We start from the raw sequence: 60948 nt of genomic DNA on the forward strand, positions 1-60948 counted from the left end.
TTAACTAAATATGGTGCAAATTATGTATCAAATTCTACTTTGTATTGAATCACAGTTAATGCCTTGCAATTCATAAATATTTCTATACTTGAAACTAACTTCTTTATGAATTTCTTTTTCAGCCCACACGAAAACAATGGAAGACAATAAAAATAATACTCAAATATATCAAAGGAATTGAAATATATGGATTATTACGTCAAGCAATAAAATAATCACTTTCATTAATAACTTTTGTGTTGCGGGGATGTGACTTGAATGATTGGAGATCAACCTTTATAATGTTATGTGTATTTTAGGACAAATCCTATCTCTTGTTAGTCCAAAAAAGAGAATCAAGTGACTTGATCTAGGGCAGATTGAGTATTGTAGTTTAATTTAAATTATACTACACTATTTTTACCATACAATTATATTCTTTATAATTGGACAAAACATAGATCTCTTCTTTAATAGACTCAACTCAAGAATAAAGAGACAAGAACAAAACAAGGAGAAGAAAGGAGGAATTAGAAGAAGAATTAGAAAGAAAGAGAGAGAATAAGAAGAATTAAAAAAATGAGAAGAGAATCATCTTTTTCTCTGCCCTTCAAAACGTGGCAAAGTTATTATACTTATAATCTGTTGGGGGCATAACTAACTAATTGCATAAAGTAATAAAAGAGCAACACAACTTTCACCTTTTACCCCTACTAGTATCCTTACGCCTATTCTTAGGAATCACCAAGTCATAAAGCCATTTGAACCTGCTCTTCTTCATCTTGGGCTTCTTAATTCCTTGGGCCCGATGATAATATTCCTCCATCTCAACAGCTGGATCCAATTCTTGCTTCAAGCCTTCTTCCTCCTCATGGATCATATCATCCCCTCTCGTTGGACAAACACCTTGTCCTCAAGGTGCAAGGAAGAAAATTCGCATAGCAATTCATCGAGCACCTCCCAAGTGGAGTCTTCTAGAAATAAGCCTTGCCCCTGAACTAGAACCTTTTTACTTGAAGGGTCACCATTAATCTTCTCAGCCACCATTGCTATAGACAAAATTTTGAGTTGGTTGTTAACAACGGTAGGTGAAAGAGAGAGTTCTTTATCATCAGTTTCACTGAAGAAAAGTTTAAGCTTTGATGCATGGAACACATGAATCTTGAACTCCTTAGGTAAGTCTAATCCAAATGTGACATCACTAATGCACTGAGTGATAGCGAAAGGCCTATAGAAGCATTTGGTCAATTTCTGTACTCGTTGACCAGCAATAAAGACTTCATAATATGGCCTTAGTTTCACCAACACACGATCACCCAACTTAAAAGGATGTGGAATGTGACGCTAGTTAGCACATGCCTTTATAGATACTTGGGCCTTTAACAGATTGCCCTTCAACTTAGCTAATATAGCTTCTCAAGTGAACGATTTTGCATCAACAGCTTCAAAAGTATTAGACCCTTGCCACATACATAAGAAGGGACAGAGGAGGCTTTCCATAAATTGCTTGGAAGGGGCTCATACCTACGGACATTTGATACACAGAATTATAATGTCATTCTGCCCAATGCAAGATACAATCCCAGTGTGTGAGTTGATGGTGAACAAATGCACATAGATATTGTTGTAGGATCCAGTTAATCACCTCAGTTTGCCTATCACCTTGCTGGTGGTAAGCAGTCATCATTCTCAGTTTCGTGCCACTGAATTTGAACAATTCTTGCCAAAAGTGGCTCATGAAAATTGGGTCCCGATTGAACAAAAAGCTCCACAGCATTTCATGTAACTTGCAAACCATGATAGCAAATAATTAGGCCACCTAAACAGAAAAATAATTGGATTTCACCATTCCAAAATGGGCAGCCTTGGATAGGCGATCGACAACAACCAAGATTACAATATAAGTTTGGGATGAAGGGAGGCCTATAATAAAATTTGCCGAAACATATTCCTAAATCCCAAATGGTACAGGTAAGGGTTGTAACAACCTGTATGGGGCATGCATGGGTGTTTTGACATACTGGCACATAGCACATTTCTTTACATAGTAAATGACATCCCGTTTTAGTCTCTCCTAATAAAATTTTCAGATATACGCCCCAAAGTCTTAATAACCACTGCATGTCCTCCAAAAAGGTAGTATGAAATTCCTCCAACTGAAGAGTCTTCAAGTCAATATAAAAAGGAAGATAAATTCTGTTTTTGTAGAATGAGATGCCTTGGAGAATTTTGTAATCCCCATGAGCAACGGGGTCTTGTGCCACCATCTCAATCAAATTAACTAATGTAGGATTAGTTCGATTCAAGTTCTAGACCTTCAAGAACAGGTCTGAATGAGGAATAATGATGCTAAAAAACTAACTGTCAGGAGCTGAAGCTTGAGATAAGGCGTCTACCACTTTATTTGAGGCCTCGAATTTGTAAATGATCTCATAGCAATATCCTAACAACTTGGAAAGATAGTATTGTTGATCGAGAGTTTATATGATTTGCATCATAAACTCTCTCAAAATCCTCTAGTTGGTATAAATTACAAATTTCCTTCCCAACATATAGGTGCGTCACTTCTTAACCGCTTCGGTGATAACATAAAGTTCTCTCACATAAGTAGAGGAATTAAGAAGTTTTGGACAAAACTTCTTACTGAAAAAGCTAATAGGATGACCCTTCTATTGTAACACTGCAGTCATTCCGGAGCCTGAGGCATTCGTCTCTAGAATAGGTAATTGCAAAATTGAGGCCGAGGCCATAGCATGTCTAAGAGTGTCAAAAGCTTCTTGGGCTATAGAAAACCATTTGAAGGCATCTTTTTTTAGCAAACTGGTTAAAGAGAGACAAAGAACAAAATAGGGAGAAGAAATGAGGAATTAGAAAACTAAAATTACACATGTACTTTGAATAGAATTAAGGATATCATTTTGAGATTATAAATTCACAATTGAAAAAAACTAAAATTCTATATTAATGATCTACTTCTAAATATTATACATGTACTTTGAAATATCATTTAAAATAATTACATATTATAAATAACTTTGAATAGAAACTCAATCAATAATATTATTACAGTTTTTTCAATAAACTACGTCCTTTAGAGCAGTTTCCTTCCTAACATTCCTTGCGAGAACGGATCAATCCCTTTTTATCTCTTTGTTACCTGAAAAAATTTGGAAGGGTGAGCTTATCTCGCCCAACTAAATTATCTTTTTATGATATAATTAGAATAATGCAGTAGCATTTTAATACAACATACAATAAAATATAACAATTCAATTCTTAACAAATTCTTATCAGACAAAGTTATCAATATACTTCATACATCCATTACTCATACATGTTTCATTTCTTATTTAATCCATCCAATCAAATTTCAATTTCTAAATTCATATTATCTTATTCATTTATACGATTGTAAATCAAATAGCATCACTCATGCATATATTTCTTCACATTTAACCAACATCATTATCCACAATTTTGTGTTACTTCATCCATTTCAAATCTCAACATTTTACCAATTACTGGCACTCTAGGTATTCATGGGCCCTTAAATTGTTGCCAACGCACTCTCCCTAGTTACGAAGGACTTACGCAGTATAGACAGTCGTTGGTAAGCTAAACTACACATGGATATAACGTGTGCGTTCACATCCAAGCAAAGGTATAGTACGAGGCCTATAAATGCATCTTACTTTTACATCATGTACACATTAGTGAAACGCATTTACCACTCTCATTTCTCTCATATTCTATAATCAAATCCATATCCTATACTCCTAATGTATCACTGAACTATCCATACAGTATTTAAATAGTGGCACATCAAATCATACTATTCTAATACATATGTTACAATCATACTAATTAATGTACTATAATATATATGTTATAATTTTACCTCGTCGATGTATTACAACGCATATATCATAATCTCATAAATTGATGTTTTGTTGACACATACATTAGTTATCCACTTTTTACTTGTATTTTATCAATGTCTCATATAATTCCACCAATTTCATTCACCAGTAACTTTGCATATTTGCATCAATCTTATACCTCAACAACTTGCACACGTACGCACACACACACATACCAGTTTCAACCATTGTCAAATGTATATACATACCAATCTTATACCTCATTGTTCACTATTACACTTCATTCATCTCTTTCTCATTTTTGATTACATAAAACATGTCAAATACTTCATACATTTAGATTTGGTATAGTTCACATATTCATACTTTCTTTTTTCTCACACAATCATTTTTTTTACACATTTGGACTTAACCCAATCCACACATATATGATACAATATCTTTTATCATACAAAGGCATTCAAACTTTTTATATCACTCTCACACAACAATAACCTTCTCAATCAAGCATATAATTACAAAGTAAGAAAAACACATCATCACAAGTTTAATACGATGTGTCGAAGGTCAAACACCCTTGAACTCAGACTAATCTCGTAGTTCATAAATAAATTGCCAGAGATTATATTCTCTCGGTCTTAATAAAGTCTTTTAGCTTAAAGCTTAGCATTTTTAACTTTTTCATCATTCAACACTTAAATTATTTACAGAGATAATAACTTTTAGCCTCAGTTATACATATAGAATTTGAGTAACTTGCCTTTAGGGCTTCTTAAACTTATTATTGTTCACAACTTTTATTATGAATTCAGTTTTAAGTGATTTCGCACAACTCAAAACTCCTTTCTTATACCAAAAATTTATTTTCACTTATATTTCAAGAAAACTTTATAGATTGCTATTTAAAGAAAGTCATCTCAGTTTTTCTCCAAATCAATCCATATAGAATGAAATCTATGACTTAAGAATAACTCCCTTTACTTGGAAATAGATCTCAAGAACTAAGTTCTTCGTGGGTTCTAGGGAGAAACTGCACATCTCGACCATAAACACTTCCCAAGAACTAAAGTTCTTCCTAATATCACAGAGTACATTACTATTATGAGAAGAAAGAGCAGATAAACAGGAATTAGATTCGAAGGTTAGGTTTCGAAAACTTACTTAGATTCGAATGAAGTATAAGTTTGAGCTTAAATCCAAGAGAGATCTAGAGGTATTGGAGGCTTTTTCTAGGAAGGGAGAGGGGAAGAGTAGAGAGATAAGAGAAGGATAAGTGATTTTGGTGAGAAATCAAATTTCTCAATGCAAAAATCCTTAAATACCCTTTAAACCCACGCGTTCTAACTTGAGCGAGCGAACTCTTGCTTAAGCGAGCACGTCCTCGTTTGAGCGAGTTCTTTCTTGTTTGAGCTAGATCCTTTTTGCCTTGGCGAGAGAATAGTTGGGGCAACCTTATCCTACCTTGCTTGAGCGAGAATGTTTCAGAAAGTCCAATACAAAAATATCGATCTCGATTGAGCGAGAAGTCCTACGCCAAAATTCTTATTTTTTTAAAAAACAAAAAAATAAAAAATAGAATGTTACAAAAAAAAAAACTCAAAATTTCAAACTAGACTAAAATAATATTTTCATCAGCTAATCCATGTATCTGATAGTATTCATTATTTCTTATTTAAAATTGAAACTTATATATCCATTTTTTAAAATTTTATATTATGTCAAAAAATGTATTATTATTATTATTATTTATTTTGTTCTGCCTCATCGGTTGTTCTTCTCTTCACCTTCCTCTCTTCGTTTTTCTTTGTTTGACTAACTTAATTTTATTGTTGGTACTCGCAAATAATGTCTTTTCTTGAATTTGTCAATGTCTTCTGCCGCTAAAGATATATTCCTCCATTCAAAAACAGTCACCCACCTTCTCCTCCTCCACAATTTAACTTTACCTTAATCCCTCCAAAATTTGTGAGCAAAGGCATTTTAGATGATGAAATGGTGATTTTTTTTTTAATCTTAGCTGCTTTTATTTAATTTTCGCCTTTTCATAACATGTAAGGCTTATAATTTGAATAGGCTTGATGAAATGGATTACCATGCTGAAAGATTTAGTTTTTGCCATATGATTTAGACGATGAAGTTGACAAAAAGTATGGGCTACAGCATATAATATTAGGAGGAGAATTAACATATTTTTGTTTATGCTTCATCTCATTAATAAAGTAACAATGATTGATTAAATTATATTTATTAATTTTGAAGCACATTGTTTTTTAATATTTATTTAATGTTTAAGCAATATATATAATATGAATTAAAATTTTATATTTAAAATAAATAACATTTTCCAACATATATTATATACTTTAATTTATTTTTGTATGCATTTTGTTCTATATGTTATTTCTTTTTTATTGTAATATTTTTCTATTATTAATGAGTAGTTTAATGAATAGTTTATTATTGTTATTGTTATTAGTCTAAGTAGTCGTGACACAGGCTAATAAAATATAAATTGATGATGGTGACATGGTCTGAAAAGAAGTGAAACGACAGATATTATGAGAAGATCATGCACGCCGCTAAGAAAATAAAAAACAATCAAAAGATTTATTTTTTACGAGAGAGAAAGAAATCGCACTGGAAACACCACGTATCAAAACACTTGAACAGAGTTACTAATATCATAGATTAAAATTTTAATTTATAAAAGAAAAAGTCTTGGACGGGAACTTAAACATTGTGCAAAGACAACGTATCAAAAAGCGTGGAAAATTTTAATCTGAGCAGAGTTATTTATAAGCATTGTTTGGTATAAGATAAATATGAAAAAAATAAAAATATTTCAATGAATTAAATAATTTATTTTAACAATATTTTTAATTAAATTGATGTCATAAGTGTCTTTATGTGATAAAATTAATTCAAAACAACTTAATTAAACTGATCATCTAAATATTCCCTAAATCGGATTATCATGGGGAGTCTAAGTATGCTAAAGAAAAAACCATTACAATTAGTCAGGTTACGTAATTTATTGATATCTAAAAATATATTTTAAAAATTAGAATATTTTGTGACATCACATTCATTTTGATTAAAAATGTTACGACTAAGAAACTATGAAAGTTGGCAGTGAGATTATAGTAGTAGCATGCATGATGTGGTGGATTTTTTTTCTTGATTTTTCTTTTGCGTTTGGTTAAATTTGTGTGCAGAGAGTAATTAGTATTATAAATTCTGACGTAGTTGATGTTTAGATGACCAATAATGCATATTTTCTAAGTCATTAACATTCCTGAAAACCCAAAGGGAAAATGCCATTTACTTTTTTAATTATAATGATTGAAAGTTGGAACTCAAATTTAAGTGACACGCTTTGAGGAACTATTCCATGTTTCCTATATGATTTCGTGGGCTAGCCACGTGGGGAAACTTGGCCCTTCACTATGCAACTGGAATATATGCACCCACTCATGGCTTCTATATTTTATTCATAATATTAGGAGGAGAATTAATGTAAGAAATTAAAAAATAATTATATTTTTAGTTTTTCTATTTTACTTTATATGTAATTTTAAAATTTTTAATTTATTTTATTTAGTTTTCTTTATTTTTTAATTGTTCAATTATATTTCTTAATTTAAAAATTTATCTAATAATTAACACAAATATAATAAAAATGCGATATATGTATATATAAAATAAAAAAAGAAAAAATCGAATTATATTTTATATTTCTATTTATTATTTTTATTTAAACAGTATATGTATATATTTTGTTTAATAATTTATGAAAATTAATAATATGATACATCTCTATTATAATTTTTTTAATTATTCGATATAATATTGATATGAAAACCTTAATTTCAACTATTAAAATTAATTGTAGATGCATTAAAATAAGAAGATCATATATTTTTGTAACTACACCTAATTGAATTTTTTTCATTATTAATGTGAAAATTTTATATTATTAAACAAAATAAATTAAGTATTATAATATTTATTACTTAGAAAATAAAAACTCAACACAATAATATATATTTTTCAACAAACAGTATATTTGATTTATTGACAGCATAAGTTTGAGAGAAATAAATAAAATAAAATTTCTAATTCTTTTATGTAAAAATAAATGTATGCTTTATATTTTTGTGTTTGCTTTTCGGAAATATGCAGTCTTTTTTTTGGCTCAATGAAGTGCTTGACAAGAGAAGGTTTCTAATGAAATGGCTACTCTCTAGCCGAGTTGGGCCTCTTTGTGTTATGCCGTACAATTTGGATGATAAAATATTTTAATTTGAAAAATGTTACTCTGTAACAATTTTTTTTATATACTCTTCTTCACATATAATTATTGAATAAAATTAATATAGTTCTTATTAAATAATGTGGTTCACATTTTTTATATAAACGTTTAACTCCTTGTTTTAATAAATTTTATGTAAATTTGATTTAGTAATATTGTATTATATATAGAGAGAGTATATCTTATCAAAACAATTAATTATTGTGGAAAAGAGAATAGTTAATGACATCTGTTAGATTAAATTTTAAATTTTAAAATTTAAAGCTCACATGTAAAGTTAGTGACTTATACAGTGGATGAGTGAATTAGTAAATTTGATCGGTTATTAAAGATTAATTAAATTTTACATTTTATTATTAATTCCTTATATTGAGCTCTCTTTATCTCCATTTTGGTGATTACTTGTGTTGTGTTTTCTTATCGATTTACAGCTTTTTTATATATTTGCTCATTGAGCGTGGGTGAAAGAGATAGTTTGTCAATATAAGGTTTTACCACTTTTATAATACATTTATACTAAAAAAGATAATTATAAGAAAAAATAAAACAATTTTTCTATTACATTTTTTATTAACATTTTTCTATTACATTCGTCGCAAGTATTTCTAGACTGAAATATCATTGGGCCGTTATAAAAATATCGTTGGGACTTTACCTCCACATAGACCACACCGATTTCTTGGGCCACTCTCCAAACGCAGCAATATAGGCATTATGTCTATTGACAAAAAATATTATTGATAATTTCACTCAAATTTTAAAATATATGTGAATAGTTAGGTTAATTTCAACATAGTCACATAGCTTCTCTCAAGTTGTTCCCCCTGTTTGATAGGAGATGTTGATAAAAATCATGAATATAACAATGTCAACGAAGAAGAAAAATAGAATGGGAAGATGAGGTGAATTTAGGAGAGAATGGAAGAAAATGATTAATAATTTTTTTTAAGTCAAAGTTGCTTTTCTAATTGAATGAATAGAGTAAGAATTGTTGAGTGTTTATTTTATTTATTTTATATTATTATTATTATTATACAAAACATGTGAAAGTTTAATAAATCAATTCACATAGTGAAAAATTTCAAGTGACTTTATTAACCTCTAGTTTAACAATTATGAATAAACAAGTCCAGAGTAACTATGTAGATGGAATGACTGAATGCTAATGGTTGTGTCAAATTAATAATATATACATGCTAAAATAAATTTTTTATTTTAATCTTTTTTAGTATGGCAGTTTTACAAAAAAAAAAAAATTGATACATAATAACTTTTAAGTTAGTTACCTCACCACTTAATAATTAACAACGATAAAAAGTGTTCAATTTAAAATATTTAAGAAATCAAACTAATATTTTTATAGGTAATTCTCTTTTTCTGAATTAGCTTTTTCAGTGAGTATATATTTTTTTAATATAGTATAAATTTTGTCCAATTTAAATGTCCTATTAACAAATATTTGGTATTGAAAACTTTACACATCGAATATCTAATTTTGAACGTAAAAAAAGTGTATTAAAATCAATATCTCGTATTTACTAAAAATATAATTTATATACTCTTTATTAAACTTAAAATTTTTCTTACATGAGTTTTGAAAGTAAATTAAACTTATTTTTTTAATAAGTTGCATGAACAAGAAAAAATCGCATTATATGCATGGACAATGCTTTTTATGATGGTATTACCACATGAAATTTTCAACATTTTAATTTTAGAAATTAATTACTAATTACGCAATAGAAACTACACTAACAAATTGTAATTAATCACATGACAATAATCATAACCGTAGACAATATAAAGAGAAGGCGAAGCAAAACAAAGTGACAAACGATTTGCTATTTGCTACCCAATTAAATTTGACATGGACATGTGTTGCTGTGGGATCTCTAGACAACCTGAGTCTTGACACTCACCCATATTGCTCTTACGGTTACCCTTTAATATAAATTATTGGGACAAACCTTTCTTCTCTCTTCTTTGATCCCACTTATTGGACATCAAACAAACTGATAATAATGAATTAGAAGTTAATAAAAAAATAATACTAATGTGGCTTGTCGGTGGTTGTATGGTTGGTCCCCATTACGATTCATAGTACAAACGAAGTGAAGAAAACAGTGGCTTCAGATGGAACTATCATTTTATATAGTATGTAGAGACTATTATTGTAGTCTTTATGATTGTGGCTCAGTCTACACTTGATGATGCTTGATTTTGTATTTTAGTGATTTAGGGTTTTACCTAAACGTGATGGCTTCAATCAAAGCAGAGGTTGAGTTCAATTTAACTCTTTGTTTAGTATCATGACTAAGAAATGAATTCCATTGAGAAAAAATAGTAGATAACCCAACCTAATGTAGAAATTCAGAAGACATATTTATTGAAGTTAGTGGTATTGATTAATATAAAACAAATTTAACAACTATTTTTTTCTTTCTCGTAAGGATAATTTTCGTTTTTTTGTTTGTTTTTTTTTCAGTAATTTTACAATTATTTTTTAAAATCAGTGAATATTTTTTAAATTTTTCCTTTATTTTTGTATTAGTTAAAAATATTAAAATAGTAATTATTTTCTCAATTTTTTTTCAAAATCTTAAACGTAGAAAAGTGGAAGGAATGTTTTAAAATTTATAAGACACAATGTTATTGGAAATGCAATTGAGTATTATATTGGAGCACCCCTTTCAAGTTTATTTGATATGTAGTTTATCAGTTAAACCTAACTTTTCTTAGTAAAGTTGTGTTGATTGAGGAGAAAAAGGTGGAAAATAATAATAAAAAGGATAATTTTTTTCATATTCAATATAAAATATTTAATAGAGACAGCAAAAATTATACTGAAAATAATGTTAGATAACATCTCAATAATAATAATAAAACACTTACAATTAAGTGAAAGAATGTTACTGTTTTCAAATTAGAGAGGTACAACGAGGATAGAAAACGAAGACATCGTGATCTAAAGGGATTTTCAATAAATTTCATATTAATAAATAAATTTAAAATCATCATGTTAATAAATAAGTTTCAAAATCTCGATATTTTCAATAAACCTAATCTTGTCATCATTCCTCGTACATGTGGAAAAGGGGTTTTGCGAGATAGAAAATTACTGGTGAGGTTAAGTTATTAGGTTCGAGTTCTCTAAGTGATGCGATAACATAAAGTATTGCATGTCATTATTATTATAGCATATCCTCCTCCTCGGCATTGTGTAAGGCAACCAATTATGTCACATAAAATTTCTACTTTTGAACGTGTTTGCCACCTTCTGAAGAACAAAAAACTTACTGAAAAGGATCAAGAACAAATTTAAATGGATAAACACCGATGCATTGTAAAATACTATATTTCTGTTTATTTGTTCAAAAAGGGAGAAAATTACACAATTTTATTGAAATTAACTGCTAAACTAAATCATTACCTCTTTTTAATCAATATTCTTTTAATTCTTGAATTATTCAAAATAGTATAAATAATTTATTTGAAAAGGGCATTAAGTATAGCAATTAAGATTGTCTTAGCCTCTTAATTAGGATGTGTTTCAATAGAGAATGTTAGAATTCTTAGAGAATATGAAATTAATAATGGAGATAATTTAAGTAAGAGTGAAACATTACATAAGTTATTAATGATAATTAAAAGAAATTAAGCATAATAATGGAAATTTTTTAAATTCTCTTTGAAAACATGTCAAATTCTTTTCATTTGATATAAAATTTATCTAATTAAAAATATAAAATTATAGAGTATTCTAAAAACACTTCTCTTTACTATTCAAATATATATAATCAGGTAATTGAGAATTACTTTACCTATACACAATATTAAATTCTTACCTAAATAATTAAATTGGAACAAATATCATCGTCTTTCTGCATAAATAAATAAGAATAAAAATAATAAATTATTAAAAGCAGAACCTTCAAATTTTCTTTCTTTCTTTTATTTCTTCTTTATCTTTTCGAAATACCCTCCATTCATAACCAAACTCAATCGTTGTCCTAATGAGCATTGGAAACTTGGAAACACATTAAATTAAGAACTAAATTCTTATGTTGGGCAATGCTAGCATATGCTGAACCTCTGGTTGGTGCCATTAGGTATCTTCGTACAGTGACAGTGGTGCCCAATTAATGGTCCCAACAAATAAAATGTTAGTGAGGATGGTATATTCTCAGCTGTATACGCATGCATAACTAAAGTACGGTTAAGACCATTCTTTGTAGAAAGTACACAAAAAATATCACTTAGCACCTGCAGATTAATCTAGGAAAGGGATTATGTGGTCTCGGCTTATGAATCAGGAATCTCTAAATAAGAATTGTACTACTGATCTTATAACACAGCAAGGGATTGCATTGCTCCCACTAGATTTCCTAATAATTATGCCAACCTTCTTGCATAAAGCTTCCTATTAAATTTCACAAGAAGATTACCTACCAAGTTGAGAATTCAAGTCTTTGATCCAATTTAATAAATTTTAAATATATTTTTAATCTTTATAAATTGGGTTTGTTTGAAAGTATACTTAAGGACATAAAAAAAATATAATATTTAGTATGATTAAGGCATTAGATCTTGTAATTGTAATAAAATTTTACGATATTTAATATTATTCCATTTTTTTCTCTTTTCCCTCGAATCCTTGCTCTGTATCCTTTGATCCAAGAGGAGTTTATAGTAATTATAGTAACTCCCTCCTATGGTTGTGCTTTTCAGTCGTATTTCTTCAATAGGTTAGGTCAAGTGTTAAGGTTGATACTATATCATCACTCGACAGAATATTCCTAATGATATTAATGAAAACGAACATTTTTAAAACCAAATACTTTATTTACCTGACTAAAACATTATACAAACTAAAAAAATCAATCATTTTATTAAACTTTTTAAAACTACTCAATTAATATAAATACTTTATATATTATATTTAAATATTTTATATAAAAATATTAACAAAATTAGAATAAATAACATTATCTTAAATTTGATATAAATTTATGACCGTCACATCTTGTGGTCCAGTAATAGATGAGCCAATAAAAAGTGCACGAGTGGATCCATTGACACAATAATGAAGTAGCGACAGAGTTGGGTTGAGTTCATGAATAGCTTATTGAAGCATAAGTGAAAGAAAAGTACCCCTATATGTTTCTTATGCTACCTTAGATATGTTGATGAGTTTACCTAACATGTCACTTTTTAAGGTCAAAGTTATCCAATGAATGAAGCCATAGCATTGGGTCCCTTACTTAAATGAAGCAAATCCTACAATGTTAGGCAAATTCTCGAGCAAAAGGAAACCTATAACACACCCAATTCATCATTTCGTTTTTTCTCTACCCACATATAATTGAACTCATCACTATTTCAATGCAAGTTATGTATATATCTAATCAACGTCAAACTTCAACTTTTTTTTTTCTCTCACAAACTTTCCCCATCAGTTTATTTTAAAGGGAAATAAATCATATGGTTATGAAAAATTTAAACTTAAATTGAAAATTATAAAAAGAAATATTGAATTTTTTAATGGTAAACCTTTTTTTATTGTCAAAATAATATCATTATTTATATATATTTTTTAGTTTTTTTTTATCTTGATAGCAGCTTTAACGTGGAAAGAAATTTAAAAAATTATTTAAACTACTATTACTCTCTTGAGACTTTTTCTTATAAAAATATTGTAGCTAAACCGCGCATGTTAAAAATAATTGTTAAAAGTAGTTAATGTATTAATTGTATATTTGAGTATTTTTTTTATTTTTAAAAGAATTTGTTAATATTAATTCTATATTTTAACAAGTTATTATTTTAAGTCTTTCTCGCTAATATAATCTTACGAAAACTTAATATTTGATAGTTTTTTAAGTGCACCAGCTCAGATATTAAAACAAAAATTCATAAAAATAAAAAAATAAAAAAATTATTAATATATGAAGACAAAAAATATATTTAAGCTAAAATTTTATTATTATATTAATTGTCAAGAAGTTAAAAAGATGTAAGATTGAAAGATAAACATGTAAATTTTTTTTAAATTTGTAAAAAAACTTATATTAAGTACTAATAAAAATTTCTGTATAAAACTGTTCGAAGAGAATAAACATTAACATTATATGAGATATTATTTATAATTATCTCCACTTACTTTTTATGGATATGAAAAATACACCCCTAAAACAAATTTCATCCAAATACATAAACATCGTTTTAAAAAAGAACCTAACTAACATTTCAATGGATGACGATAGAAAAGGTTATCTCCACCAGTGAAAGATGTAAATTTAAGAATATAAAAATCACCAAAGTTGTGTCTTTGTTTTGTGTATATTATCTCCATTCTTGTTTATCTATTAAAAATATAAATCACATTTAAAGAATTTAATTTTTTTACTATAATTATTTAATAAACTTATTAATACCTTTTTATAAAAATTTAAAACAGTATTGATTACATTTATAATTTTATATAAACAAAAATATCAATAAAAAACGTCATCTGTTCTCTAAATAAAAAATAATAATAAAGGAGGGAATAATTTGGCATTACCCATGAATAAAAAAATAATGAAGTGTAGAAGTGGAAATATTCGAGTTTCCTAAAACTGAAAGCATGCATGGAAAGTAGATTGTACACATAACATAAGGAACCAATAATGAGTGGGAGCATAGAGTATGGACCCACCTGTCACATTGACTTTGTTAGACACACAACTCCTACTTTAAATGCTTCTTCTTTTTGGTGTTGTTATTTTCATTTGGGATTCTTTTTATAGCAAAATCCACAATTCTGTGTAGAAATATACGTGGAATTGAGACTCTGTCTTCTAAATATTTTCCCAAGTTAATTGGTATTTTAATGGCGAAGTTAGCAAAATTATATATCAACTATCAAATTCGCATATGTTTTTCACACTAATTTCAATGAGCAATAAAGTAGAAAGACAGCATTTGTGTCAGTTACTTCATATATTGAATTTAAATATTTATATTATTTAATAATCTTTTCAAAATAAAAAATATTGTTGGATTATAAATTAAAAATTCTTATTAAATAGATTAATTCTATAAAAATTAAAATTAATACATATTTCACTATATTACTTTAATTTAATAAGTAATGTATTTTAATACTGCCAACAGTTGTTCGAAAAGGTTTCCCAGGGTCTATATATCTATTTGACGAAACATGATTTAGATCAATATTACACACACTCATGTGAGTTTACATTTCTTTAATTTGAATGATTAATCTTTCTAGAAACATTATCACAAATAAATCAAGAAGCATACAGCAAAGTACAGAAGTAAACAAGAACATATACAAATAACGATGATTTAATTATTTGATTCAAAGTCTTAACAGCCTCAAATTTCACTAGGTAATGATCATAATTTTCTTATTACAACTTCACAAGAGAAAAACAAATTTCATAAATTAAATGGAAGATCTAAAAATGCCCAACATAATCATTAGAGCTCCCATGGATAAAAAAAAATAATGTAATCCAAAAACATATTTTTAGGTGTAATGTTTAGAGTGAAAATACTACAAATCAAACTATAACAAAATTATATGAATGGTTTGTCTAAAAAGCGAGAAACTATAATATACATGAGAAGTAATTTCAAGCTTGACAATTAACTTTTGAACTTTCAGCTCATCATACATTAATATTTTGATAATCTAGGTTAAGTATAAATAAATAGAGCACAATTAATAAGTTTTTTTATTTCAATATAAGTCTCATATTAGTAAGTTAGCATCAAACTAAAGGCTATATAAGTAAGAGGTCTTCACTCTAAAATTGTCTATGATATATTAGATAATAAAACTACTCAAGCTTAAGTTCAAGCTCTCTCTCACTCTTAGATCAAGCTCATATGTTAAAATCTTACTATAATATTAGAGTCAAATCCTAAAAGTAATATGAAGGAAAAAAAATATTAAATAAAAATAATAACTAGACCCGTGGTATAAAAGAATTTAAGAAAAAAAAAATACAAACTCACATAAAAACATAAAAGGCAACATATAGAGGCAAAAAAAAAAAAAACTTTGAAGTTACAAACCCAAATTAATAAAAGAATAAAGAATTAAAATAAATGTAAGTCACAACTAGTCTAAAGCTAATTGAATTTCACAAAAAAAATGTTAAAATATCAAATTTCACAATTGGTAGATTAGCAACAAATTAAAAGTCATATAAACTTAAAATTAATCAAACGCTAAATAAACAAGTAAAAACAAGTAAAATTATTCAAGCTCAAGCCTAAGCTCTCTCTTAGGTAAAAAGAAGAGAGAGATTGAGCTTAAGGCTTATTTCAAATTAGTTAAAAGGATAGATTCTCCAGAATTGGTAAAATTCAGTGATATGCTATATTTATTTGTTAAGAAATGATTTAGAAACTAATTATAAATTCATTGTATTACACTTATGCACATTCCCAGATGTGAAGATATCATAGCAAAAATAAAGGAAAGGAATCTAATTGACCAAAGTCAAATTTGAAAGAATATAAAAAAATAATTTAAACCAAGAAAAATATATTGTCATTTTTGTGCCATCTATTATATTTTTATTTTAAAAAGATGTATTAAATATTTCTATTATTAATATAATTATAAAATAAAAATATTTTAAATAAAAATTACTCTAATAAAAAAATAATAAATAGTTAAGGTATGTTTGTGAAGAAATTTTAGAAGAAAAGGGAAGAGAGCATATATTTTTTAATTTTAAATTAAAATAATCATATACCATTAATGATGATAAATACATAATTTTAATACATTATATTTATATTAATATATTAATTTATATCTTTTATTTTAAATAAATATTAATTTTAAATATATTTTTTTAAAATATAAAATTTCTCTTTCCCTTCTCTCCCTCCAAAACCCCTCTTTTCAAACAAACCCTTAAAAATACCATAAATACACTCTTAATTAAACTAAAGTCGAAGTCTTCACGTGCTTTTCACTATGTAACATGATGACAATTCTCCTATTATCGCATGCTAATAGCCTCATATATATTTTAATTATTCCAGGTGTTTCAAGAAAACTTTTTTTAACCGTTACAAGTATTGGGGTGGGAATCTAAAATTGTACTCTAATGTTCAAATTAATATGTTTGTTTGAGTCTTGCAACGTTGTATGGACATCTTCAAGTACCACACTTTTGCCTAGTTGACGTTAAATATACAAACACCCCATTATATTCACGGCCATATTACTTCAAGTACATCTTTTAAACTTTACATTCTTTATATTGTATTCATTTTCTTGCTTTTTTTTCTTTTATCACTTTTCATTCGAGGCACAAATTTTAAGAGTTGCTTTGTCTTTAAAAAATTTTAGTGTAAGTGCGAATCGGGTTCAAGTAATTGAGGTAGAGGAGAATGTGACGAAAGTTCACAAGTTATCGTTATGATGACTCCTTCATTGTACAGAAAATGTATAATTTACATAATGTATGTTCAATTATTATTTTCATGAATATTTTATTTGACTTTATTGTATGTGTCAATATTAAAAATGTTTGAATTATATATGAAGCACCAACTATAATTAAAACTAAAAAGAGATGGTACTCTATTTTGTTAGTCTTTCATTGTTTTATAATTTTTTTTTGAGAAATACTATCTAGTAACGTATTTTGGAACACATTATTTTAATACAATCTCTAATATTTAGTGAATTTCATGAAAGTCTCATAAAATACCTAAATTTGTTCTCTATTTAAGTCAGATACATACAAAACTTAATAATAAAAAGGTTTATGAAATACTATATTATTAATATTTCATATTTTTTTCATGCGATTAACATTATATTAATATAGCAAAATGCCGTTTTGATCTTTAAATCATTTGGAGTCGCTTAGATTAGTTATTGAAAAATGAAAACCACCATTTTCCTTCCTAAAAGGTAAAAAAGTCAACCAATTTTATCCATTTTAAAGCCATATTAACATAAAAATAATTAAATTGATTGACTTTTTCATTTTTTATAAACAAAATAGTGACTTCTGCTTTATATTATTGCTAAGGAATAAAAGAAAAATGTTGGATCAAGCATGCAATAAAAGTAGGGAGTGAAGTGGGAGTAGCAATGACTATTATTTAAAGAAGTGCTCTGTTATATTTATTTAATAATTTTTTAGTATTTTATAAAATAAGTATTAAAAAGAAAAGGGTTTGTGTATTTATTAAAATTATTTAATAATTAAAATTATAAAAATAAAGGTAAGAGAATTAAAATTTATTCTTTAACTAGTTAAAATATTGGGCACAAGTATAAATTAAACACAAAGGGTTAAGGGGTGTCCCTGATTAACTAAGTTGTAAAGTGTTTGGGTTCTGCTACTGTTTTCAAGTCCCGAAAACAACCCCATCTTCTTTTGCAGTTACACTTCATATGCCACTGCCACGGAGTACTTCAGTTTCCGTACACATCTTTCTTGAAATGTCAAGGTTTAGTTATTTTTAAACTGCGTGGCTAATGAAAACTCTTCCTTATATTATGCATTCAATCATTTAAAATCCAAGTTCATTATTTTGTTTCTTACATCACTTTTAAGACTATTATTTATTTTATTTTCCTAATTAATGGGTGTTAAGAATATACAATAATAAGTGATTAAATAATAATTTTAAAAGAATTATAATTTTTATAAAAATTTATTATAAAGTTTTTATTATATGGTTTTCTATCATTAATTTATTTTAGTCTCTCGGGGAATGAGAAGGATCAATGCGTGTGCCTTTCCACTGTTTTAAAATGTGGACAATACATATATCCATCTCTGAAATTGGTTTTGTTTTGTACTTTGGTTAAGGTTCTTTGAATAACCCGTTTTGCAAAAGTAGTTAAACATGTGCAGTGGTGCTGAATCTCGAGGAAATATAAATGGTGAGGCTGTGATTTCAAAGGTAGGAAGAGACTATGAGAATAGAAACATGAGAACCATAGAAGGTGGCGAAAGAGCTTTCAACTGTGGCACATTCATTCAAGGCCTTCTTCAATGCGTAAATCATCATATCATTGCTCTTCTCCCTACCCTTTCTGCCTCTGAGGTTGGTAACCTCTCCCTCTCTCTCTCTCTCTCTCTCTCCCTGTGATTGTATTTTGGTTCTGGAAAGTGCCAAGTTTCTTTCTTTCAATTTCTTTAGTTCCTTTTTGTTTAAAAGGTGAAAGGTGGTATAAATACTTTGAAAACATCATAATTAGTATAGAATTTAATGAATAACTTGTGTACTTAATGTTATGAGGAACTATATGGATATTTTACAGTGTATTGTGAAGATATTTTCTTTTTATGTTGCAAAGTGATACGAAAAACATTCACGTGAAAAAGAGGAAAATGCCGAAACTTACACGGAAACAATTTTTAGGAGTTAGTATTTGTTATACTGGTTTGAGCTTTCTCGCTTTTTACATTGAGTGAGTACTGCAATTTGAAGAGACGTTTGCAAGATTTAACAAATGATTCATAAAATTAAATTATAATTTTTTAATATATATATATATATATATAACTTATGAAAAAAAGTTTTTCTTTAATTAACAGAAATTAATTTAAATAGTATATGCTTAATTTTTTTAATTGATATATCAGTTGTAATTTATAATTAACCCATAACCCCTTTTATTTAAGATATTTTGTAAAATAAATTTTAACGTGTATTTAAGAGTACATGTTTAAAAATTAAAAAATAATCATTTTATTAAAATTTTTAATACTTAATATTAGCAATACATTGAATTTTATATTATTATTATTTTAATAAAAAATTATATAAATTTTTGTTATATATTTTTTAGAATGCATAAGAAAACTTTTTTTTTGTAAAAAGGTCTTTCTAATTAGTGTCTTAAGATACTGATTAAGAAATTGAAAATGGTAAATGTTTATTTAAATTTATGTTGATTCTTTAACTAAATATTTTAAGGATGATTAGCATTTTCCTAATAAAAATTAACATTGAATTATATTTTAAGTATATTTTAAAATTAAATGTATATTATAACATTTTAAAATAAATTATGAAATATAAAATATATTATCATTTAAGGACTTAAATTAGGAAATATTTGTGGCAATATTTTAACTTTTAAGTGACCAACTGCCCACTATGCAAGGTATTTTAAGTTTCAATATTACTTCACTGTTCTAGGAAAAGCCATCCATTGACCTTTATCAAATGGGTGTGAAATGGATTGTGGAAAAAAAAAGTGATAAATATTGTGATAAAAAAATATTAAAATAGTTACAAAGTCAAAAACTAAATATAAATTTTTTTGTTTTAATGTTGAAACCTTTTATTATTAATACTAAATTGATTTTTAAATAACTATTCTAACCGTTATCTACAGACATATGAATTGCTTGCGCAATTTAAAGTTGTTCTGTAATAACAGAGGCATGTACACGTAGAATGCTTCTTTTTACTCATCTAATCTTTTATTTTCTTACAGCCAAATATATATAAAAAAAAAACAGGTTAATTAAGCATTTATTTAAAAAAATTGTTAAATGGAGTTATTAAAAAATTAAACTATTAATTCAATAGATTAAGTAAAAATTATTTTATAAAAAAATTCAATTTTCAAATTTTAACCTTTTTAGGTTTATTTCAAAACATTGTTAAAATAAACTAACAATTTATTAAAAAATATAAGTCACTTTTATAAGTCGAAATATCTCTTTCAAATAATATTTTTCAATCATCCTCTAAAGTCAAAATTAAAGACTTAAGTCATTTGTCACCTTATTTGTTTTTGTCTTCACATTCTTCCCAGTCAAACACTAGCTTTATGAGTGTCAGAGTTTGGGCTACATGTATATATGGTCTTTGCTGAACAATTACGCGTAACTAATTCATTTTCTTGGTTCTGGTTACTTATAAAATAAAATGCGTAATTTAATTTCTTTGTATTATACCGAGTACGAGTGAATTACGAAAGTACCATATATATAATAAAAAATCATTTACATATTTTTTGGTTATCAAATTAAATATTGACTAGTTTAATGTTTTTAAAAATTTATAAACTACTTTTGATAGTTATCTAATATTGAAAAATTCATTCACAAATCATTAATTTTAATTTAAGAAATTATGGGTAAAAATATGATAACAATCTAATTTTATCTTAAAAGAAAGATGACCATTTTTTTAATATCCTTGTTTCTACTTTTGCCAATTGCAAATTTCTCACTAACAGGAGCATGGTAGTTTTTGGATCTGAGACATGCTCATACTGCTGATTTTTTTTGTTGGCGGCTTGTCCTAAACTAGAGCCTGTGTCTGAGAGATTTGGGAGCAACTTGGCATTCCTGTGATTGTGTTTTTAATTTACGTTTATGTTTTGTCTCCTTTTTGCCACTATATATAAGAATTGCATATCTTATAAAATAGTACACCATACTCATGAAACGAACAATTCACAAGCTTCCAACCTAAACCTTCAGCACACACCATATCTCCCAATTATATTATTATTGATCCCACAGTGTTCTTGTCCCCTATTCCTTTCAAATATTAGCATGTTTTGCAGTAGTTTTATATATTTCTCGTTGATTTAATGGAAATTCCTAATTCTTCAAAACTAATAGATAAATGACTTTATTGTATTTCAGGGTATTTCTAAGCTTGCTATAAACCATCTAACCAAATATTGGCCACAAACTCGATTTTATTGAAAATTAATATTAAAATAAATAAACAAAAATTCTAAAATGTTGATAAAGTAACTTTGAACCCTCAATAAAAAAAATTCGAACCCTTAAGTGCATGCAAAAACTCTATATCTACCCCAAATTTATGTATCCTACTTCTAATAACTGGGTTGTGAACCTCTTTTTTTTTTTGGTAAATTGAATATGTATTGAAAGCAGTTAAAGGAATACCCTAATAATCCATGCACAGTAATACCCACTTAAAATACCTATTTAATACATCCAGTTAGGAGCATTGATTCATTATGTTTTTTTCTTCGGTACGGATTATTGCCATTCCTCATATTTTGATACCAATTCATATTATTGCTCTACAAAACCGATATTATTATTATTATTATTATCTTGTGACAAAAAATTATATAGTAATTGTCTTGTGGATTTTATTTAAAGCATATTGACCCATTGCCTAATATGAATGTATCTACTGAAAAGCTTCCCTCTGGCTTTGAGACCATAAATTGCTTGTTTGTTTTAATGAGTATTATTGTAGATTATTGAAGGTTTATTAGAAGCTGAAAGAAAACATAATTCAACTTTTACTCAACTGCATTTGTGATTAGTCTATTATAAGAATTTTAATTAAGAATTTAACTTTTTTTAGTTAAATTTCAATTTAATTGTTATATTTTATTTTTACAATTTACTTTTTACTTTTAAAGATTCTCTCTCTTTAATTTATTCTTATTTAATATAATAAAATATCAATAATTAAATTACTTATTTTAATTTTTTAAAATATATAAAGTATATTTTTAATTTTAATAATATTCATTTTTAAAATCTTTATTTTTAAAATATTTTGATACCATTATCAGCAAATTCAGATGATAACTCTGATAATGAATGGGATTCAGTTACTTGTGTTAGGGGAAGGATAAGAGTATGGAGTGTATGCTAGCGGTGGTGGAAGAGGAGCTTGTCACCCTAATGTTATTTTGGTGTGGTGACACTCATCAAGCCTCTGATATTTTTAGCAAAAGCCTGGGTGGGTCGGTTCAGCCATAAAAATTGTCTTATTTAAATATACTAAGATTGTTATGAAATGAAAGACAGCAAAATTCAAAAGTAAATTAATTATATGATAAATTTTCAATATTAAGATAAAATTAAAATGAGTCGAGATTTATTAACACCGAATAAAATCATTTCAATATAATCATTAACTTAAAATTTCTTATAAAAAATTAACTTTATAAAATTTTATAAAAAAATAAAATTAATAGATATTTCATACATTATTTTATTTTAACATGAAATATAAATTTAAAATATAAGTAAAAATTATTTAATTTTAAATAATATATCTATAAATATATAAATTATGTGAAATTTCATATTCACTATCATAAAGATAATATAAAATATTTAATAATCAATCTTAAATTTTATAAAAAAATATTAAGTGGTATAAATGTTCAAATTTAATACTTAGTTTTAACACACTCTAATTCGAAAAAAAAAATCATTATCAAACTCAAGAATAATTTCATCAGGCTTATTTAATGAAAATAGAATTTTTTTTATATTTTTTAATCTTATTTTTATTTAACTAATAGACTGTGATAAGCTCATATCATACTATTCATCCCTACTTAAAATAACAGAAATCGAAGCTATTGTAAGATCTCATTATTGTATGGTAGGGAAATATTCAGATTAATTAGTAGATTAAACTGCTATATTAACAAGTGTGAAAAATGTAATTGCATGCAGTTGAAAGAAGAGTTGCAATCGCTTGCAAAGGTTTCATGTCCTATTATAATGACTAGCCTAATGTTGTATTCTCGATCTGTTGTGTCCATGTTGTTTTTGGGTCGACAAGGGAAAGTGGAGTTAGCTGGAGGCTCTCTTGCACTTGGGTTTGCCAACATAACAGCTAATTCAATCCTCAAGGGACTCACTATGGGAATGGATCCAATTTGTTGCCAAGCTTATGGAGCCAAGAGATGGTCAGTTCTTAGCCAAACCTTTTTCAAAACTTTATGTCTCCTCCTTGTTGTTGCCATAGCTATTTCAATTTTATGGCTAAACATGGAACCGATACTTCAAATGCTAGGTCAAGACCCTGAAGTCACAAAAATTGCCCAAGTTTACATGGTTTTCTCTATTCCAGAGTTGCTAGCTCAAGCTCATCTTAATCCATTGAGGTCTTTCTTAAGAACCCAAGGCTTAACCACCCCAGTGACTATAGCTGCATCTTGTGCAGCATTATTACACCTACCCATTAATTATTTCTTGGTCATATACTTAAATTTAGGAGTAAAAGGCATTGCATTGGCCACTGGTTTGAATTCAATAAACATGACTTTAGGCTTGTTGGTATATCTTCTTTACTCAAAGAAACCCTTGAAACCTTGGCAAGGAGCAACAATTCTCTCATCATTCCAAGGGTGGAAACCGTTGCTAAGTTTGGCATTGCCTAGTTGCATTTCTGTGTGCTTGGAGTGGTGGTGGTATGAGATAATGCTTTTTCTATGTGGGTTGTTAAGCAACCCACAAGCCACAATTGCTACTATGGGAATACTTATTCAAACACTTGGCTTCTTATATGTGTTCCCATTTTCTTTGAGTATAGCTTTGACAACAAGAATTGGACACTCATTAGGTGCAGGGCAAGCCTCTAAGGCCCAAAGTACAGCCATAATTGGGTTTGTGATAGCATTTACTTTGGGAATCTTTGCCTTCATTTTGTTGATATCTGTTAGACAATCATTGGGAAAACTTTTCACTGATGAGAAACAAATTGTTGATATGGTCACCACTATACTTCCAGTTCTTGGGTTATGTGAGATTGGTAATTGGTCTCAAACAGTTTCATGTGGGATATTGGCAGGGACTGCGAGGCCTAAAGTGGGTGCTAGAATAAACTTATGTGCATTTTATCTAATTGGGTTGCCAGTTGCTATTTTTGCTACCTTCATATACAAATATGAATTTGTGGGTTTGTGGTATGGAATGTTGGCAGCACAGGTTTCTTGTGTTTGTATGATGGTATACACATTGATTCAAACAGATTGGGGGCAACAAACTAAGAGAGCAGTGGAATTAGCTCAGAAAACAACAGAGCAAGAAAATGTAAATGATGAGGAAAGTGGGTTGATTAGTTCTGATCAATGAGATTTTACAATTCAGTTAGCTAGTCATCTTCTTCAATGAGTTTTTTTTTATTAATGTTCATTCAATATGTGAGGCAATAAAAACATGGTCCTAATTCATTCTTTTCCCTCATGCATATATCCACTGTGATGTACATAAGAAAAGTTTACATTGTGAACAACTCATTTATTATCTCCATACTTTTTGTTTGATTTTTGTACCTTTATTTTTAATTGCTCTTCGTTATTAGATCATAATCTACTTGTGATTTTAATTTTAATTGTTATGTTGATGGATTTGGCCTTTTTAGTTCTAATGTCGTGCAGTTGATTCCTCCACTTCAAATTTCTTGATTTATTTCCTTCATTATAAATTCTATCCAATAATTAATGAAAATGCAAAAGAAGTTTGTCATGATAGCGATTTGTATGATTGACAAAAGAAAAATATATAAAATATTTAAATAAAAATAAAATAGTTAAATTATAAATGTGGCTTTTATATTTGACTTTTTTTTTATTTCAGTCTTTATATGAAAAAAAAAGTTATTAGTTAATCCTACTATTAATTGAAATTATAACAATTTAGTATTTTTTTTTCATTCAAAAAATAAAACGAAAATCAATTACTAAACATAAATTTTTATATTTAAGAACTAAAATAAAGTACGAATCTAGAGATTAAAATGAAAAATAGTTTTAAGTATAAAGATGAAATTTAATACTATTTTAATTTTAATAAATGAAAAAAATGGTCCATAAATAATTTTTTATATAAGGACTAAATTTAATTTTTTTAAAAATAAAGACTAAAATAAAAAATACATCTAATACAGAAATCAAATTTATAATTAAACCAAATAAGAAAAAATTGACTTCAAAGTATTGATTATGGGCATTACTATTTTCGTTGTTCTTAATATTTTTGTATTTTTCGCCTGGTAAGAATGTAAAACAAATCAATATCACATCATTTTGCTTCTTTTTTATTATTTAATGTTATAGTCTAATTTTAAAAATATCCAAAATATATCACAAATTATTTATAAATTGTTGACAACTTATTTGTTGGGAATAACTGATAGTCATTTTTTTTACTAACTAACAAATAATGAATAATCTCTCGATAGTTTAGTTGTCAATAATTTATTGATGTTAAATTGTCAATATTGAGACTTTTTTCTTATCTCCCCATTTACTGATGATTGAGCCACCAATTTTACTGATAACTTACTCTGTGATCATTGACAATTATTATAATCGATTATATTTTCAGCAATCTTTTTTACCATCAACTATCTTTAATAACTTCACATTACTAACGAATTTTAATCACTATTAATGATCATACGCCAATTATAATTGATTATATATACATATGTAAATGATATGAATAGTTTGGTGACATGTTTTTTTTTTCTTCCTTAAACGTAATCTTACAAGTTTAAAAAGAATTAGAATATCGCATGGTAAATAACTAATCAACAAATTAGCAACATTTAGTTAGGTACATCAAGTGCAAGTTCTTGAAAGCATACATATTATATTATATATATGAAGGAAAAAAAGTGATTTTCATTATCACCAAATCTGAACGAGTGAACAAGAGAAAAAGCATGCAGAAAAAATAATGAATCAAATATAGCTAGTACAAACTAAAGTGGTTTTTTCTTTTGGTCTGAAAACTAACTTAAGAATGGGGACATGCAATTGGGCTTTGAAGCTGCTTTTGGGAAACTCGATGGAGTTGTATTCTTTCACTAAGCATAAGCATATTATAAAGTGTTTCGTTGATTTGTGCACTTGCACTTGCACTTGTGCTTCACATGATGAAATTGCATGGTGGCATCGATCTACACAATAAGCTTAGCTTTGTGATTTTGCTGTGGCTGGCTTTGATCGGCTCGTAAAGGTTGTATGTGATGATCAATTAAGTCTATGTTGTTTGGTAGAGTTTGGTCCTCAGCTACATAATTTTGTGTCGCTGGTTTATTATCCACCTCTCTCGTACGTTGATTGGTTGCTAATGCTAGCACTAAGACAAGAAAAATGGTCCCTCAGCTATTAAATTTAATTGTCAATTTGAAAATTATGTTTCTGGACGCTAACTTATTGAAGCCCATTGACGCAAAAGTCAAAATTATTAATTAAAGAAAGTTATGTACTTTTCTTGTTAAATTGAAAAATACGTTAAACATGTGTTTTGGTTACTAGCCCATTCAATTAAATTAAGGAAAATAATGGAAAGTGACCTGAAAAAGACCACTGCATTTAGAATGGACCATTCCGATATAATCACCAATTATCTTCATCTACTACTACTATATATAAACCACGTTCTTGTTGTATTAATAATATTAATAAATTATTATTATTATTATTATTATTATCAATGGAGAAAAATATTTATATCGTGTCAGCAAATTTACCTACACTGGAAAATTTAAAGCACCGTATAGTTAAAGAAAATGTCTATTTTTCTTCGCAAAACATATATATACGTTGGAATTTTTTTAGCAAATTATCAAATTAATCATCGAAATTATATATTGTACAAATCATTATTTATTTTAATATTTAAAATGACAATATTAAATAAATAATTTCTTTAGCAAAGCCGGACTCTAATAGAAGGTTTTAAGATTAGATCTTAGAAACAAAAATATAATCAAATTGTGTTTTGGAAAAAATAATATAAGCCAAACATGCGTTTTTTCAAGTCATTCTTCGATGAGACTAATATTAATTTACACATTTAATAATAAACAATGTGTTATGGAAAACATACAAATGCTTCTTTTCAATTTACCTTAAAATTCTTATAAAATTAATTCATTACCTAACCTAAAACTGGAGCGTACGTTGTGTTTTTGAGAGGCTAAACTTTATATGGACAACAAATGAAAGTACTTATTACTATAAGGGTGTATTTAACGGATGAAACTTTAAATCTACATCTAAACTTTAATGTAGGGTTAAAGGTCCATAATCCTAATTTTTTATAAAAAAAAACATATCATGCTTCTTGTTGGTTGAATAAAAAACGGTGTATTTGAGAAAATAATAATAATAAATTTTGCTCCTTTTGATAAACCTAGCTGACCGAAAGCTTATAACATATAATTTATAATTGACAAGTTAATTTAAAACCTATAACTTTAAAATTAGCTAGTTGAATTAGAGCTATTTAGTAAAATTAGTTAAAATATATTAATTGACTAAAACTGAAAAGTAATTATATTAATATAATATATAATATTAGAATTAAATGTGAAGAGAGAGATTTAAATTCCGTACCTATGTGTAATTTATTTAAAAGGATAAAAGTAAATATGTGATAAAATTATTAGTAGTTATAAGTTGAATGCTATTTAACAATTTTTTTCTAAAGCTAACTGTTAAAAATTATAAACTTATTATTTTTTGTTATTAACAAACAGTTGTATTAATTTAAATGTATTTTAAAAGAAATATATAAATCCTTAAATAACCTAAATTTACGAGAAAATGTAAGTGTGCTAAAGAAAAATTAGAATGTGATGATGGTGTTTAAAAATTGTCTTTCATATATATAGAATGAATTATGAGGAGTTAAGAAGGTTAAATATATTTATAATAAATAAAAAGTAATTTTTATGCAAAATAAAATAGTATAAGAGTAAGATGGTATAAATTTACTCTTTAACAACGGATCAATTCACTGGACAAGTGGAGAGAGATCTTAAGTGGTTTTTATAGGGATATATAGGGTTGAAATAATTTTTTTTATGTTTGAATACATGACATGTAACATTATAATTTTAATTTAAATGTTAATTTTAATTTAGCATCTCTAAATAGTGACTAATAGTAAAAGAATAATGATAATAATAATAATAATAGTAGTAGTAGTAGTAGTTTAATAATAATAACATATAAGCGATATTGATAACAAAAATAATTTAAGCGATGTTAAAATAGTAATATTAATAATAATGATGATGATAATGTCAAAAGTAAGAAAAAAAAAAAAAGAGTAGTTTAACAATATAGAGTAAAATTAAAATTTATAACTTAGAGAATAAAGGTTAAGAATTAGAAATATTAGTTTTGGCTATGCTAAAAGTTCAATAAATTAGAATTTATAATTGTAGTTAAAATTCCAAAACTCAAGTCTAATTCTAAAACTCAATTTAAATAAACAAACAAACACTTATTGTGTTTTATAAAGTTTTTCTAAGCATCATCATTAAAAAAAAAATCCAATTAAAGACATATAAATAAAATAAAAAAATTTAAAAATATTTGTCATATTTGAAGTAATTTTAAATAACTAAAAAATAATTAAGATAATGTATTTAGTATTTCTAACAAATATCCACTAGTTAAAGGTTACAAAACTAGAGTATAAATCTTTTCTAAATTTTACAAAGTTATATAAAAACAACAAAAAATATAATTTATAAATAATTAGTTTCAATTAAAACTATTATTTTACCAATAATAAAAATATAAGTATTTAACAATTTTAAATATTATTTTATTTTTTAATTACTGTGTTAATATTTTTATTAAATAATTAAAATACTGATTAAATTATTATTATAACTAAAATAAAAAATAAAAATGTATTAATTTAATTTGACGTCTAAATTCAAAACATGTATTATAAAACAAAAAAGACTACATAAAGTAGAAAAAACTCGTGACTGCTTATAAATAACAATAGGCATGTGCGGAAGCCAATGTTTATTATACTGTGATGAATAATTATTTACTGAAGTCTTTAAAAAGTACTTTCCAGATTTCTTACATATATTTATTTAATATCGATATCCACGCGTCATAAAATATTATGGTCATGGATACGTATCTTTATACTATTTTTTAAATATGTATTAGTAAATAAAATAATCATAATTAACTCTTGTATTAAAAATAAAACATATAAATAGAGCCAATAAAATGAGTCCGTTAAACCAAAATAGTCCCTCATTTAATATAATGTAGAATTTAAACTTTAAATTCTGAGTAAAATTAAATTCAAACTTTTTAAATTAATTCGGTCAAAGTCAAATGTAGATTAAACATGCAATATAAACTATAATTTAATCATGTTGAACATTATTTTTATGAAATCAAATTGAACTTTAACCTTTTTAACTTGAATCATTAAAGTTCTAACACCTGAAATTAGCTAATCTAAATATTTCAACTAACGAATTTTATCATCTCTAACTATAAATAATAGATTTAGTTACATTTTTCATTTTTTATATTAATTTTAAAAATACTTAAAATAGTTCATTTAAATATTGTATTAATAAATATTATTATTTTTTAAAATAATAACTATAAATAAGTAAATCGGATTTAGTTTCTCTAAAATTTGAAAAAATATGTAAGATTTATAAACTACTAATTTTAAGTTATTATATTTATAAAATATTTAAATTTAATTTTAAAATATATAAAATTTTATTTTCTCATTTTACGCATTATTTAACTTAATAAAATACTTGAATTTGAATAAGTAAATATTATTTATAAAAAATGATAATTTTTTTTATAATTTTATCCTATAATTTTTTTACCCAAAAGTGACACGTATTTTTAAAAAAATATTAATTGATTAATTTATATTTTTATAGAAAAATATGCATTACTCTTGTAAAAATAAGATAATTTATAGGCTAAAATAATTACTAGATTTAGGGTTACTCTTACACTAATATGGAAATTTTGTTCACGGATAAGAGGCTCAAAGCCGTTTAAGCCAACCAATAACGTCCAAACCGCTGACGTCATCCCATTAGCCACGTGTTTTTTTATCATAGGATAATATATTATTATTTTTATTTTTGTTTTTTTTTCTCTCTCAAGACATCACTAGTCGCCGAACACTTAGCATTTTTTGGATACACTTTGAACCCTCTCTCGTAAGAACTAATATGCCTTCATCGGAGTTCCAAGTTGGTGGGTAGAAAGAGAAAGTCAGAAAGAAAAAGACACCATTTTTAGAGAGAGAAACTGAACTCCAATTTTCTACTTGCTTTTCTATTTTTTGAAAACAGTTTCAAAACATTAACTTGGAGGAGTGGTTTTTGACGATTTTCTTGGATGTAAATTTTTCCGAGAAATTTTTCTTAGCGTCTATAGTAAGTTGCTCTTTTTTATTTTCCCATTTTTTTCTGTATTTTAATTCTTCTTCTTTTTTTTTTTCTTTTTTTTTTTTTGTCTTTAATGGGTTTCTTTGGATGAACTTCAAACTTTGATCAGCTTCTCAGTGAAGCAAAGGTTTGAAAGAGGGGAACATGCTTCATGGGTGAACACTAAAAATAGAAAAGATTGGATTTTTAAATTGTTTTGAAGAAGCTGTGGCCGTTCATGATTTATTTTGGATGATGGGGATTTTTTAGTTGTTTAATAGAAAATAGTTTTTTTTTTCTTTTCCTTTTTCTTTGGAGGTGTTATCTATGTGGGAAGGAAGATTCAGGGGAGGTTTGTTTTTTGTTGGATTTGAAGAAAGTTTTCTTCTTTTTTTGTTGTTTTTGGTAACCGTTGAAATGAGGAATTGAGTTATAGTTTAAGGTTGCAGTATGAGTTGTGGTGAAACGGAAAGAGGAGGGGAAGAGAAGGAATATGAGGAGAACAGTTCTGTGGGATTGGAATCAAAATCAGTGAGGCAAAGCAACGGTTCAATTGAAAATCAGCAGCTAACAATTGATGAGAATCTTCTGGTTGACCCCAAACTACTGTTTATTGGGACAAAGATTGGAGAAGGAGCTCATGGGAGGGTTTATGAAGGAAGGTCAGTGTGGCAAAGCCTTGGATGTGATGATTTTTGGTTTAAACTTTTAAATTTTTTTTCTTATTTTTACTTTTTGGTTTGTCAATTCTCGTGGACATATTATGTAGTTAGTGGTAATTGTGCACAGTTTGGTCTTGACAATTATGTATTAACCTGGAATCAGCTCAGTTAACTCAATCATAAATTCATAATTGTATAATATCTACTGGAATTATTGTTGTATTCGGATTTTGGTTAACAACTGAGAGGTCTATGTTTGCCATGGTTTCATATAAATTTGGAGATTTTACTAAAGAACTGCTGATTTCTAACTCTTAACATTTGACTTGTGTTCCAATAATGTCACTATTTATGGATACTGTATAAAAGACTATTCATATGGGGTTGTCAATTCAACTGTTTAATTGTGTGTGTGTATACCCCAAGTGGTTTGCTGGAAGCTGGACTCCTAGTTTATGTAGGTGTAGATTAATAATTTTCCAGGTATAGAGATCGGATTGTTGCGATTAAAGTTCTAAATCGCGGGAGCACTTCAGAAGAGAGAGTTTCCCTTGAAAATCGTTTTGCTCGGGAAGTTAATATGATGTCTCGTGTCCACCATGAGAATCTTGTTAAGGTGAGTGGAGTGCCTTTGTTTGGGATATGTCTGCCTTGTCGGTATTTGTTTAACTGAAGGCCTGTCGATGTGTATATGATATGGTCTTTTGTCCTTTGTGCTACTATATGACTAATGGATGCCACTTGCTAAAGATAGTGCATTTGATTTTTTCAGTTTATTGGAGCTTGTAAGGATCCCCTGATGGCGATTGTTACAGAGCTGTTGCCTGGCATGTCGCTGCGAAAATATTTGATTGCCATACGCCCTAAACAACTAGACCTTTATGTGGCTATAAACTTTGCCCTTGACATTGCTCGAGCTATGGATTGGCTGCATGCCAATGGAATCATACATAGAGATCTGAAGCCTGGTACTTTTTATGTGTGTATAATGCATTATCTGTAATGGTTAATTGTATGCTAATGCATACTGTACATAACTTATTATCTATAATGGCTGATTTTATTTGAATGTTTGTTGTTTTATTTTGGATTCTATGGATTAGGTGTAGTTATCATGGATTATGGCATGTGGTGGTTGACTCCAAATCGATGGAGGGATAGCACATTGTGGGATGATCGCTATTCAGAATTTTTATATACAGATTAAATAATTTATACTATGTGCATATAACCAAAAAAAAATTCAAAATTCATGACATATTATGTTCACAATTAACAATAAAGGACGTAGGTCTTGAACAAAACATACAAGTAAATACCAATAAAAATCAAGTAAACAAAATTCATAAGTCATTCATATTTCAAATACAAGGCATCTTGAAGATTTGATAAAAAGTGTTGCACAAAAAAATGAATGAAGGATGAGGCTTCAAAGTTCAAAACAAAGGTATTCAAAGTTCAAATTAGAGAAAAGAGAGGAGGGTGAGTGTCGCCTGAAATACTGCATGAGATGAGTGGGTGTTGGACCGTTGGTGGCACAAAATAGAGGAGGCTGGGTGTTGGTGGAAGTTTAGGTGTTGCTCTGTATATATAAGCGTTAGAAATTACATCCAATTAGGAATTTTTTTAATTCTGAAAAGGGGAGTGAAATCAAGTTTACCCCTACCCCCCTCTTTCAAAAGAACTGATGTTGTTTTGAGGGCAAAAATGAATTTTTCTTGAGAGCCTCACTATAGTGTTGCTATGGCCACTATTGTGGCTGGTACATCCACTATTCAGAGCACACCACTATTGACACTTTGTAGCGGCCCATAGCCACTTTGGCATTCTGCACTGCTATACTGCTATAGTGGTATTCATAACTATGCTTTAGGGTACTTGGGTTGTGATGTTGTGCTGATCCTTCTGTTCAATACTGGAACATTGTGAATTTTGTCCCAGAGTTTTATTTTTCTTCCTTATATGTCTACAGATCTATTGATATACTGAAGGAATATTTTAAACAGTTGTTCATGATACTTGAATGTTAATCATGTATTAGGATGTGCTTTAGCAAATTTAGTACCTGAAATTGTTATTTCTTATAGTACAGGTAGTACATCTGATAAATTTATCTGGTTGCTGCTGCTGTCCTGTGATACTTCTTTTAGTAGCTAAATTTCCTTTATGATTCTAACTTTTAATGAGACTTATTTACTATCCTCTTTGCAAGTCATGAAGAGGGAACTGTTAACTTCATGTCAAAAACATATACATTACTTTTTATTTCCAGATTGGTGTGTTTGATTTGTATGATAGCTAATTATAGAAGGTTTGACATTAATGTTGTAGTTTGATATCTAGATCTATACTAATAATTTCTAGCATTTTTAGGCTGACTCTCTCAAACAAATGTTTTCAAATTGTTACTATGCAGACAATCTTCTGCTTACAGAAAATCAGAAATCAGTTAAACTTGCTGATTTTGGCCTGGCAAGAGAAGAATCTGTGACTGAAATGATGACTGCAGAAACTGGAACTTACCGTTGGATGGCACCAGAGGTGTGTTCTGCTATGTGAGCATGCTTTTACTTTTCCATTTCACTAGCATTGCCTATTTTCCAAAAATGTGCACCAAAGGGCCCAATAAAGTGTGTAATTATTTGGTGCTTATTATCTTGATTCATCATTGCAATTAACTTAAAATGATAAGATGGATGATTGCAAAGAACTGAACTTACATGCAGTACACCAGAGACTGGCAATGATATAAACAGGCATATTTGAGTTTAGATGTGTTGGGGTTTGCCACAAAGATGGACAAAGCAATTTATCAGTCTAGAACTGATAAGAGTTCATATAGTTCTTCCTGGATTTTGTGTAATCACTAGATTACATCTGAGGGGATATTGGCAGTAACCTGTAGTGTGATAATAGTTGTTTTTCATTTGTTCAGTTGAGTAAGTTTCATTCCACTGTTATCATCTTGTTTCTTTAAGTTTCTTTTAAGGAGAGAGCTTAATACAAATGTCAAGTAAGTTCAATAATTTCCCTTGACCATAAAAAAATAAATCCATTGCATTGTAATACATTGTCCTGTGATTTCTGCCAATAGTACACATTTAGGACCCTTCAGGGGGGCACATTAGTTTGAAGTGAAACTCAAATTATTTGTTGAATAAACTAAATGGTAGCATTAACACTCGTGATCCTGTCTTGTATGGCTATATTATGGATTCATGTGATATGTAGGCATTTTTTCTGTTAAAATTTTCTTATGATAGCTTGTGTTTATACAGTTGTACAGTACTGTGACATTGCGTCAAGGGGAGAAAAAGCATTACAACAACAAGGTTGATGTCTATAGCTTTGGAATTGTTTTGTGGGAGCTACTAACTAATCGCATGCCTTTCGAAGGGATGTCCAATTTACAAGCTGCTTATGCTGCTGCCTTTAAGGTACAAAATTTGGTTGTCTTTTTATGTCCCTTTTGTTCTATTTAGTTTATTTGGGATACCTCAGGTTAGAAATGCTTAACTGGATTTCTCTATTGTGATCGTTATAGATTATGCTTCATTATAACTTGTACCATTTATGTTCTGTTGTTGAAGGATTTAAGTTATATCATTTGTGGGAAAATTACCAAAAGACACCTAAATATGTTCTTTGCTGTCCACAGTTATCTGAATAATGTCTTTATTTCATTTTTGTAATTCTCATTTTCATGCTATTATTGGATTTGTTGCTAATTGTAACACGGTTTACGTTTGAGATTGCAGCAAGAGAGGCCTAACCTTCCTGATGATATATCTCCTGATCTTGCCTTTATCATACAATCATGTTGGGTTGAAGATCCTAACATGAGACCAAGCTTCAGTCAGATTATCCGCATGCTCAATGCGTTTCTCTTCACACTCGAACAACCGTCCCCTTCGTTGCCGGAACCTGACAATGAACCTGAAGTCGCCACAAGTAACGGTACCATAACTGACTTTTCTACCCGAAATAAAGGAAAGTTTGCTTTTCTTCGCCATTTGTTTTCTTCGAAGAGAACCAAAAGCTAACCTGAGTGAGTTGTATATTTTTAAAAAAATTCCCTTTGTTGTAGATAAAAGAGTTCTCAATGTACTTTACATAATTTAATGCATTTACAAGTAATCGTCCAAGGTGACAACTGGAAGGATGTAACATGTTCAACAGAAGAGTAGAATGATGTTGATAGACTTTTTGAAAGAGTAAGGAAAAAAGAAAGGTTTGTTTATATCATGTAGTTGATCTTCTTGTAAAATAACATGTTGGTTTAGATATTTGCCTCCTTTCTAAGACATCTTTTTAATTATGGTGAAGCAATTCATTGTATAGTAGTTTTTTTCCAAAGAGTGTTTAATAATTTGTCAAATTTAAAACTTCTATGACTATTGTTTATACTAATACAGACATAACACTGCACGTTACTTTTTTATTTGGATTTTACTGGTTTGTTGATTATACCAGAGTTTTAAGGAACACTAGTCTTTTGGATTTTTTCCCCATTACTAGAAAACTATCATCGGCTTCGTGGGACCCTGAAAATGATTTGAAACTTTGGATAGACGATGGAAACATCGAAAATTAGGTAATTGTTAATAGCTTTTGTTACTATGCAAATTCTTCAAAATACATTTTACAATGCATTAATAGCCATGCATTTCGATTAATCTAACGTTTATATAATAAGAGCTACGAATATGACTGTCATGGGTTATGCTTTGGAAGTATATGCTTTGTATTTAGTTATGCATATATTAATGTACTGTGTGTCACGTTGTCCTAATTGGTAGGAGGGAGCTATTAGTAGTAATTAATATAAAACTTTTAATGTTATATATTTATAGTAATGAAGCATTATAAAGTTTAAATTAACAAAAAGTTATATTGCATTTCTTATAAAGAGTTTTGTGATAAATAGTTAAATAATAGTAATTCATGGATTTTATACATGTCTTTATTAATTTTAAATAAACGTTTTAGAATTAAAACATTTTAAATTGTATAAAACACTGAAGGAATTATTTTTTAAATACAATATTGCATCAACCGACTTTCTGGATCAATTCTTATATATTTACTTTTTTCTTGAAAACGCTTACATATATATATATATATATATATATATATATATATATATATGTTTCTAAATGGCTGAATGTTGAAAATTTATAATTTTAATATATTAGTACTTTTTGAATTGTTGTCAAGTTCAAAATGATAAGAATTTTTTTTTTCCAATTGAACGAAGAGCGTTTAGAAACATGTAAATTACTATTTTAAATCTTTACTTTTGTAACCTCCTTCTAGTTTTGTCCCTAACTTAATAAAAATTATATTTTAGTCTTTAATTTGTCCAAATATATATTAGCTTGCAGCATATTTGGCTTCATATTTAAATGCGTTTGGATTTACGTTTATTTTAGTATTACTAACGATAGCTTTTTTATTGAAAAAAAAATATTTATTATACTTTTATAATTTTAATACAATAAATATATATATTTTTTATAAAATTTTTCTATTTATAAATACTTAAATTTAACTCTAAGATTAAAATTAACAAAACTTAATTTTTTAATTTTTTGTGTATTTCTAAGCATAGACTTAATCATTATAATTAGTCAACAATAGTAAAAATTATAAAATTGACTCATTAAGTGATACATTGTCCTCCTAAAACGTTTTATGTGATTCAAGTATTTATTAAAATTTATATTCAAACTCATATTTTCTTACAAAAATTTAAAATTATTATTTTTCTTATTTGTCATAAATGTTTACCCACATATGTTGTCTAAAGTAGCAAGTAGCTCAATATTAGTTAAGCAAAATTTTAGATTTAAATTTTTGTATATGTAAAAAAAATTTAATAATAGATTCACTTATTACAGTCAGGTGAACACTCAGTTCAGATTCAAATTAAATCAATAAAAAAAACTAAAATATATTTTTTATTAAGTTAAGAAAGAAGATAAAAAAAAAGTAGTAAAAAATACTGTCCTAAAATTTTTATTTTTCTTATTTATTATAAATGTTTACCGATATATATTGTCTAAAGTAGCAAATAGCTCGATATTGGTTAAGTAAAATTTTAGATTTAAATTTTTGTATATGTAAAAAAAATTTAATAGTAGACTCATCCATTGCAATCAGATGTACGACTCAGTTTAGATTCAAATTAAATCAATAAAAAAACTAAAATATATTTTTTATTAAGTTAAGAAAGAAGATAAAAAAAAAGTAGAAAAAATACTGTCCTAAATATATGCATGTCAAGCCTTGTTTATTGTTTATACATTTAGTTTGAAATGATTCACTTCTTGTAATTGAGCATTTTTACGGTATTGGAAACTTCTTTTGTTCCAACTTGCACATTTTCACTTACTACTTCAAAATTTTGCTCTATAAAGCTGAGAAAAAATTCAGATACAAAATCTAATCTATAACCAAAATTAAACTACTTTTAAAATTTAGATTTTTAATAAAATCAAATATTGAAATTTACTTTATTTTCTTATCTATATTTAGATCAGATGTCATTTAATATATCCAGGTTTTATTTTTCAAAATTAGTTTGTTCTGGAAATAATAAGCACAGACTGTTTATTCGAGCATCTTAAAAACAAAATTCATGTTATATTCCATTGCAAAGCAACGTTAAAGGAGCATTCGTCTGTACCATACTTTTTCTCCACTCTCACTACGAGACACTTCTATTGTTATAGCTATTTAATAATCACTTTTAAAAATCCAAAAACTCCACTTAAAACCATTTGTTTTACTCTTTCTTATTTCTTAAGAAATTATTTCAATACACATAAATCAAAAAAATTTCTCTAAAGTCATAAAAATAAATAAATAAAACTATATTTAAATTTAAATTACCACACATTTTAAAATATTAAGAATTCTAATTAATATTTTTAAATAAATTATCAAGAAAAGTACATTAATAATATTTCTAACTATATTCATCAAAATATATTTTTTTAAAATAAATTTATGATTAAAAATGTAATATAAAATTAAAAAATTAATTACATAATAATTATACCAATTTAGCATCTAAAACTAATTTAACTAAAATAATATATCTAAAACTGGTTTTAAACCAAATCTAAATTTTAAAACTAGTTTTAAACTGGTTTTAAAAAAAAGAAAATAAATTGGTTTAAAATCCAATCTATATATTTAAATTTAAAATAAATTTAGATTAGTTTTAAGTAAATCTAATCCATATATACAAACTCCTACCTGACCTTTAGAGATTTCATCTAGTTGCATAACTTGTAAGAATTATTACGATAAACTTAGCTTCTTGGTTCTGACATTGAATGGGTGAGCTTATGATTAAGAATTTTTTAGTGGATTAAGTTTTACAAACCTTGGTGAAGAGATATTAGGAAAATATAACAATTTTATCATTAGAAATTTGCAAAGCTAATTGTTAGGCCATTTGGCAATATATTGCGATTTTCAAGTTGCCAATCTTTTGTAATGTTTTTAAAATTGGATTGATGATGAGATTGGTGAGGCATTTGAGTGTAAAAGTATTAATGCGTACGATGAAATAGATTAATATTTCTCACATATAATATTAGAAGTTTTAATCGGTTATACTAATTAATAAGATAATTATAAATATTGTTGAGAAAATACATTTAAAAAATATTATTATTATATAATCAATTCACAATCATACAAGTTTATAGGTGTATTTAAAAGTACAACAATATCTAGACATAAAATAGACAAATTTATGCTTAAACGTTCATGATAACTATATTGTCAATAGCGGTCAAATGTTATTATTTGATCATATATTATATAATTAATTACTAATATTTAAACAAAAATTTCTAGCGATTAAAAAAATATTATTTACCAATTTCAAGAACAATTTTATTTGGTAATATATAGTAATCTCGTCTTCTAGACGTGTAATAAAGTCACGCCATTCAAATAGAGCCAAGAAGCAATGTGAATGGGACACACGAATTATAATAGATATTGAGAATTGAGAGTAGAAAAATTCAAATTAAGTGCAATATAAATATGTAATATTATCTTTTAGTTCTACAAACAAAAAATTAAAGAGTTACTTACAACACATAATGGCAAGTTGTTTAGCATTAAAATCGGCCTCTTGCAATCTGTTTCAAAATAGTAATTAGATTTTATTTTACTCTTTCAAATATATTATAAGCAAAATAAGATTTACATCATATTCCTCGTATAAAAGAGACAAAAAAAAAAAAAGAAATAAAAAAGGTTTAGAAAACTTACTATTTGTATTAAATATTAAATTAATAAAAAGAATAACAATTAGAAAGGTAACATACCTATAAATATGAAGGTAAGAATTCTCTGTTAGAACTTCTTTCTCGTATAGATGCATACAAACATCATAACTATGCTTGTAGACCTGTTGGTTAAGAGAAATTTATGTCATATCATAAAAAAAGAAGAAGTATTTATTGAATCAATCGTTCATCATGTTATATGTTAATTGATTAAATATTTAATAAATACTTAATATATATAGGGAAAAAGTTCAAACTTGTCTAATCTTGCAAGAATACAAGAATAAAATTTTAAACAATTAAAATAATTAATATGTATGAAAAGAAAATTACCTCCATTAAAGGAGTATCAATACTTTCAGGCTCTTTAGGAAAGACAAATAACTCAATTCTCATTAAATCATATATGTATAGCAAATAATGTTTATCATCTCTAGCATATATGTTATTAGAAAAGTAATTAAATAGATTTAAGTAATTAGTATAATTATGACAAAATATTCATAAGTATAAATTCAAACTAGACTTAAATAATAAAACAAAACTAATATATAATAATAGTTAAATATGAGCTAAAACAAAGAAAGAATTTAGGAGAGAGTAAATTTGATAAGTTCATGTTACATTTATACCTTAACATTTCATCAAGAATTGGACGCAATCTCCAATTTTCCGTTTGATATCTGCAAGAATTTTAATCATAAAACTTCCATAATTTAAGTTTCTTTTTTTTTTTTTTTGAAAAAAATCATGTTAGAAGGAACAATAAAAGATTAGACTATGATAGGATAGGCTGGATCGAAAAATTTAAGGAAAAATTTTTTGAAAGTAACATACTCTGTTTGTTGTGAACTTACAATAATGACTTAGAAGATACTCCAAACTCTTTTTTTTCTAATTTTAAGACCTTTGAAGCCTAATTAATGCAATAAAATTAATTAATTTAGGTTATAAAAAATAAGAGAATTATAATAATAAAATTTTTATCATAGTTTTCATATTACCAAATAAGCTAATACAATTTTGTTAACTTATTGGTAAAAAAATAATCTTAATTTTGAAAAGTCAAAACTTCAAAACAAACTTGATGAGTGTCGAACAAATTACATACGTAAATGTCAAAGTCACTTTGAAGCCACACACAACATCATGATTAGCACCATGCATAACTTAATTTATTACTAATAGGGTTAATTGAATGAAACAAATATATCAAATTAAATGTAAAGTCTACCCTGTAAAACTAACTTTCTTTTTTGTAGGATCCTTGAAAACATCTCTCAAGTAAGGTCTAATATAAATGTAAAGTTTCAAAATATTAACAACAAAATCTTCTGTCCTCGTCAAGATTTGCATTAAATAAGTCAAACTTTGAAAAGAATGGTATTGATTATGTTCTAAATCAACTTAAATAGTACAAATAAAAGCATCATTGAAGAATTTAGTTACATAATAAGTCAAAATAAAAATTATAAATAAAACTTAAAAAGTATATTTTTATTGTTATCACAAATTCATCCACATGATGCAACTTAGTAACTAATTCTTTTAAATCTTTAATCGTGTTAACAAGTTTGAAAGGAGTACTTTCTATTAAAATAAGCTTTTTTGACACAATATCATTAAGATTTGTATCAACAAAATTGCAAATGAAGAGGTGTTTCTGAAATTACAAAGCAGAACTTAAGATAATATTACTGATAAATCTAGATTTAAAGAAATTTTATAAATATTTATATGTGTGAATAATACATAAATCAAATTGAAATTAAAAGAAAGAAAATAACCAACATTACTAAAAAACATACATATATAAATAGATTTACAGACCAATTTTTAAAACAAATAGATTTTAAAATTACAAACAAAAAGAAATTATCTATAATATCCTCGTTGGTAAATAATTATAAACAAATTAGTAAAATAACTTGCTAAAGAAAGGAAGATTTTAAATAAAAAGATAAAAAAACTAATTTTTCAAATATCAAACATATTTTAAATGAAATAATACATAAAAATAATTTTTAAGAACTTTAAAAAATTAAAATAAAATAAGAACCAAACCATATTATCGTTAGTTGTCCAAAAATGTTATTAAACTTTATAATTAACAATTGTTGTGATTGATATAAATATTATTATGGTCAAATTCAGGACAAGTATCAATATCCTTAAATTTGCTCCTCCTGCCAGAAAACACACCCCCATCCAAATCTCAGCCAATCAAACTTCATCTCAAATGAATTAATAAAATTGATCTATAAAAAATTGATACAATTTTTAATCTAATATCTTACCTTCAGTAGTCCATTTTATGATAAGATTATTTACATCTAGAAGTAACTTAGACAAGTCCTTTTATTTTATTTTCTTGCCATGTTAGTGTTGACTGGAGAAAGAAGCAAAGTGTTCGAGAACCATGTAAATTTTTATTTTAATGGTGTAATTAATTCAACCTAATATGACCACCCTTTGCACTATCTACAAAAGAACATGTTCTCGGCATCATGGAGAGATGGCAAGGTGGAAGAATCAAATTTTTATCTCCTATAAACATGTGTGTTGAATCACACAATAATAATAATATAAAGAAATAATGAAACATTACAGATAGTCAATATCCTTCAATACTTGCTCTCCTACACACTGAGGATGATGACTTCCTGCTTTCCTGTCTACCATGCTCCTCCATAGATAGTGTTGAGGAACAGGCGCGGAGAGGAGGATGCAGTGTGGGCATGCCAGACCATCTTGGAGGCGAATCAGATGGTCTGGCTAAGGATGGTGGCGATGGAGAGAGACTCGATTTACCTGCATGACATGTGATGCCATCAAGACTTGGTGATCTTGAAATTTGTTTTGAAGACATAGGTGCTGGCTCTTGTAGAGGGAACCAACAAGAGTACTTCATATCTTGTATCATTTTGAGATGCCCAACAATGGTTCTCATGGTTGGTCTTTCTGATGGCTCCTTTTGGAGGCATCTTTGTGCAATGTCAGCTACTGCTCTCGCTGCTTTGGTAGGAAAACGACCTTTAAGTTTAGGATCCATAATCAGTGACAGTCGAAAATCGTCAGCCAGGAAAGGCCGGCTCCACTTGACTAAGTTCCTCTCTTCCTTGAGGTGATGGCTATCAAGATTCTTTCTGCCAGTAAGTAGCTCCAAAAGGGTAATCCCAAAACTCCATAGATTGCTTTTTGGAGTAAGAATTCCTCTTTCCAATGTCTCCACTGATAGGTTTCCAACAGCCTGTATAATAATAAATTGAAGAAGAGAATGAATTAAGAACAAGACTTGCGAAATAATCATACATCCCAAATAAGATACAGGTAGAATAATTGGATAATTTATAACACAACAGTTTTGAGTAAATGAACATACAGATGAATTGCTTGAAATCTCTTCTTCAGGAACATGTCCAGCGCAACCGTATCCAGAAAGCTTTGCACTGAAATCTTTGTCAATCTGTATGTTGGCTGCTGAAAATTCATTATACATTGCCTGCAAGAGATAAAGATGTGCATCAGCAAAGATAGAAATGTATGTACCATTTTTATAATTTTTAGTCTACTAAAGGAACCTAAAAAATTCAACATACATTTTACACCAAACTAAGCTAATAAGAGAGAGTTCATTACCTGGAAAGGCCCTTCTTCATGCAAGAAAGTAAGACCTTGTGCAGCGCATATGGCAATTTTCATTCATGTGTTCCAATCAATTGAAGGGCCATCAGATCTCCCAAAACAACAGGCGGTCCAAGCTTCCATGGTATAGCCTCTCTCATAAACCAACATCCGTGGTTCAGAGCCATCACGTGCATGAAATCCGAGCAATTTACAGAGGTTTGCATGTTGAAAAGATGCAAGAGTATTAACCTCATTTATGAATTCCTTCAAGCCCAGCAAGAGACATAACATACATGTTGACCATGTCAGAAAGTTCTAAGCTGCTTTCTACTTCTGCCATGGGAGAAAAATCATATTCCTCTCAACACAAGGCTAACAATTATTCACATTCACATTTGAACCAGAATCAATGCAATTCTTAACAATTTCCAGCATTTTATTCCAATATGGTTTGAAAACATTCAAATATGCATCAAGAAATAACAGAATATGAAGGACAGAGAAATATAAGGTTTAGAGGCTGCTGTTAACTAGCAAGTTGGATGACAACAATCAACAAACCTAAAATCTTAAATGCCTCTCTTAAACACCTAAATTCACTTAAGTGTATATTGGGAAATTCAGAAGGTATAACATATTGACATATCTCATGGAAAAAAGAAAAAAAAAAGTACAAGAAATATTGAAATCTAGCGATTCAAAGATAAGAAGGCATCATTTCTCCCTATTTGGTAAGGAAGCAGCAGCTATTAGTATGACCAGTCATCATTTACTATTACTAGGTATGAGGATACAAAGAGATGAAAGTGATAATGCAGAATGGAGAACATTACCTGAGTTGACGACTGAAGGCGCGTCACAGTGGCTTCAAACTTCTTTGAACTCGAAGCATCATCACCAAATGAAGCTTTATATATTGTCCAAGAAAGACATTCTGACATGCATCTATTTGAAGAGAAGTTGTGGCAAGCAGTAGCAATTTCCTCATATGGAAAGTTTCTAAGTAGTCCAGTTGGTGGAAGTGGCAAAGGTCCAGAAGCATGTAGAAGACCACTAGCCATCCCTGAAGCCTTCAAAGCACCACTCAGAGACATGTAAACTGCCCTGAATTTTTTAATAAATAAATCAGTCTCAGTTTTTTTTTTAAGGTTTGAGCTATCAAAATATATTTAAATAATAAAATTATTTAATAATATATTTTTTATATTCTTAATTCTATTATTATTAAATTAATATATTATGTTATAATTTTATTTATTTATAATTATAATAAATAAAAATTATATTCTATTAAAAATTAAAAATATTTATACATGATTACACTTTTTAAATAATAAATTTATTTAATAATAAATTATTATATTTAAACAATTTAAAAAATAGTTAAATCTTTAAACAAGATTAAGACGTAATAAAAACTAAACAAAATAAAATTTAAAAATAAAATAATAAAATCATATTAACATATTTTTTATACTTTTAATTTTATTATTATTAATTTAATTATTATATTAATATATTATGTTATAATTATTTTTATTTATAATAAATAGAAATTACTTAAATATGAATTATATTTTATTTGAAAGTAAAAATTTATAAAAAAAAATGATAACAAAATAAAATAAAAAACTTATTATAATATATATATATATATATATATATATATAACCAAACCATGTAACAAATAATATAATTATAAATAAATTATATAATAACATATATTTTTGTAACTTGCACATGTTTTAATTAAATTATTAATTAATTTATCAATTTATATGTAATATATAAGTATGTGTTTTAATTTATTGTATCAGTAATATTTTTTATATTACATTAATATTATAGTGTAGTTAATTTTATATTTATTTGTTAATTTAAAATAATAAATTAATGAAACAAATAAAATTAAATATTTTGTAATTATTTTTTTAATTTAATAGTTATTATTATATATATATATATATATATATATATATATATATATATATATAGTACATTAAGTTTAAATTTTTATATTAAGTTTTATCACATATTTTTTAATTAAGATAAAAATTTAAAAATATAAGTTATTTTAATTTAAATATAAAATTTAATAATTCTTCCTATGCTCATTTGTTATTTTTCTGCATCTATGAATTTTATAATATAAGTATTTATCATTTACAATTTTTATAATGACGATATTTATTTATTTTTTAAAATATAATAATTTTTTTAGCTGATTCAAAAATTTTTGTAAGTGTTATTTTTTGTAATTATTTTTTTAATTTAATAATTATTATTATTGTCATTATATATATATATATATATATATATTGCATTAAGTTTAAATTTTTTTTAAATATAATAATTTTCTTTTAATTGATTCAACAAATTGTGTAGATGTTATTATTTTTTATTAATTTTATGTATTTACTATGATTTTATTTGTTGAATATAAGATGTCTTTAAATAAACAAAATATGTTTCTAAAATAAAACTAAAATATTTACTATTTATATAATTTTAAAAAATAAATCAAGAAAAATATAAATAAAAATTTTATTAATAGAAAATATTTATAATTAATACTTAAATAATATTTTAAAAATTATTTATAAAATTATATAAATATTATTATAATTATTTAATAATTATTAAGAACATAAATAGAAATTAAAAAAATGTATAAACTAATTTGATAATAAAATATTTATATTTTTATTAATATATATATATTTTTTGTAACAGACTTTGTTAACAGGTTTCAAGCCAGGCCAGGTCACTTAAACAGGTCAGGTCAAGCCTAAAATAAAACCTTTAACAGGTAACAGATCAGCCTCAGGCTTAATAATTATGTTACAGGTCCGGCTTGTTTAGAATAAAGTCTGGCCTGACTTAGACTGTTTCTATCTCTAGAGATGGGAGAGGCAAAGGTTGTGGATTAGATGAACGTTGTTCATTCATCGATCAACTTGGTGTTTTGACTCTTCTTGTTTCTCAAATAAGACCAAACCATGTTGTTCTGCTGAATCATGAATTAGTCCATAAGCATTGCATTATTGTTGGACAATTGTTTAAGTGAGAGAAGATGTAATCACTATTAAACATTTTGTAATAAAAAACATCAAAATTATAAATTAGAATTTCTTAAACATTAATATATTTATTTCAAATTTATGTCACTTACAAATATTATAAATTAAAACCTACTAAACTTAATTCACCTATATTTAAAATAATTTAATATCACTAAAATTTTACTATCATTAACAAGAATTAAATTAATTTTTTTGGATAAATAAATAATTTTTAAATTTACTGTAATTACCTTTTTTTTTTCAAAAATAACTACTTATTCAATTTTTTTTGTTTGTTTTTTTTTTTTTTGCTATTAACTACTTATTCAATTTCACTCTAAGGAGTCAAATATTTTTCATAAATAACTTATTCTAACATATAACTACTAAAATTAATAATAAATCACAAATTCAACTAATTCTTATTTAAAATTATCAAATAAATATTATATATTAAAAATTATAAAAAATACAAGATAATTCATATAAATTCTTCATTAACTTTAAGTAACTACAAAATTATAATTCCAGTTTACCACCAATACCTAAAATAATAATATGTAAACTTGTTATTTAATTATCATAAATCAAACAAAAGTTAAATAATTTATAAAATAAATATTACTAGATAATTTCTCTCTCAATATTACACATAATGCACAAAAACAACCAAAATTACTCAAAGTAACCTATAATGATAAAAGCTTAGGCGCCAACAAAAATGAATGAAGAAAAAAGTAAAAAGAGAAAGAAAGACTCTTAGAGTGATATATAAATACGTTTTTATATTGAGACGTATTTTTTTTTTTTTGGCCATCCATCTTAAATTAGTATTTTTAATTTTAAATTAATATTCCAAAAAAAATATGACAAGTATCGTCTAAATTTATGTGAGGCTTATTTTAAAAATTATTTAATTAATTATTGCTTTTATTTTACTCGATATTTATGTTTATTTAATTAATTAATTTAAAAAATAAAACAAATTAGTATTGATCGTGCAGGTCCAAAATACTGTTTGATTTTTTATATGGGAAAAAAAAACACTTGTTAAGGAAATAATTTTTAAAGAAATCGTTTTTTAAATTGTATTATGCGGTAAAAAAAAATCCTAAATATTTAGAATTTAGAGGACTAAAACGAAAAGTGGGAATCTTAAAGAGAGTCCATGACTTCAAACTTGGACGCACATGTTTGGACCGGGAATGGACGGTCAAGATGTAAGGCAAAATAACACGCAAACGTTTCGATGAAAAGTAAATACATATGACTGAAAATCAAGTCAATGCTTCTTCGCAGAGACAAAACAATAGTCTCCAAAGGTAGAAAACTAGAAACAAACAAAGAAAAGAAAACTACACTGTACGATAATGTCAATGTAGAGAGAGAGTCTCTTGTTTTACAGAGAGAAACTCTTTAGAGAGAGAAAATCAGCGGCAGGCACCAGAAGATGAAGCTAACACCCAAACCATACCAGATTTTGCATTTTAATCTAAATCTTCATCGCTCTTAGATCCATTCCACCTTCAAACGATTGGGGTTGTTCTTGCACATCATGATTTTTACTGGGTCAACTGGTTGAGAACGCAGAAGAAAGAGAAATTGTGAAGAGAAGGGTTTGATCATGACCCTTCAATGAGTCACATACCCTCGTAGCTAAAGAGTTAAAATCGCGTTCTTTTTTGTGGGTTTCGTGGAATTTGTGCATGTGGGTCGTTTTAATTCGCTTCGATTGCTGAGGTAATTCACCTTCTAGTTCAATTCAAAATTGGGTTTTCGTCTGATTGCGTAAAAGAAGAGTCTTTTGAGGTGGCTAAACGAGTTTTGATGAGCTATGGGGGAGCATGTAGCAGCGTTGCACACTGCTACAAACGCTTTGCAAGCATTAGGGAGGGGTTTTGATGTGAACTTCGATACGAGGTTGCTTTATTGTAAAGGAGTTTCAGGGTCTAGGGTAGTTGAGATTGATGAAGAACACCACAGGAACCTGTGTTTGCATGATGATGTGGTTGTTCCCACCGTTTCCTGGGACATTGGAAGCTTTCCGGAGCCCGTGCTGCGTCAGAGTTCTGGAGTCCGAAGTTTCCAAGAGGTGAATTTCACGGTGGAAAATTTTCTCTTTAGAATTTTTTTTTTTCTTGTTTTGTGAAAATGTTCTTGCTGAAAATTGGTTCTTCAATGTAATTTAGCGTGTATATTGTTCAGTTATGTTTAATTATGGTTCTTCGATATAGAGTGCATATCTGTGTGTTGTTTGGTGAACTTGACACTTCTTTGGGTTGTGTGTAATGAAATTGTGGTGTGGAATGACTGCTGGTAATGGTTCTGTAAAAACCCTCAAAGTGATATTCTTGAGGATGGTTTTGTTTGTTCCTTAGCATAGTGTGTAACGTGTTATATGGTTTTTATAAGGTTGGGGATGATTAAATAGTGGCTCTTTCAAATATATTGGCATGTAGCTTAAACTAAAATAATTAAGGGTGGACCTATCTTATGCTAGATATCTTGTGCAAACCTGTGCATGGACAACAATACCATGATATTGGCATTGGCAGAGAATGGTTCCTTTCCACCTTAGATGATTTTCTTGTATGGGAGAAATTTCCAAATCATATGTACTATTAACAGTTATCTTTTATGCTATCTATTATTTTTGTAGATTGCTTTCATAGCATGTAGTTTGATCCCTAATATTTTGCATGCATTAAGTTTTTGAGACAAACAAACTATATTATAATTTCAAATTGCACTGTATTGAAAAAAAAGTCATATTTGACTGTTGGCAGATGTTGTAACAGTGTCCTTGGCCACCCAACTAGCCATTGTTTATGATAGTTCTGTTGTGATTGCAGATGGTGGACTACTTTAACGAAAGGGCAAATATCTCAGGGAGCTTTCCTCTTGGGAGCTTTAACTCTGCATTTAGCTTTACTGGTTCAAAAGATGTTGATGCTGCAGCCACAAAAACCTTGTCTTCAGATGGGTTTTATATTCCCCTCGCAAAGGTTCAGCTTAAAAAATCCCGCTTGATCTTGCAAGAAAATGTCAAAAAGGCTGTACCAGTCAATTGGGACCCACTGTCCTTGGCAAGGTATGTTTATACAAGTTATTTATATGATGCTTTAACAAAGAGATCTTCAGATTGTTCCTGACTTTTAATTACATTTTGACAGTTTTATTGAAAATTTTGGGACACATGTCATTACGTCAATAACTATTGGTGGTAAAGATGTTATTTATGTTAAACAACACCATACTTCTCCTTTGTCAAAGTTGGAGATTAAAAACTATATTGAGGATATTGGAAATCAGAGGTTCTCGGACATCAATAGCCATACAAGTTCAGGTCAAACAAAGTCCAAGGATAAGGCTAGTTCACTTCAACTCCACTTTTCTTGCTTAAATTTATTTGATTCAGATTCATGATAGCAATATGTATAATTCTTGATTATTTTAATTATATATTTTGCAGGGTGTTGATCCCTTTTCATTCAATAGTCAAGGGATTTACCCTCAACCCACGAGTGCAACATATCCTACTGGGAAAGAGGTATGAATATATGTTTTAATTTTATGAATATATCCTACCGGTATGCATAAAACATGATGATTTCTACATCTAACAAATTAACCTGATTTTCAATTTCCACATCCCTTTATGCATTCCTTGGTATTTGTACTGGCATAAACAGTTGAAAGCTCCTAACATTGGCTTGTTAATAGCTGCAATGCTTGTACAGTTACAGGTACAGTATTGGATATAATACCAGTATGGCACAAGGATATGTCATCTCATAAAAAATTAGGATGTGACTATAGCATAATCTGACATTACTTATATGTAAAAATTTGTGTGCATCTTTTCACAGAACATTTTATACACACTCACATTACACAAGATATCTAGCAAAAAAATGGACAGCCGTACACTTGGCTGTGGGGGGAAATAGAAGATGAGGGTTTTAATTTTCAACATTTGTCATTGATGACAATTGAATACTAGAAATTGTCAGTAGCAGTATTTGATGTTGATCGAGTAAAGTATCATACAGTTACATATGTGTCACCAGTATGAAAGACATTTTAAAGTATCAGTGCTTCCAAGGTAATAGACATTTTACTTATTTCCTACCTACACTTGTGATCTATTTTCCCTCATGTTCTTAAGATTTGAGAATGTGTAAGAAAATTTAATGAGGTTTGTTGTACTGAGATGGATTGAGCTCTAGTCCCTCAGTCTTGGTCTTCTTTCCAAAGTCTTAATTCTTGGAATGCTTGGACATCTACTATAAATATGTAGATTGGAGTCTCTCATGACACGCTCCATTGCCCAAGTAAGGAGGGACTTTGTTAAGTTTGTATACAGGAGAAACTATTTTCAATTAATAGTCCTATTGAGCATAAAGAGAAATGGTAGGAAGAAGGGTTAGAAAAAGAGAATTAGCATACCTTTGTAAGGGGAGTTTTAGTATTTTTATGGTCCGAATGAGTAACTGAGAGAAATGGTAATCTCTAATTGTGATTGGGAGTAGTTACCTTTGAAGCTTTCTCCTCATTGGGCTTTAAGGCCTTTCTTATTAGGCTGCAAACCAGTACACGACAGAATCCTAGGCGACTCTGTCTGCCATTTATCTTATTGAAGTAGTTTCCTTCATTTTATTCATTTGATGGCTTTAAAACTTTAATCTGAAAATCCTTCTTTGTTTTGGTGTGCACAGCAATGCTAAAATTAATACACTGATGAATGTTGATAAAATGTCGGTAATTTAGAACCAAGGCACTGGCCAAGGCACTGGTAATATGGACATCTCTTTCCCCATCAATGCCCAATCATTTTTAGCTATGAATGGCCATGAGTGACAAATCTGTTACTGATTTGGTGCAACTTGTTTTTCCATGTAATTTTTTGGAATTTGGTCCTATATAAAGCCTTTAGGTTGTCTTTTTCTTCCCTTTATTACTTCCCCTTTCCTTGATATTTTGGAATATGACCTGCATCACATAGTGTGTTATTGAGCACTTGAACTCTGGATAAAGATATATGCATCAGCATGCAGCTGTGCTGGGAAGAATTCATACTTGTTATTAAGAATGATACTTATGTGTCTTTTGTGGTTATTGATTGTTAGTTGCTGCTGATCTGTTGAATGTCTGCCAATTATATCTAGCAAAAAAGTTTTCATCAACTTTTCTTTTTTCTCTTAACTTCTTTGAGTACTTAATGTTCAGGATGTCACAGTCATTTTTAGAAGAAGAGGAGGAGATGATTTGGAACAAAATCACAGTAAATGGTTAAAAACCATCAAGTCCTCCCCGGATATTATTGAGATGACTTTCTGTCCTATAACTGATCTGCTTGATGAAATACCTGGCAAGGAGCATTTGACTCGGGCCATTGGTCTTTATCTTGAATGTAAGTCAATTTATCCTTTATTCTTGATTATATAGAATTTTTTCTAATTGGCTTTTTGGTGTATAATCTAATATCGGTTGCACATTTCTTTTTTCCTTTTTCCTGAAATTTGCACTCAGATAAACCACCAATTGAAGAACTTAGGTATTTTCTAGAGTTTCAAATTCCTCGTGTTTGGGCTCCTTTACAGGACAGGATTCCTGGTCAACAAAGGAAGGAACCTGTGTGCCCATCTTTACAATTCAGCATAATGGGCCAGAAACTTTATGTCAGTCAAGAACAGGTAAAGATCATTTGTGGCATTTTCCTTCACTTTGAAAGTTCTTATCCAGTGTCAATGATTCCTCTAAAGAGATGTACTTTATTTCCTGTTTGTGGGTACATTGGGCAGTCTACTTTTTTTGTTTTTGAGCTTTTCTTGTCTGGGGTGGGGCCATTTGGTTTGTTACTTTGAGTTTCTGAGCAAGATATAAATTGAACCTTTCATTTTTAAGTATTTATATATCTGAATGAAATTATTTCTATTTCTAAATTCTAATGTGTTCATTTGGATGTATAGGTGTTAGTACTTATATTAATGTGATTTTGTCATCCTTTTTTGAACATGATGCCTTTAGTTGTTGAAATTGGTGCTGCATCTATATGCTGTCGTCAAGCCTTGATAGAAAAGAACTAGCGATCTAACAAATTTTTTTTTTCTCCTATTATAATATGTTAAAGTAATTCAAGACTTTCTTTTGCCTAATATATAGTTCACAAGAGTCTCATGGTCTAGTTTGGAAATAGGGGTGGGAGACAGGGAGCGTGTCTTTAAGTGAGAGCATTGGCTTTAAAGACATTATGAAAAACTAACTATTGATGTTGTCATATAACCTTTTATTATTTCTTCTTCGGTTAATATCCTTTTTGTGAAGATTGCATAATGAGAATGTTTGCCTTAAAGCATGATTTCCCACCGTGTGTCAACATAATATTGTTATCCCTTTTGTGAAATATTTTACTAAAGAAACAGTATCAGAGTATGCTAACCTGTTTCCAGTTGCATTTATGCTTGAAAAAGAAAGCTTCCAGATAAATTTTTCTACGTATTCAATAAGTTTAGTCACATTGTTGTTTGGTGACTAAATTTATATAACTATTGCTACATGGGTTACATGCGAACCCATTAAAGTGTAGATAAAGGTGCCATATATCTAATCAATTTTACTTTAAACATGGTGGTTCTCTTTGAATGCAGATTACAGTTGGACGTAGGCCAGTAACTGGCTTACGCCTTTGTCTAGAGGGAAGCAAGCAGAATCGGCTTAGTGTTCATGTTCAACACTTGGTATCCCTTCCAAAGATTCTTCATCCATATTGGGACAGCCATGTAGCCATTGGTGCTCCCAAGTGGCAGGGACCGGAGGAACAAGACAGCCGGTGGTTTGAGCCTGTTAAGTGGAAGAATTTTTCTCATGTGAGCACTGCACCAATTGAGAACCCTGAAACCTTCATAGGAGACTTCTCTGGTGTTTACATAGTTACTGGAGCACAGCTTGGAGTGTGGGATTTTGGATCACGGAATGTTTTGTACATGAAGCTCTTGTATTCAAGGTTACCCGGCTGCACGATTCGAAGATCACTGTGGGATCAAATCCCAAGCAAGTCACAAAAAACTCTGAATCCTGGAAACACTTCCAACCCAGATAACTTCACCCTTGGTTCTAGAGAAAACAACACCTCAGGGAACAAGTTGGTGAAGTATGTTGATTTGTCTGAGATGATCAAAGGACCCCAAGATCCTCCTGGCCATTGGTTAGTTACTGGTGGAAAGCTTGGGGTTGAAAAAGGGAAAATTGTTTTGAGAGTGAAATATTCATTGCTTAATTACTGATTTAACACCTTCCAAGTTTGTGTATGAGGATGTGGAGTGGTGGCCTGTGTTAGAAGAAAAGCAGTGTTGTAGGTGCCTATAATTTGCCCTTCTTGTCACATGTAAAAACATTTTGTGGTTTGATGACCTGAGTTGAATAGGAAGCTTTTACTGCTAGTTGATTTATTATTAGTGGATGCATATTGTGGTGGCAAATGCTGTTTCCGTTGCTGCTGCTCATGTGATGTCCATGTTTCATAGGAGTTAGAACCTGTTTCCACCATGCCCCCATTTAAGTAATGTTTATAGCCTTATAGACTGAGAATACAAATTGACAAAATCCTTCACTGCCCCTTTCTCTATAACAAAAAAAGAGGATAGCAGAAAGTAGGAAAAGTTGTTTATTTAAGTCCTGAACATTCTTATCATCTATGTTCTCATTTATGGGATATTCCCTAACCATTTGTGCATCTATTAGCATATGCTTATGCATCACACACAGCAACTAACATTACTCTTCCGCAACAATATGTGTGAAGTCTTCTTTGACTCAACTGATATAGTTCTTGCTTGGATACAAGGATCTAAGAGGGAATGGAGGATTTTGTTTTCAGGGATCAATGGAGTATTAAACAGAAAAATCTCCTTTCTAGTAACGGATGTTGCAATAGAAAAGATTTTTTTTTGTGTGTTTGTAGATCCTACAATATTTGTAGGGTCGACAAAATATACTGCGTATTTCTCTCTCTTCCTACACCTTATTAGTTAAAATTTATGCATGTTTGAGTATATAAATGCTGAAACAAAGGGAGGCAGGTTTTTGAAGAGAATATATATTTTTTTAATTTAAAATTAAGATAATTATACATAATTTGTTTTAAGATTTCTTCTAAAATTTCTTTTCCCAAAGGAGAGATTACATATTTAAGATTCAAGAGTTAATCGGTGATTAACTGAAGCATATCTAAATAAACATAATCCCATTACTGTTGAATCGAAAACGTAATTCATAAGGTCTCAAGAATGTACGTAGTTTAAAATTATTATTTACTAAAAAATACAAAATAATAATAAATAAATAAAATTCATAAATCCAATACGATTTGCATATAGTAGGCAACTAAACTGAAGCACCAAAAACTAAATTCATCAAAACTATACGTTTTTAGACCAAAAACGTAAATTATGTCCAAAAAAAAAGTATAACGTAAGAGTTTGCACGCAAGTTGAAGTGCTTAAATCCCTTCCTTGAGACTTTCAAAATTTTAGGTTTTACAATTAAATAGTCTATCTATGAAAATATATAAAAGCTGAAGTGCTTGATGTGGAATTGTTCAATTAACTTCTCCATTTGTTATTTTCAAGTTACATAAACATTTTTAATTTCATCAGTATTATCGTTACAATTCTTTTCACTTTATATTATTTCATGACATACCAATGTTATTACTAGTAATTTATTATAAAAATCACTTGCATTTTAAATCGTATCTCAATTCTCTTGTTAACTTTCCTTTGACATTCTTTAAAGTTCATTTATGTTTCACTAGCCTCACACTTTCTTTAGCTCATTTTAATTTCTCATCTGCTTGTTTTCTAAACTTTGCATAACCTAGAGGTATCCTCCTCTTAATTGATATATTATAATGCTTATTTGTAATTTTAAGATATTAACTTAAAATTTTCACATTTTAAGAATTATATGCCTACATTATAATTTAAATTAAAATATAATAAATAAATTTTTTTTATTTCAACTAGAAAGAGGATAAGTAAAAATAATTATAACAAAACCCAATATACTTTTTTTTAACTACTTACTTTATAAAGTAATAGAAATATTATAAAATTCTTGTAATTTTATTATGAATCTTACTAATTAGTGTTTTTAGCATACAAGTTAAAATGTCAAAATAAATTTTTATTAAAAATATTGTAGTAAATTATAAATCACAAGATGAAAATATATTAATAATATTTTTTTACTTTTAATTTTTTAATAAGACACTAATTAATATTTATTTTTACTCTTTTTATTTTCTAATAATATTATTAATTTTTTGGTTTTAATTATAACTAACATAAGTTTTTTTAATGTATTAATTGTAAAATTAATTCATATATTTATTTATTATGAAATTTATATCAACTAGATACTCATTCATTATTCATATAATTAAATATATTTAATTATTTAAAATTATAAATAATTTTAAATGCATAATATAAATATATAGTACTCTCCCTTTATCTAAAAGATAATCTCTTCAGTCAATTTTATTTATTATGAAATAATAGTTATTTTATAATTTTAAAGTTAAAATTAATCTTTTAGCAAAGAAAAAATTTAAAATTAATTTTTTTCAATTTTATCTTGAACATAATTATAATTTCAAAAATCATTTTTACCATTTATTTATTAATAAAAAAAGTTCTAAAATAGGAATAATAGAAAAATTTATAATATTTTTAATAAAAATAAAATATTTAAATAAATTTTTTTAGTTCTTGTGTCACAATCTTAAATAGCTATTTTTCAAAAATAAATGAAATAAATAACCACTTCCTTCAATTTTATTTATAAGAAATGACTGCTAGTATTTTTTTCTAAATTATAATAAATAAAGATAAATTTTCAAAATACTAGTGGCTATTTTTTATATTATTATTATTATTATTTATTGTGATATTTATGTTAATAAGTCATTTACTTTGTATATATATTATATATTCACTCATTTAAAATATGTTATTAATTTAACTATTTAATGCTATAAATAATTCTAAAATACACTATAAATTATTATATATATATATATATATAGCTATTTTTCAATTAATAAACTCTTTATTTATTTGTTATAAATAGAATGAAAAAAATTATTGATTACGATAAATTAATTAATTAATTTTATAAAAAATCACATTGAGGAAATGTTGTTTATATATTATAAATGTTCACATGCTCTTCTTATTAAATGTTATTATTTTTTCATTTATTACTTGCAATTAATATCACAATAACAATAACAAAAATAAAATTAAAATTGAGCACGACCTTCATAGGTCACACCAAATTGCCAATTAGAAGGCATAACATTGTAACTAGCTACTGATCGACCATCACTGGTTGTGACCATGAAAGAGAGGCTACTACCAACCAGAGGCACATTAAGCTGCCAATTCTGACCCCAGTTTCTTCTCGCTGGCATCCATTCACTTGATGGAGCTACCATCACTGACAATGCTTTTACATCTCCTGCTCCTCCCACATTTGTTACCAACACCAAATTGAAGTATCTATTCCCTGTTATTGTGAACCTTATTCCTCCGCTCTTCACGCATGTCACCCTTTAACCATGTTACAAGAGCACCACATTTATTCTGAATGTGTACATCTTAGAGAAACTTAAGATGTATGAATGAAGAGAACAAAAATCATAAATGTAATGAGTAATTTGAATGAAAAGCGATTACCTTCTGAAGTAGACAGGAACGATTCCAGCACGGTATTGAGCAATTTGTAGGAACGCTGGCTCTGACAAATCGAAGTGTTGCAAAGGGGGGTTGCACCAACCAGGGCCATTGGAGGGAGAGGCATTGGGAGGACAATAGTTTGTTGCAGTGACTGTGACGCTTCCACCACGGATGCACCACTGTGGGTCATCGCGACACATAACTTGGAAACATGCACCACATGATAGCCCACCGTTGTAAAGGGCAGTGCTTAACGCTGCTGTGTTTTTTCCATACCCTTGGGCAAACAAGTTTCCATATCCGCATGCTCCCCCTTGTGTATATGCATGTATACTTCATTATTAATTAACCATATAAAATTTTATAGAGTTAAGAATTAATAAAGAGCTTTGAAAATTTTAAGAGTTAAAATATTTGTGTATTTGGGGACCGACTTGAAGATTCATTAAGAAAATTTTGTGTATTTAGCTTTATGAAATAGTTTTACTTAGTATAAAATGACATTAAAAATAAAGTAAAAAAAAAGAAAAAGAGATAATTTTAAATTTTAGACTAATAAAAATTTGTTGTTGAAAATATTTATTAGTGTGTTAAGCGTTTCTTAATTTATGTACTTATGACACTTGTTTGCTGGATTTGTTAAAATTGAAATACATGAAATGTTTGTTAGAACGTTTTTTTAGAACAATGATAATTTATTTTACTTTGTTAGAACTTGCTTGAGTATTCAGAGCTTAAAATTTGTTAGCAAAGTTTTGAAATGATGGAAAGTGAGAGTTGAGTTACCCATTGTGCCAGCAGCATCAGGACCACCATAGAATGTGGCATGTGCAGGGCGCCACCCACCCGCTTGGCCATAGGAGCCACTAGGAAACCATGCAAGAAGGAAGAGAAACAATGCCATAACTTGCACTGCTTTTGTGTTCATCGTTTGTAACATAGTGGTGTTCACAACAACTTAGGAAGATTTGGGATCAAGGATGCTATATATTACTTAAATAAAGTTGAAGTTGTATGGAGTAGAGGAAGAGATTAAGGTTTATATAGAAGATTGTTTATCAGAAAAAAAGTATTTACTTTCAATAAATTTTAATCAATAATAAAAAATGTGTTAAAAAATATATATAAATAATGTATTACTAGTATTTCTTAATAACACCGTATAACGAAGTTAAGGAAAGATATTTTTTTTTCCAGACGTTAATTAATGAACGTAAAAATATGCGATTTTCACATTAAATTTGAGTAGACTTTTTCACTTATGATTTAGTAGCTTGTAGTCAATTTTAATCAATAATTAAATATTTATTAAAAATATATTAAAGAGTAAATATATTATTAACATTTATCAAAATAAAAAAACATTACATAAGAAATATATTTATTATTTTAAAAATACAAAAAGATACAATATATCTTAGTATTACATTATTAGATAAAATTTCAGTTTTAATTGAATAATATTACTTAGAATTCTGTATTTACGTTTTCTCTAAAATTTAAACACCTGCAAGTAAAATTTATTGGAGTCACACTTTAATTCTACTTCTATAATTAATTATTATTGATTAATATTTTATTTGAAGTAGAATCTTTTGAAAATAGTGTAAGTTTAAAAAATTTTATATTCGATTTGAGTTTTTTATTTAACTTATATCTAATTAGTTATAATTTATTTCTTTATTAATTGTTAGATATAAGTTAAATGAAAGATTTAAATAAAATGTAAGAAATTTTGTATTTATATTACTGTGAATTTTTTTTTATTTATTTATATGATAAATACGTTATTGTCCTTTAATTATTTATTAAATCCGGATAACTTGTTCCAGGTGCAATACTATTAAATGTTCACTTTTTAATACAAAGCACATTTATTGGGACTAAATACATGAACATTAAAATTCGGATTAATTTGATATTTACTTTATAAATGAAATAATAAATAGGCATTAAAACATGAATTTATTTGATATATGTGTGTACATATACGTTGGCCTTCCTATATAAATTTACTTTGGACTTTATATCCATTGGTCTTCACAAATACGTTCGCCTCTAAATACACTTACGTGTGTGCCTTTTATGAATGTGTTTTATTACTAAATTTTTTATTAATTTTAATTCTTATAATTAAGATTAAATATTTAAAATAAAGTTTTTTAAAATATAATTATTATATTAAAGATATAAAAATATAATAAATATTTTAAATTAATTACTATTATTATATTTATATTTATATTTAATTTTTTAATTTTTTAAAATATTATAACAAAATATTATTATTATTATTCATTTTTATAAATTTTAATTTATTAAAAATAATAAATATTTTATTAAATCTTTTATAAAGCATAATATAATTAATAAAGATTATTAAAATAATTTTAAAATACACTAATTTAATGTAATAATGCAGTACAGAAAATTTATTTTAAAATTAATTTAATGTATAAATAAATTTAAAACATTAAACTTAAAATTTTTTTCAACCAATACCAAATTTAAAATTATTTTTAAACTAAATCTAAATTTTAAAATTAGTTTCAAATTAATTTTTCAAAAATAAAATAGATTATTTTAAAATTAAATTCTTATAATTAATTTGTTGGTGAATAGATGATGCAAATAAAAAATATGAATTTAATTTTAATATAATATGAATATAAAAAATTTATATTATTAACTGACTAAAGCATATATAAATATAATTTTATATTAATTACTATAAAATTTAATTATTTTTAATACAATAACATAAAAATATTTAGAGTATATTTTACCAGATTTAAAGCAAGTTTTATATCAAATTTAAATTTTAAACTCAATTTTAAATCAATTTAAAAATAAATTATTTTAAAATTTAATTCATATAATTAAATTTAAAATGAATTAATTAATTTTAAATCCATTCTCACCCGTATTTTCGAACACCAATGTAAAAATTAACAGCATTGAATGATGTACTGGTGTGAATGAATGTCGTTAAAATCATAGTCGACTGTAATTAAATTGGCTAGGTTATGAATTGTGTAAGCCTTGTTTGAACCAAACTTGTACTGAATAAGGAATAACTCGGTCCTGGTTGTAGGAAAAGGAAATCGACTACCTATTCGGCCTAAGTGGCCGGATACCTTTTGTCAGGATTAAAAGGTAATTAAACTAATTAAGGTAATAATCAAGATATTATTTATTTTAATCAAAGGGCCAAAGATCAAGACTGACTTAGCAGGCTTATTAGCCTATTACAATGTCTATATAAGGAAGGTAAAAGTACAGGTAAAGTATTGACTTTCATTATTAAATAACATTTATTACTCAGAACCGAATCCTGATTTCAGCATCAGAGTGCCTTTTGCAGGTACCCTCCCCACGTCAG

The 60948-nt window shown here is 27.5% G+C and overlaps 4 protein-coding genes and 1 pseudogene across 7 annotated transcripts; 3 read left to right on the plus strand and 2 right to left on the minus strand.

Annotated features, from left to right (window-relative positions):
* The first annotated feature begins 19068 nt into the window (after window positions 1-19068).
* LOC113850973 (protein DETOXIFICATION 53-like) lies at window positions 19069-25055 on the plus strand. Its single transcript, XM_027481478.1, has 2 exons — window positions 19069-19269; window positions 23652-25055. The coding sequence occupies exons 1-2, from the start codon at window positions 19069-19071 to the stop codon at window positions 25053-25055; spliced, it is 1605 nt and encodes a 534-aa protein (XP_027337279.1).
* A 6186-nt stretch (window positions 25056-31241) lies between these two features.
* Window positions 31242-36090, plus strand: LOC113849102 (serine/threonine-protein kinase HT1). 2 transcript variants are annotated; one of them, XM_027478724.1, is made up of 6 exons: window positions 31242-31823; window positions 32307-32439; window positions 32596-32791; window positions 34240-34364; window positions 35102-35272; window positions 35588-36090. In XM_027478724.1, the coding sequence occupies exons 1-6, from the start codon at window positions 31612-31614 to the stop codon at window positions 35864-35866; spliced, it is 1116 nt and encodes a 371-aa protein (XP_027334525.1). In that variant the 5' UTR covers window positions 31242-31611; the 3' UTR covers window positions 35867-36090. The 2 variants fall into 2 exon arrangements, with proteins under 2 accessions (XP_027334525.1, XP_027334524.1); XM_027478723.1 differs by having other exon boundaries at window positions 35102-35260; window positions 35582-36090.
* Window positions 36091-42580: 6490 nt separating this feature from the next.
* Window positions 42581-44856, minus strand: LOC113850974 (annotated as a pseudogene).
* Window positions 44857-48117: 3261 nt separating this feature from the next.
* Window positions 48118-54558, plus strand: LOC113849343 (MACPF domain-containing protein CAD1-like). 3 transcript variants are annotated; one of them, XM_027479199.1, is made up of 7 exons: window positions 48118-48916; window positions 49677-49915; window positions 49998-50193; window positions 50297-50374; window positions 52054-52237; window positions 52357-52520; window positions 53475-54558. In XM_027479199.1, the coding sequence occupies exons 1-7, from the start codon at window positions 48659-48661 to the stop codon at window positions 54108-54110; spliced, it is 1755 nt and encodes a 584-aa protein (XP_027335000.1). In that variant the 5' UTR covers window positions 48118-48658; the 3' UTR covers window positions 54111-54558. The 3 variants fall into 3 exon arrangements, with proteins under 3 accessions (XP_027335000.1, XP_027334999.1, XP_027335001.1); XM_027479198.1 differs by having other exon boundaries at window positions 48134-48928; window positions 53475-54545; XM_027479200.1 differs by lacking the exon at window positions 50297-50374 and having other exon boundaries at window positions 48134-48916; window positions 53475-54475.
* Window positions 54559-57130: 2572 nt separating this feature from the next.
* On the minus strand, window positions 57131-58494 carry LOC113850976 (expansin-A8-like). The gene is made up of 3 exons (XM_027481479.1): window positions 58353-58494; window positions 57567-57879; window positions 57131-57440 (listed from the first exon to the last, which is right to left on the minus strand). The coding sequence occupies exons 1-3, from the start codon at window positions 58492-58494 to the stop codon at window positions 57131-57133; spliced, it is 765 nt and encodes a 254-aa protein (XP_027337280.1).
* Between the last annotated feature and the right edge of the window lie 2454 nt (window positions 58495-60948).

Source organism: Abrus precatorius, unplaced genomic scaffold, assembly GCF_003935025.1.
Source record: "Abrus precatorius isolate BTA unplaced genomic scaffold, Abrus_2018 Scaffold9, whole genome shotgun sequence".
Classification (NCBI taxonomy): Eukaryota; Viridiplantae; Streptophyta; class Magnoliopsida; order Fabales; family Fabaceae; genus Abrus; species Abrus precatorius.

Coding starts and splice junctions, on each gene's coding strand:
- LOC113850973 (XM_027481478.1), top strand. CDS start 19,069: ATGTGCAGTGGTGCTGAATCTCGAGGAAATATAAATGGTGAGGCTGTG. Junction 19,270..23,651: donor CTACCCTTTCTGCCTCTGAG/GTTGGTAACCTC, acceptor AATTGCATGCAG/TTGAAAGAAGAGTTGCAATC.
- LOC113849102 (XM_027478724.1), top strand. CDS start 31,612: ATGAGTTGTGGTGAAACGGAAAGAGGAGGGGAAGAGAAGGAATATGAG. Junction 32,440..32,595: donor ACCATGAGAATCTTGTTAAG/GTGAGTGGAGTG, acceptor TGATTTTTTCAG/TTTATTGGAGCTTGTAAGGA. Junction 32,792..34,239: donor ACATAGAGATCTGAAGCCTG/GTACTTTTTATG, acceptor GTTACTATGCAG/ACAATCTTCTGCTTACAGAA.
- LOC113849343 (XM_027479198.1), top strand. CDS start 48,659: ATGGGGGAGCATGTAGCAGCGTTGCACACTGCTACAAACGCTTTGCAA. Junction 52,238..52,356: donor CATTGGTCTTTATCTTGAAT/GTAAGTCAATTT, acceptor ATTTGCACTCAG/ATAAACCACCAATTGAAGAA. Junction 52,521..53,474: donor TTTATGTCAGTCAAGAACAG/GTAAAGATCATT, acceptor CTTTGAATGCAG/ATTACAGTTGGACGTAGGCC.
- LOC113850976 (XM_027481479.1), bottom strand. CDS start 58,494: ATGAACACAAAAGCAGTGCAAGTTATGGCATTGTTTCTCTTCCTTCTT. Junction 57,880..58,352: donor TGATGCTGCTGGCACAATGG/GTAACTCAACTC, acceptor CATATACACAAG/GGGGAGCATGCGGATATGGA. Junction 57,441..57,566: donor GTTCCTGTCTACTTCAGAAG/GTAATCGCTTTT, acceptor ACATGGTTAAAG/GGTGACATGCGTGAAGAGCG.